The sequence below is a fragment of the Leiobunum rupestre genome, chromosome 5 (assembly GCF_980474605.1).
Source record: "Leiobunum rupestre chromosome 5, qqLeiRupe1.1.hap1, whole genome shotgun sequence".
Classification (NCBI taxonomy): Eukaryota; Metazoa; Arthropoda; class Arachnida; order Opiliones; family Sclerosomatidae; genus Leiobunum; species Leiobunum rupestre.
The window spans coordinates 52,466,379-52,538,467 of NC_143388.1; the positions used below are offsets into that span (position 1 = coordinate 52,466,379).

General features: G+C 36.0%; 2 protein-coding genes across 2 annotated transcripts in view; one reads left to right on the plus strand and one right to left on the minus strand.

Moving 5' to 3' along the window:
- LOC149945272 (uncharacterized) overlaps positions 1-266 on the plus strand; it is a 1,071-nt gene extending 805 nt beyond the window's left edge. The window contains exon 2 of the mRNA XM_090176476.1: positions 1-266. This exon is cut by the window's left edge and continues 92 nt beyond it. Coding sequence (XP_090032602.1) covers positions 1-266 — 266 coding nt within the window.
- Positions 267-5,734: 5,468 nt separating this feature from the next.
- On the minus strand, positions 5,735-32,936 carry LOC149945273 (glycine receptor subunit alpha-2-like). The gene is made up of 5 exons (XM_090176477.1): positions 32,648-32,936; positions 30,271-30,602; positions 5,941-5,962; positions 5,815-5,883; positions 5,735-5,757 (listed from the first exon to the last, which is right to left on the minus strand). Exons 1-5 carry the CDS (start codon positions 32,934-32,936, stop codon positions 5,735-5,737), a joined length of 735 nt encoding a protein of 244 aa, XP_090032603.1.
- Between the last annotated feature and the right edge of the window lie 39,153 nt (positions 32,937-72,089).

The following is a 72,089-nucleotide window of genomic DNA, read 5'->3' on the forward strand; positions in this document are numbered from 1 at the left end:
CCGAAGAATTGTTTCGAGTGATTGAGCGGATACCGAGGCAACCGGCGGTATATAAACTGGAGGCTTTGGATTCGGAACCCATTTTGGGAGTGTTTTACAAGGAAGAAGTACAAAAAGTCGGAAAAGATCTCGAGACTTGTGCTTTTAAAATTGAAAAAGTGCTCAGGCGGCGACGCAAATCTGATAATTCAGTCGAGTTACTCGTACGCTGGAAGGGGTACGGACCGCAATTTGACAGTTGGGTTCAAGAAGTAGACTTAGAATGAGTTTCTACATCACTCTACCATCCGATTCTTCGCTGAATTACTTTCCCGATAATACTCTGAGCGAATTCACAGCTTACCTTCCGGAAAATGTTCAGCTGAATGGACCTTACGAAGTAGGGTTAGCGGAAATAAGTTATCCTAGAACGTGGAACAATATCAAAGAAGAGCGGGTAGTCCGAGTTTGGACGGATGATATCATGGCGGAAGGTTTTACGGAAGAAAAACTAGCTATTATACCCAAAGCAAATTTCTCTACAATCGAAGATTTACTTGAAATGTTAAAATTTGAGGGTAAAAATGTTGAGTTTAAATACATAAAACATCTGAAACGAGTTTCGGTTCACATTGCTAAGAGTTTTTATTGTAAAATCCCTCCTGATATAGCGGTTATGTTGGGGTTTTCGATTCAGCAAGTACAAGAACTTGAAATTAGGGAATCGACGATAGCTCCATATACCGTAGATATGGACGTGGGATTACATTCGTTGTTGGTTTATTCCGATATCGTTGAAAGTACGATCGTCGGGGACAGGAACGTACCTCTCCTAAGAATTATTAGCGTTAAAGGGAAAGACGGTGAAACTATAGACTCGATATTCCCTAACAGGGCCGGCTCAAGAAATATTTTTCACCCGGGCAAGGGGGATTTTTGGCGCCCCTCTTATTTTGAGACTAAATAAATTATAAATTTACCGTTTTCCTAACAATAATTAATCCCTTTAATCCCTTTCTAAATACTTTGTGTAAACGTACTTAACCTTCTTTATGGTACAGGGTCATTTTACATGGAGCTTGAAACACTAGGTAAGGTGGCAAGACTAGTATACCTTAAGTACATTAATTATAATGTCCATACTGAATAGTATCACGGTTAATATGTGAAATAAAAGAATTAAGTTTACGAAGAACCCGTGAGTTAAAGATAAAAATAATCCCTGGATATTTTTATTTTTAACTCACGGGTTGTTCTTAGTAAACTTAATTCTTTTATTCATTACATTAATTGCTTTAACATCTTAATTAAGAAACTTTTTACGGGTTTTTTTAAGGCCTACACTTAGGAACTTTTAAAAGCTGTCGCTTGCTTTTCTGCTTTAACGGCTTCTCTTAATTTACTTTTTTTTTATAAAAAGAACCAGAATGCTTCTATTTCTCGGAAATCTTAATTCAATTCAACGTGACTCTAATTAATATCTATCTAACAAAAACTATTTAACTGATAGTAATAAATGGCTTTCTGCGCGTGCGCGTAAAATAGAAGAGACTAACGGTAACCACGGACACACGACAGATTAAATCGTACCGATAGACTGCTTAAGAACTAGCCATTGAAAACGATTTAAATGCATTTTAGAATATTAAATGCAGGTTCATAATAGTCTAAGAAACAAATAGAATTCTTGAAAATGGCCTGCTAGTTTATTTATCATAAAGCTGGATAAATGACAACGAAATAGCAAGCAAGTACATAGAAGTACTGAATTACTTTGGGCTTCCTTCTATTCTTGTGGCCCTAAATTGGTTAGAGTGTGCAATAACTGGTGGGTTTACCGGGGAGTCGGGGTATTCGCGCGTTTCGAATTTTGTCCGCTTTAGCGCGCCATAGTCCGGCTCTTGTAACCCATAAGGGTGGTGGCGCACTGGGATATGTTAGCTCTGATCAAATGGTCCTATCTCCACCTCCGACTTTGGCCAGGTTTGGCTGGAAACTGAGCTTCGACTCAGGCTAACGGAGAGGGTCCGTGTAAACTAGCCGCCTCGGCGGATTGGGTAGCCTGCTGTGGGGTGGCGGGCCTCCGTGTGAGGGCACGTTGGTCCTGTTTCCCGGCCTTATGGAGTCACACCGAGATCTCCGTGGCCAGCTGTGCCGGGTTATGTGGACCGCTGTGTCCCGTCGTTCCCCTTTAGGAGCTTTCTACAAAGGGTATGACTCTTTACCTACGTAGGTAGGGTGTCGGAAGGAGTTGCTATAGCATCCACTCTTACTCGCACGGCTGTGTGCGAAATGAGAATTGGTCCACCCATTGCTGCACCTTCTGCTGGGTTGAGTGGCTTGCGTCAAAGGTCCGACCACAAGTAGTAGGGTACTACTACCCTAGGGCCTATCGACTTCCCGTAATCGGTGTACACCCTAACTGTAATGATTACGTATTCTTCTGTAATCTTTTGTACTTATTTTTAATCCCGTTATCATTTGTAATCTTCGTACTCATCTGTAATCACCGTAATCGTTATGAAATAACGCGTACTCATCTGTAATCACGTGTAATCATCTGTAAAGTGCGTAATCATCTGTAATCACGCTTATTCATTGGAATTATCCTGTACTCAATTACTCATCTGTAACAATTTTAAAGTTTTGGGTTACCTGTGTACTCATCGTAATCATTATCTTCTTATCATAATCATTCTGTACTCATCGTAATCATTCTGTACTCATCGTAATCATCTGAACTCATTAATGATTACGTAATGGGTGTACAGGCAAATTCTTACTGGCTAGCCCCACGCTTCTACCCATGCTGGATTTGTCACCTGTCCGGGCTTGGGGACGCTGGCGTAGGGCACTATGATGATAGGCCTCCGGTGGTATGCCCCCTGTTGCTAGGTACACCGGGCTAAAAATTCTGACACACTTCTATTCTTGTACTATCGCCCAACCACTTTTTCTTCTTCATATTATATACCCTGGTTTATAATGAAAATCCCAGGAAAATGCTTTATCCGTCAGAACTATGCACCGTAATTTTATGGTTTATTTACTATTTTAAAATAAATAGTCGCAAAAAAAAACGATAATCGACGATGTTGGACATTTTGGTTGGGAAAACGGTTTGTATTTCTAATTATGTTATGCTTTCTTTAAAAATTTTATAATCAAATCCCATTCTTGGTAAACTAAAAAGGCGCACAACTCAATTTTGGCGCCCCTCTCAAAACGACGCCCCGGGCAGTTGCCCGGGTTGCCCGGCCCTTAAGCCGCCCCTGTTCACTAAACCACATTATTTACCAGTCGCGGGTTCAAATATTCAAATTATCGAAATTAACATTATGGACGACTTGGGGAACCCCGTGCGATTCGAACGTGGAAAGGTGCACGTTACTCTACATTTCAGACCACGGAGGGCCTGGCTCACCCTATAACAACACGTGCGAGAACGAGTCGCGTTCATTTTAGTAAAGCATAACGAACGACCAACATCATGAGACACTCGCAGTATAATCCCGCCGTAAGCGATTACGAGAACTACTATTTGAATCAGGCTGGCTATGGATCAATTCCTGTTTATCGAGGTGTGGGTGTTCAAAGAGGATATGGATTAGGCAATATACTAGCTTCAGCTTTTCGCAGTGCCATGCCCCTTTTCAAGCGTGGAGCCCAGTTCTTAGGAAGAAAATTCCTTGATACTGGAGCGAAAGTCGTCACGGACGTTGCTAGCGGTATTCCAATCAAAAAGGCACTCGCAACTAGATCCAAAAGCGCTGGCAAAGAAACCTTAATTTCAGCCGCGGAAGTGGTTAAGCAAATGACGGGATCTGGACTTAAAAAGAAACGCTCCCGACCGCGCAAAATCACTCGACGTAAAGCCAAGAGGAGGAAAACATCGTGCCCTTCTTACTCCGATATATTTTCATAAAGTGTTATTATGGCACTGTTACATCCACATTCAAGCGGGTGTGTGAATTCGGAATTGGACCTTTTTCAAGTTCCGTTATCGCAGACGGGGATTATCGGTGGCGAATGGATCGAATACAATCCCATTTCCAGTATTACCAACAATTCGGCGTTAACGTTTTGCATTAGTGGCAATTCAGAATCCTACGTAGACTTGTCGCAGACTCTCCTACACGTTCAGGTGGAAGTGAAAAAACAAAATGGATCTCTCCCCAAAGCCGCCGTGATCGGTGCGGGTGGAGTGGTAACTACACCAGCTGATAATGTGGCGCCGGTCAATTTATTTTTACACAGTCTCTTTCCCGAAGTGCATCTATTTTTAAACGAAAAATCCGTTACTCCTTCGGCTCAAAATTACCCGTATAAAAGTTGGTCTCACCATTTTCAAAGAGTGACCACTTCTCATTCTCCTTTAAAGATACATATTTCAACGATGACGGTAATCGACAAACTTGTTAAGAGCGGCTCTTCAAAAATAGTTTTTCTTTACAGCAATAAAGCAAGTAGAGGTGCAAACTTGCCAGTGCAGAGCTCTAAAAGTATCTACGATTCGTTCAACTGACGTGACTGTTGCAACCATGTCAAGGTTATTGGAATGGAATTCCTTGGGGCTACTTTGGGAATAATTGATATAAATGTTTCAATCTCCATTGACACTTCAATTTAATTACCCGAAAAGCTCTTTAGAGTAATGAGTGTCAATAGCTCAAAGTCATATTTTATGGATGGTGAGGCTCAATTAACTGGAGATTCTTATGGCTTGTTCAATTGGTAAAATAATATTAAGTATTGTTTGAATTTTCGCAACTAGTCGAAAATGTGATTACAAAGCATCAAGATATAATATATATTGTTTTTATTCAACAAAGATCTATAAAGTCAATTAGTATTTTAAAAATGTATGAAGTGTATTTTTTAACTCAAACTGATATGATTTTGCTTACTTTTATTTTTTTATTCAAATACGGGATAGATGGCATAGTTTCCTTGAACGTTTGTATGATCCAAGAGTTATGTTTTTTTCAAGCAATGTTCAGCTTTTAGTTTAACGTTATTCATCGTAAAATATCAGTAATAAACTGAAAAGATGTATTGCTACCGATTTAACAGCGGGAAAATTTATTATCGGGGTCAGATAAATTGGAAAATATTTAACACCAACTTAATCACCTTTTCATAAATATGCTTTTCTCTTCGGTGACATATGACACTACCTATTCATATGCGAAGGTTTTACAAGAGATACGCTACAACGGGCTGCGTTACCAAAGATACATAGTTATGCAATATTCTGAATTTTTTAAGCCTTAATGCCAAAACATTGGAGGTTTTTGAAAAATTTAGCAGATTGAAGAATTTTCTACCAACATATATGTAAATTAGTTACAAAATGAACAAATTTACTATAGAATATTTCAATTAATTTAATTGTCCGCAATATTACAGAAATAAATGTGAGCAGATATCGTAATTTAAACTATACTGATTTTTAAAATTTACAATACTATTATAACCAATATGTAAGTGATTTTTTCCGATATCAAGTATATTGGCGCCATCTGCCTTGTTTTTGATAAAATAATTTTGAAAATATCAGTATCAAAGACGTGAACCAGTTATTGTTATAATAACGATATCAGTAGCCTATCAACTCCTAACATAACCAATTTGTTTAATTTTCAAAAAAATATGCACCCAAGAAAATGCTGAATAAGTCGCCTCTCTTATCCATATTTGCTATTATTTACTGCGGAGGATTTGATATTGACACTCAAAAAGTCAATAGTGTCAATTATGGACTGGCAGTGTGTAACTCTGCAAGAAAAAGTCTGAAATTATGTCATAATTCATATAAGAATATGAGGTTTTTACCATCACTTTTTAAAAGTCTTCCTCTTCCATAGAGAATGAGATCAGGCCATTGTATGAAACCCAAACCATCTAAAAGTATTTAATTAGTCTAAGAAATAAACCTTACTACAAGTGTACTTCTCTTACTTTGCAGATAAAACCTCTTCGGCTTGCAAAAAAAGGATCTTAATTTGTTTAAAATAAGGCAAGGGTTACAGGCGTACACTAATGCACGACTTCCAGTAACCTGAAACCTTCAAATATACCTTCTTCTTAAAAATTTGTACTCCATACCTAATTTTTCAACGTCCAGATCGTGTAAATTACGGTTTACATATAATTTTTATCGACATTTTTACAAATTAATACACGACACTAGCACACACGTTCGGGGGACATTTTCTACAGCTTCACACGCCATTTTGAAATTTAAATTGACCTTCAGCACTCTTTCCGGTTGACCGTGACCTTTTTATAAACTCACTTCCGTTCGAATTTTCATGATGCTAGTTTTCGCGCTCAAAGACAGAAGGCGCCTCCAAGCTAAAAGTTCTTTCCCCCGGAATTGCGTCAGAGATAACGGCAAATTCCCGGGGGAAATCTTTCCTGCTTCTATTTTCAGGAGCCAATTACAATAGACATACGTCACGACCACTTCAGCCAATGAGAACTCTTAACCACGGGCCCGCTGAATCTGGCTGCTGAACTGAACTGAACTTTGTCCTTCGGAGCCGCATAGATGGCGATCATTGCCTCACACTCACGTGGTGTCATTCTCTGACGTAACGACAACCAATCGGAGCGAAGGGGTCGAATTTGTACGGTCCCTGTGGACGTAATGTGACATGTGATTTCGCGCCCAATGAAATCTCAAGAAGAAAGTTGAAAGAAAGAAGGCGTGTCACAACTTTCCTAGGAAAGTCTGCAGAATACCCCCGAATGTCTTTAAACTTAACCTATTGGAATCACTTCAAATTGTCAAAAAACAAAAAGATGAATGTAGCCTCAATAGAGATAACGGCCCGAGTGCAATAATAGCTGAACTTTGGTATCGCGATTATTTTTCGACCCACCCCCATGACATGTGACCCGAGCTAAATTCATACATTTCTAACTGCTGCTGAAATCAGACCTGATGATGCCTCTGAAAGAGAGCGAAACTAGTCGTTGTTAAAATTTTAAATTGTATTAAAGTTTTTTACTGTGTAATTAAAGTTGTTTTTACTATTCTTTATGACCATATACACAGGTGTTTTTCCTTTTTAATTAAAGATTAGTGTCTTAGCCGCCTAATAATTTTCAAGAGTTATACCAAGAATGTATATATTTATATTCAGGGAGAATGAATATGTCGAGACTATCGACGGACACGTTGAGGCCCTAACCATGGACTAACAAAACGTAAGGACGGTTCGCAGAGCAAATTTTGCGGCTTACGATCGTTAAATGTGCGCTCTGGCGGCGTTTCTTGGCATAACCGACAAACTGAGTCAAGGGGATGAAATCGTTGGAAGGGGAAGGAAAAAAAGTTGAGAAACGTCACAACGTGTTTAAACGTTTTGTTAGTCTGTCCATGATGGTCTATACCTTAATTAAGCTGCCGTTATTCAAATAATTTTTTTAAATAATGAATTTTTCGTCGAATACATTTGAAGCTTTATTATCGATATCACCGGAAAAAAAGAAGAGTAAAAACGATGAAGTAACTGACTCTGATAATTGTAAGTGAATGTTTAAACCAAGGCTTAGTTCGCTTTGTAAAGTTTGTATATTTTAAATTTATTTTACCCATAGCAGTGTTATAAAAGGCCATCTTAACGCTTAGGTAACATTGATTAAAAGTATAATAAACTGCGAAATTTAGTCTTTAACCATACATTAATAGTTTAATTTCCTTAAGATGGTGTGTTCCAAAATTTGAATTGGGAAGAACTTGCGGGGCATGTCTCAGATGATGGTTGTGAAAATAAAAATGGAAAGGCCAAATCAAAATCACCAATTAAAGTATTTGAAAATGTTTCTAATGGTAAAACAATTGATTGTATTAAAGTTGTTTATTTTGTAATATAATGTCTAAAATTCTGTTGTGTAGACTCAACTTTACATTCCAAAACATATGAACAAAGTTCTTTAAAATCTGAATTAATTAACGTACTACAAGATGATGTTTCTAAGAAGAAAGTAACACGGAAGAAAAAAGAACCAATAACAACTCAACTATTGTCTGCTAAGATTTATTAATAGCTAAGGGCTGATACTGGGTTACTTTTTTGAAATAGGTTACTAAAAGACCAAGTTAATATTTGTTTAATTTGATTACTAAAAGTTTTTCTTTTGAAATTTATTAGGTTATCTCTACGAAAAAAATATTTTACAATATTTAATTTTAGTACTTAGTTTTAGTTTACTTTTTGGTTACTATTTTGGAAGAGGTTAGTTACTATTTACACTAAAAATAGTGATGAATTTGAGTATCAGCCCTGATAGCTAGTAAATTTATACTATCTTTTGATATACGACTGTTCATTTGTAATTGTTCTAGTGATATCTTATGAACAAATTTTTGAACCGGCGTGGGATCAGGCCTTCCGATCATTAGAGGAATTAAAGCAACTAAGCGACGATGAAGAAAATATAAACATTTTGTCATGGGTGAATTTAATACAAAAAGATAATCAAATATATGTTGAGTTAAAACAACTATACCAAGATGTCTTTACTAAAACAAGAGAGGACAATATCTATGATAAACATAAATCGATTTTTTTATCTGATTTAAATGAAATTATTCAAAAAGACTCGTCTACCCGAGGTAAATAAACCAACAACACTCCAAAATAAACGTTAATTAATTGATTTAAGACGTACCAAGTATTTTTATAAACCTTTTTTTAGTTTAAATGTTTTAAACACAAAAGAAACTAAATAAGTAATTGAAATAAATTCTAAAGTTAGAATTGGGGGTACCGTGAAACGGCTAGTGGCCAAGGCGAGCCTACAGGCAACGAAAACCTCCCAAATACAAAAACCTGAAGAAATGTTCATGTGGTGTACACAAAATGTTAAAAACATCCATTTTAGCAAAAGTAGCATAAGACCCAAAAGTGTGTCAGCTGTACCTTCGCGCCTATTAACATTTTTAGGGAGACCTAGTCACACTATAGACAACATAACCTACTAGTTGGAATAGTACTAGCAACGATATATTTAGTCTGGCGTGATTTCTCTTTGCGATTTACTCGCCCGTAGACAAACATTCTAAAACGCCACACTCGGCGGCGCTGGAGTAACTCGATTTTGATGACGTATTTTCCACATCGAGATATTTATATCGAAGTGGGCCTATTGCTATGGACGGAATGTCGTTAAGTGTTGTTGTTGTTTGTTTGGTGTGGAAAGCAACGACACGGTAGATGGAGCTGCGAAAAATAATTTATTAATATAATTTTTATTAGTGGCCCCGCCGAGACTCGAACTCAGATAGCTGCAGGCCGCGAAATCTCCAAATACTGACGCCTCTAACAACCGCGCCACACCGCTATGCACAAATTTAATTCGGAAAATCTAGTTTTTCCTTGCAACGCGGGGGTTATTTGTCAAGTTAAGTTGTCGCAATTCTCGTTCCTTTTTCCGGGTTTTGTTACGTATATTTACGGCGTTTTAGGGTCAAGTTAACCTCAAAATTCGCCTCCCCCCTCCCTAATTTCGACCCCCTTATCGAAACCGTGTATGGTCAGAAGTAATAAATAAGTGTGGCACTTTCTTATCGAAACCGTGTATGGTCAGAAGTAATAAATAAGTGTGGCACTTTCTTATCGAAACCGTGTATGGTCAGAAGTAACAAATAAGTGTGGCACTTTCTTATCGAAGTCGTTTATATGTGGCACAAAATAATATTATCGCCTTCTCGGAGGACTTGTATAGTTTGTATAGTTTGTATAGTTGGTCCAGAGATTTGACGCGCACGCATTGCCGTTAATTTCCGCCCCCTCCGAACAACCCCCTTAAAGGTAAAGTGACCGAAAAAAACAAGCTGGTCTCATTCGATAGAGCTCTTTGACGCGCACGCAGTGCCGTTAATTTCTGCCCCCTCCGAACAACCCCCTTAAAGGTAAAGTGACCGAAAAAACCAAGCTGGTCTCATTCGATAGAGCTCTTTGACGCGCACGCAGTGCCGTTAATTTCTGCCCCCTCCGAACAACCCCCTTAAAGGGAAAGTGACCGAAAAAAACAAGTTGGCCTCATTCGATAGAGCTCTTTGACGCGCACGCAGTGCCGTTAATTTCTGCCCCCTCCGAACAACCCCCTTAAAGGGAAAGTGACCGAAAAAAACCAGTTGGTCTCATTCGATAGAGCTCTTTGACGCGCACGCAGTGCCGTTAATTTCTGCCCCCTCCGAACAACCCCCTTAAAGGGAAAGTGACCGAAAAAAACAAGTTGGTCTCATTCGATAGAGCTCTTTGACGCGCACGCAGTGCCGTTAATTTCTGCCACCTCCGAACAACCCCCTTAAAGGGAAAGTGACCGAAAAAAACCAGTTGGTCTCATTCGATAGAGCTCTTTGACGCGCACGCAGTGCCGTTAATTTCTGCCCCCTCCGAACAACCCCCTTAAAGGGAAAGTGACCGAAAAAAACAAGTTGGTCTCATTCAATAAAGCTCTTTGACGCGCACGCAGTGCCGTTAATTTCTGCCCCCTCCGAACAACCCCCTTAAAGGGAAAGTGACCGAAAAAAAACAAGTTGGTCTCATTCGATAGAGCTCTTTGACGCGCACGCAGTGCCGTTAATTTCTGCCCCCTCCGAACAACCCCCTTAAAGGGAAAGTGACCGAAAAAAACAAGTTGGTCTCATTCGATAAAGCTCTTTGACGCGCACGCAGTGCCGTTAATTTCTGCCCCCTCCGAACAACCCCCTTAAAGGGAAAGTGACCGAAAAAACAAGTTGGTCTCATTCGATAGAGCTCTTTGACGCGCACGCAGTGCCGTTAATTTCTGCCCCCTCCGAACAACCCCCTTAAAGGGAAAGTGACCGAAAAAAACAAGCTGGTCTCATTCGATAGAGCTCTTTGACGCGCACGCAGTGCCGTTCATTTCTGCCCCCTCCGAACAACCCCCTTAAAGGGAAAGTGACCGAAAAAAACAAGTTGGCCTCATTCGATAGAGCTCTTTGACGCGCACGCAGTGCCGTTAATTTCTGCCCCCTCCGAACAACCCCCTTAAAGGGAAAGTGACCGAAAAAAACAAGTTGGTCTCATTCGATAGAGCTCTTTGACGCGCACGCAGTGCCGTTAATTTCTGCCACCTCCGAACAACCCCCTTAAAGGGAAAGTGACCGAAAAAAACCAGTTGGTCTCATTCGATAGAGCTCTTTGACGCGCACGCAGTGCCGTTAATTTCTGCCCCCTCCGAACAACCCCCTTAAAGGGAAAGTGACCGAAAAAAACAAGTTGGTCTCATTCAATAAAGCTCTTTGACGCGCACGCAGTGCCGTTAATTTCTGCCCCCTCCGAACAACCCCCTTAAAGGGAAAGTGACCGAAAAAAACAAGTTGGTCTCATTCGATAGAGCTCTTTGACGCGCACGCAGTGCCGTTAATTTCTGCCCCCTCCGAACAACCCCCTTAAAGGGAAAGTGACCGAAAAAAACAAGTTGGTCTCATTCGATAAAGCTCTTTGACGCGCACGCAGTGCCGTTAATTTCTGCCCCCTCCGAACAACCCCCTTAAAGGGAAAGTGACCGAAAAAACAAGTTGGTCTCATTCGATAGAGCTCTTTGACGCGCACGCAGTGCCGTTAATTTCTGCCCCCTCCGAACAACCCCCTTAAAGGGAAAGTGACCGAAAAAAACAAGCTGGTCTCATTCGATAGAGCTCTTTGACGCGCACGCAGTGCCGTTCATTTCTGCCCACTCCGAACAACCCCCTTAAAGGGAAAGTGACCGAAAAAAACAAGTTGGTCTCATTCGATAAAGCTCTTTGACGCGCACGCAGTGCCGTTAATTTCTGCCCACTCCGAACAACCCCCTTAAAGGGAAAGTGACCGAAAAAAAAAGTTGGTATCATTCGATAGAGCTCTTTGACGCGCACGCAGTGCCATTAATTTCTGCCCCCTCCGAACAACCCCCTTAAAGGGAAAGTGACCGAAAAAAACAAGTTGGTCTCATTCGATAGAGCTCTTTGACGCGCACGCAGTGCCGTAAAGTTCTGCCCCCTTCGAACAACCCCCTTAAAGGGAAAGTGACCGAAAAAAACCAGTTGGTCTCATTCGATAGAGCTCTTTGACGCGCACGCAGTGCCGTTAGTTTCTGCCCCCTCCGAACAACCCCCTTAAAGGGAAAGTGACCGAAAAAAACCAGTTGGTCTCATTCGATAGAGCTCTTTGACGCGCACGCAGTGCCATTAATTTCTGCCTCCTCCGTTCAACCCCCTTAAAGGGAAAGTGACCGAAAAAAACAAGTTGGTCTCATTCGATAGAGCTCTTTGACGCGCACGCAGTGCCGTTAATTTCTGCCCCCTCCGAACAACCCCCTTAAAGGGAAAGTGACCGAAAAAAACCAGTTGGTCTCATTCGATAGAGCTCTTTGACGCGCACGCAGTGCCATTAATTTCTGCCCCCTCCGAACAACCCCCTTAAAGGGAAAGTGACCGAAAAAAACAAGTTGGTCTCATTCGATAGAGCTCTTTGACGCGCACGCAGTGCCGTTAATTTCTGCCCCCTCCGAACAACCCCCTTAAAGGGAAAGTGACCAAAAAAAACCAGTTGGTCTTATTCGATAGAGCTCTTTGACGCGCACGCAGTGCCGTTAATTTCTGCCCCCTCCGAACAACCCCCTTAAAGGGAAAGTGACCGAAAAAAACAAGTTGGTCTCATTCGATAGAGCTCTTTGACGCGCACGCAGTGCCGTTAATTTCTGCCCCCTCCGAACAACCCCCTTAAAGGGAAAGTGACCGAAAAAAACCAGTTGGTCTCATTCGATAGAGCTCTTTGACGCGCACGCAGTGCCGTTAATTTCTGCCCCCTCCGAACAACCCCCTTAAAGGGAAAGTGTACGAAAAAAACAAGTTGGTCTCATTCGATAGAGCTCTTTGACGCGCACGCAGTGCCGTTAATTTCTGCCCCCTCCGAACAACCCCCTTAAAGGGAAAGTGACCGAAAAAAACCAGTTGGTCTCATTCGATAGAGATCTTTGACGCGCACGCAGTGCCATTAATTTCTGCCCCCTCCGAACAACCCCCTTAAAGGGAAAGTGACCGAAAAAAACAAGTTGGTCTCATTCGATAGAGCTCTTTGACGCGCACGCAGTGCCGTTAATTTCTGCCCCCTCCGAACAACCCCCTTAAAGGGAAAGTGACCAAAAAAAAACCAGTTGGTCTTATTCGATAGAGCTCTTTGACGCGCACGCAGTGCCGTTAATTTCTGCCCCCTCCGAACAACCCCCTTAAAGGGAAAGTGACCGAAAAAAACAAGTTGGTCTCATTCGATAGAGCTCTTTGACGCGCACGCAGTGCCGTTAATTTCTGCCCCCTCCGAACAACCCCCTTAAAGGGAAAGTGACCGAAAAAAACCAGTTGGTCTCATTCGATAGAGCTCTTTGACGCGCACGCAGTGCCGTTAATTTCTGCCCCCTCCGAAAAACCCCCTTAAAGGGAAAGTGACCGAAAAACAAGTTGGTCTCATTCGATAGAGCTCTTTGACGCGCACGCAGTGCCGTTAATTTCTGCCCCCTCCGAACAACCCCCTTAAAGGGAAAGTGACCGAAAAAAACAAGCTGGTCTCATTCGATAGAGCTCTTTGACGCGCACGCAGTGCCGTTCATTTCTGCCCCCTCCGAACAACCCCCTTAAAGGGAAAGTGACCGAAAAAAACAAGTTGGTCTCATTCGATAAAGCTCTTTGACGCGCACGCAGTGCCGTTAATTTCTGCCCCCTCCGAACAACCCCCTTAAAGGGAAAGTGACCGAAAAAAACAAGTTGGTCTCATTCGATAGAGCTCTTTGACGCGCACGCAGTGCCGTTAATTTCTGCCCCCTCCGAACAACCCCCTTAAAGGGAAAGTGACCGAAAAAACAAGTTGGTCTCATTCGATAGAGCTCTTTGACGCGCACGCAGTGCCGTTAATTTCTGCCCCCTCCGAACAACCCCCTTAAAGGGAAAGTGACCGAAAAAACAAGCTGGTCTCATTCGATAGAGCTCTTTGACGCGCACGCAGTGCCGTTCATTTCTGCCCCCTCCGAACAACCCCCTTAAAGGGAAAGTGACCGAAAAAAACAAGTTGGCCTCATTCGATAGAGCTCTTTGACGCGCACGCAGTGCCGTTAATTTCTGCCCCCTCCGAACAACCCCCTTAAAGGGAAAGTGACCGAAAAAAACCAGTTGGTCTCATTCGATAGAGCTCTTTGACGCGCACGCAGTGCCGTTAATTTCTGCCCCCTCCGAACAACCCCCTTAAAGGGAAAGTGACCGAAAAAAACAAGTTGGTCTCATTCGATAGAGCTCTTTGACGCGCACGCAGTGCCGTTAATTTCTGCCACCTCCGAACAACCCCCTTAAAGGGAAAGTGACCGAAAAAAATTAGTTGGTCTCATTCGATAGAGCTCTTTGACGCGCACGCAGTGCCGTTAATTTCTGCCCCCTCCGAACAACCCCCTTAAAGGGAAAGTGACCGAAAAAAACAAGTTGGTCTCATTCAATAAAGCTCTTTGACGCGCACGCAGTGCCGTTAATTTCTGCCCCCTCCGAACAACCCCCTTAAAGGGAAAGTGACCGAAAAAAACAAGTTGGTCTCATTCGATAGAGCTCTTTGACGCGCACGCAGTGCCGTTAATTTCTGCCCCCTCCGAACAACCCCCTTAAAGGGAAAGTGACCGAAAAAAACAAGTTGGTCTCATTCGATAAAGCTCTTTGACGCGCACGCAGTGCCGTTAATTTCTGCCCCCTCCGAACAACCCCCTTAAAGGGAAAGTGACCGAAAAAACAAGTTGGTCTCATTCGATAGAGCTCTTTGACGCGCACGCAGTGCCGTTAATTTCTGCCCCCTCCGAACAACCCCCTTAAAGGGAAAGTGACCGAAAAAAACAAGCTGGTCTCATTCGATAGAGCTCTTTGACGCGCACGCAGTGCCGTTCATTTCTGCCCCCTCCGAACAACCCCCTTAAAGGGAAAGTGACCGAAAAAAACAAGTTGGTCTCATTCGATAAAGCTCTTTGACGCGCACGCAGTGCCGTTAATTTCTGCCCACTCCGAACAACCCCCTTAAAGGGAAAGTGACCGAAAAAAAAAGTTGGTATCATTCGATAGAGCTCTTTGACGCGCACGCAGTGCCATTAATTTCTGCCCCCTCCGAACAACCCCCTTAAAGGGAAAGTGACCGAAAAAAACAAGTTGGTCTCATTCGATAGAGCTCTTTGACGCGCACGCAGTGCCGTAAAGTTCTGCCCCCTTCGAACAACCCCCTTAAAGGGAAAGTGACCGAAAAAAACCAGTTGGTCTCATTCGATAGAGCTCTTTGACGCGCACGCAGTGCCGTTAGTTTCTGCCCCCTCCGAACAACCCCCTTAAAGGGAAAGTGACCGAAAAAAACCAGTTGGTCTCATTCGATAGAGCTCTTTGACGCGCACGCAGTGCCATTAATTTCTGCCTCCTCCGTTCAACCCCCTTAAAGGGAAAGTGACCGAAAAAAACAAGTTGGTCTCATTCGATAGAGCTCTTTGACGCGCACGCAGTGCCGTTAATTTCTGCCCCCTCCGAACAACCCCCTTAAAGGGAAAGTGACCGAAAAAAACCAGTTGGTCTCATTCGATAGAGCTCTTTGACGCGCACGCAGTGCCATTAATTTCTGCCCCCTCCGAACAACCCCCTTAAAGGGAAAGTGACTGAAAAAAACAAGTTGGTCTCATTCGATAGAGCTCTTTGACGCGCACGCAGTGCCGTTAATTTCTGCCCCCTCCGAACAACCCCCTTAAAGGGAAAGTGACCAAAAAAAAACCAGTTGGTCTTATTCGATAGAGCTCTTTGACGCGCACGCAGTGCCGTTAATTTCTGCCCCCTCCGAACAACCCCCTTAAAGGGAAAGTGACCGAAAAAAACAAGTTGGTCTCATTCGATAGAGCTCTTTGACGCGCACGCAGTGCCGTTAATTTCTGCCCCCTCCGAACAACCCCCTTAAAGGGAAAGTGACCGAAAAAAACCAGTTGGTCTCATTCGATAGAGCTCTTTGACGCGCACGCAGTGCCGTTAATTTCTGCCCCCTCCGAACAACCCCCTTAAAGGGGAAGTGTACGAAAAAAACAAGTTGGTCTCATTCGATAGAGCTCTTTGACGCGCACGCAGTGCCGTTAATTTCTGCCCCCTCCGAACAACCCCCTTAAAGGGAAAATGACCGAAAAAAACCAGTTGGTCTCATTCGATAGAGATCTTTGACGCGCACGCAGTGCCATTAATTTCTGCCCCCTCCGAACAACCCCCTTAAAGGGAAAGTGACCGAAAAAAACAAGTTGGTCTCATTCGATAGAGCTCTTTGACGCGCACGCAGTGCCGTTAATTTCTGCCCCCTCCGAACAACCCCCTTAAAGGGAAAGTGACCAAAAAAAAACCAGTTGGTCTTATTCGATAGAGCTCTTTGACGCGCACGCAGTGCCGTTAATTTCTGCCCCCTCCGAACAACCCCCTTAAAGGGAAAGTGACCGAAAAAAACAAGTTGGTCTCATTCGATAGAGCTCTTTGACGCGCACGCAGTGCCGTTAATTTCTGCCCCCTCCGAACAACCCCCTTAAAGGGAAAGTGACCGAAAAAAACCAGTTGGTCTCATTCGATAGAGCTCTTTGACGCGCACGCAGTGCCGTTAATTTCTGCCCCCTCCGAACAACCCCCTTAAAGGGAAAGTGACCAAAAAAAACAAGTTGGTCTCATTCGATAGAGCTCTTTGACGCGCACGCAGTGCCGTTAATTTCTGCCCCCTCCGAACAACCCCCTTAAAGGGAAAGTGACCGAAAAAAACAAGTTGGTCTCATTCGATAGAGCTCTTTGACGCGCACGCAGTGCCGTTAATTTCTGCCCCCTCCGAACAACCCCCTTAAAGGGAATGTGACCGAAAAAAACCAGTTGGTCTCATTCGATAGAGCTCTTTGACGCGCACGCAGTGCCGTTAATTTCTGCCCCCTCCGAACAACCCCCTTAAAGGGAAAGTGACCGAAAAAAACCAGTTGGTCTCATTCGATAGAGCTCTTTGACGCGCACGCAGTGCCGTTAATTTCTGCCCCCTCCGAACAACCCCCTTAAAGGGAAAGTGACCGAAAAAAACAAGTTGGTCTCATTCGATAGAGCTCTTTGACGCGCACGCAGTGCCGTTAATTTCTGCCCCCTCCGAACAACCCCCTTAAAGGGAAAGTGACCGAAAAAAACAAGTTGGTCTCATTCGATAGAGCTCTTTGACGCGCACGCAGTGCCGTTAATTTCTGCCCCCTCCGAACAACCCCCTTAAAGGGAAAGTGACCGAAAAAAACCAGTTGGTCTCATTCGATAGAGCTCTTTGACGCGCACGCAGTGCCGTTAATTTCTGCCCCCTCCGAACAACCCCCTTAAAGGGAAAGTGACCGAAAAAAACCAGTTGGTCTCATTCGATAGAGCTCTTTGACGCGCACGCAGTGCCGTTAATTTCTGCCCCCTCCGAACAACCCCCTTAAAGGGAAAGTGACCGAAAAAAACAAGTTGGTCTCATTCGATAGAGCTCTTTGACGCGCACGCAGTGCCGTTAATTTCTTCCCAATCCTAACAACCCCCTTAAAGGGAAAGTGACCGAAAAAAAAAGTTGGTCTCATTCGATAGAGCTCTTTGACGCGCACGCAGTGCCGTTAATTTCTTCCCCCTCCGAACAACCCCCTTAAAGGGAAAGTGACCGAAAAAAAAAGTTGGTCTCATTCGATAGAGCTCTTTGACGCGCACGCAGTGCCGTTAATTTCTGCCCCCTCCGAACAACCCCCTTAAAGGGAAAGTGACCGAAAAAAACCAGTTGGTCTCATTCGATAGAGCTCTTTGACGCGCACGCAGTGCCGTTAATTTCTTCCCCCTCCGAACAACCCCCTTAAAGGGAAAGTGACCGAAAAAAACCAGTTGGTCTCATTCGATAGAGCTCTTTGACGCGCACGCAGTGCCGTTAATTTCTGCCCCCTCCGAACAACCCCCTTAAAGGGAAAGTGACCGAAAAAAACAAGTTGGTCTCATTCGATAGAGCTCTTTGACGCGCACGCAGTGCCGTTAATTTCTGCCCCCTCCGAACAACCCCCTTAAAGGGAAAGTGACCGAAAAAAACCAGTTGGTCTCATTCGATAGAGCTCTTTGACGCGCACGCAGTGCCGTTAATTTCTTCCCCCTCCAAACAACCCCCTTAAAGGGAAAGTGACCGAAAAAAACCAGTTGGTCTCATTCGATAGAGCTCTTTGACGCGCACGCAGTGCCGTTAATTTCTGCCCCCTCCGAACAACCCCCTTAAAGGGAAAGTGACCGAAAAAAACCAGTTGGTCTCATTCGATAGAGCTCTTTGACGCGCACGCAGTGCCGTTAATTTCTGCCCCCTCCGAACAACCCCCTTAAAGGGAAAGTGACCGAAAAAAACAAGTTGGTCTCATTCGATAGAGCTCTTTGACGCGCACGCAGTGCCGTTAATTTCTGCCCCCTCCGAACAACCCCCTTAAAGGGAAAGTGACCGAAAAAAACCAGTTGGTCTCATTCGATAGAGCTCTTTGACGCGCACGCAGTGCCGTTAATTTCTGCCCCCTCCGAACAACCCCCTTAAAGGGAAAGTGACCGAAAAAAACAAGTTGGTCTCATTCGATAGAGCTCTTTGACGCGCACGCAGTGCCGTTAATTTCTGCCCCTCCGAACAACCCCCTTAAAGGGAAAGTGACCGAAAAAAACCAGTTGGTCTCATTCGATAGAGCTCTTTGACGCGCACGCAGTGCCATTAATTTCTGCCCCCTCCGAACAACCCCCTTAAAGGGAAAGTGACCGAAAAAAACCAGTTGGTCTCATTCGATAGAGCTCTTTGACGCGCACGCAGTGCCGTTAATTTCTGCCCCCTCCGAACAACCCCCTTAAAGGGAAAGTGACCGAAAAAAACAAGTTGGTCTCATTCGATAGAGCTCTTTGACGCGCACGCAGTGCCGTTAATTTCTGCCCCTCCGAACAACCCCCTTAAAGGGAAAGTGACCGAAAAAAACCAGTTGGTCTCATTCGATAGAGCTCTTTGACGCGCACGCAGTGCCATTAATTTCTGCCCCCTCCGAACAACCCCCTTAAAGGGAAAGTGACCGAAAAAAACAAGTTGGTCTCATTAGATAGAGCTCTTTGACGCGCACGCCATGCCGTTAATTTCTGCCCCCTCCGAACAACCCCCTTAAAGGGAAAGTGACCGAAAAAAACAAGTTGGTCTCATTCGATAGAGCTCTTTGACGCGCACGCAGTGCCGTTAATTTCTTCCCCCTCCTAACAACCCCCTTAAAGGGAAAGTGACCGAAAAAAAAAGTTGGTCTCATTCGATAGAGCTCTTTGACGCGCACGCAGTGCCGTTAATTTCTTCCCCCTCCGAACAACCCCCTTAAAGGGAAAGTGACCGAAAAAAAAGTTGGTCTCATTCGATAGAGCTCTTTGACGCGCACGCAGTGCCGTTAATTTCTGCCCCCTCCGAACAACCCCCTTAAAGGGAAAGTGACCGAAAAAAACCAGTTGGTCTCATTCGATAGAGCTCTTTGACGCGCACGCAGTGCCGTTAATTTCTTCCCCCTCCAAACAACCCCCTTAAAGGGAAAGTGACCGAAAAAAACCAGTTGGTCTCATTCGATAGAGCTCTTTGACGCGCACGCAGTGCCGTTAATTTCTGCCCCCTCCGACCAACCCCCTTAAAGGGAAAGTGACCGAAAAAAACCAGTTGGTCTCATTCGATAGAGCTCTTTGACGCGCACGCAGTGCCGTTAATTTCTGCCCCCTCCGAACAACCCCCTTAAAGGGAAAGTGACCGAAAAAAACAAGTTGGTCTCATTCGATAGAGCTCTTTGACGCGCACGCAGTGCCGTTAATTTCTGCCCCCTCCGAACAACCCCCTTAAAGGGAAAGTGACCGAAAAAAACCAGTTGGTCTCATTCGATAGAGCTCTTTGACGCGCACGCAGTGCCGTTAATTTCTGCCCCCTCCGAACAACCCCCTTAAAGGGAAAGTGACCGAAAAAAACAAGTTGGTCTCATTCGATAGAGCTCTTTGACGCGCACGCAGTGCCGTTAATTTCTGCCCCTCCGAACAACCCCCTTAAAGGGAAAGTGACCGAAAAAAACCAGTTGGTCTCATTCGATAGAGCTCTTTGACGCGCACGCAGTGCCATTAATTTCTGCCCCCTCCGAACAACCCCCTTAAAGGGAAAGTGACCGAAAAAAACAAGTTGGTCTCATTAGATAGAGCTCTTTGACGCGCACGCCATGCCGTTAATTTCTGCCCCCTCCGAACAACCCCCTTAAAGGGAAAGTGACCGAAAAAAACAAGTTGGTCTCATTCGATAGAGCTCTTTGACGCGCACGCAGTGCCGTTAATTTCTTCCCCCTCCTAACAACCCCCTTAAAGGGAAAGTGACCGAAAAAAAAAGTTGGTCTCATTCGATAGAGCTCTTTGACGCGCACGCAGTGCCGTTAATTTCTTCCCCCTCCGAACAACCCCCTTAAAGGGAAAGTGACCGAAAAAAAAGTTGGTCTCATTCGATAGAGCTCTTTGACGCGCACGCAGTGCCGTTAATTTCTGCCCCCTCCGAACAACCCCCTTAAAGGGAAAGTGACCGAAAAAAACCAGTTGGTCTCATTCGATAGAGCTCTTTGACGCGCACGCAGTGCCGTTAATTTCTTCCCCCTCCAAACAACCCCCTTAAAGGGAAAGTGACCGAAAAAAACCAGTTGGTCTCATTCGATAGAGCTCTTTGACGCGCACGCAGTGCCGTTAATTTCTGCCCCCTCCGAACAACCCCCTTAAAGGGAAAGTGACCGAAAAAAACCAGTTGGTCTCATTCGATAGAGCTCTTTGACGCGCACGCAGTGCCGTTAATTTCTGCCCCCTCCGAACAACCCCCTTAAAGGGAAAGTGACCGAAAAAAACAAGTTGGTCTCATTCGATAGAGCTCTTTGACGCGCACGCAGTGCCGTTAATTTCTGCCCCCTCCGAACAACCCCCTTAAAGGGAAAGTGACCGAAAAAAACCAGTTGGTCTCATTCGATAGAGCTCTTTGACGCGCACGCAGTGCCGTTAATTTCTGCCCCCTCCGAACAACCCCCTTAAAGGGAAAGTGACCGAAAAAAACCAGTTGGTCTCATTCGATAGAGCTCTTTGACGCGCACGCAGTGCCATTAATTTCTGCCCCCTCCGAACAACGCCCTTAAAGGGAAAGTGACCGAAAAAAACAAGTTGGTCTCATTCGATAGAGCTCTTTGACGCGCACGCAGTGCCATTAATTTCTGCCCCCTCCGAACAACCCCCTTAAAGGGAAAGTGACCGAAAAAAACCAGTTGGTCTCATTCGATAGAGCTCTTTGACGCGCACGCAGTGCCGTTAATTTCTGCCCCCTCCGAACAACCCCCTTAAAGGGAAAGTGACCGAAAAAAACAAGTTGGTCTCATTCGATAGAGCTCTTTGACGCGCACGCAGTGCCGTTAATTTCTGCCCCCTCCGAACAACCCCCTTAAAGGGAAAGTGACCGAAAAAAACCAGTTGGTCTCATTCGATAGAGCTCTTTGACGCGCACGCAGTGCCATTAATTTCTGCCCCCTCCGAACAACCCCCTTAAAGGGAAAGTGACCGAAAAAAACAAGTTGGTCTCATTAGATAGAGCTCTTTGACGCGCACGCCATGCCGTTAATTTCTGCCCCCTCCGAACAACCCCCTTAAAGGGAAAGTGACCGAAAAAAACTAGTTGGTCTCATTCGATAGAGCTCTTTGACGCGCACGCAGTGCCGTTAATTTCTTCCCCCTCCGAACAACCCCCTTAAAGGGAAAGTGACCGAAAAAAACCAGTTGGTCTCATTCGATAGAGCTCTTTGACGCGCACGCAGTGCCGTTAATTTCTGCCCCCTCCGAACAACCCCCTTAAAGGGAAAGTGACCGAAAAAAACAAGTTGGTCTCATTCGATAGAGCTCTTTGACGCGCACGCAGTGCCGTTAATTTCTGCCCCCTCCGAACAACCCCCTTAAAGGGAAAGTGACCGAAAAACACCAGTTGGTCTCATTCGATAGAGCTCTTTGACGCGCACGCAGTGCCAATAATTTCTGCCCCCTCCGAACAACCCCCTTAAAGGGAAAGTGACCGAAAAAAACAAGTTGGTCTCATTCGATAGAGCTCTTTGACGCGCACGCAGTGCCGTTAATTTCTGCCCCCTCCGAACAACCCCCTTAAAGGGAAAGTGACCGAAAAAAACCAGTTGGTCTCATTCGATAGAGCTCTTTGACGCGCACGCAGTGCCGTTAATTTCTGCCCCCTCCGAACAACCCCCTTAAAGGGAAAGTGACCGAAAAAAACAAGTTGGTCTCATTCGATAGAGCTCTTTGACGCGCACGCAGTGCCGTTAATTTCTGCCCCCTCCGAACAACCCCCTTAAAGGGAAAGTGACCGAAAAAAACCAGTTGGTCTCATTCGATAGAGCTCTTTGACGCGCACGCAGTGCCGTTAATTTCTGCCCCCTCCGAACAACCCCCTTAAAGGGAAAGTGACCGAAAAAAACCAGTTGGTCTCATTCGATAGAGCTCTTTGACGCGCACGCAGTGCCATTAATTTCTGCCCCCTCCGAACAACGCCCTTAAAGGGAAAGTGACCAAAAAAAACAAGTTGGTCTCATTCGATAGAGCTCTTTGACGCGCACGCAGTGCCATTAATTTCTGCCCCCTCCGAACAACCCCCTTAAAGGGAAAGTGACCGAAAAAAACAAGTTGGTCTCATTAGATAGAGCTCTTTGACGCGCACGCCATGCCGTTAATTTCTGCCCCCTCCGAACAACCCCCTTAAAGGGAAAGTGACCGAAAAAAACAAGTTGGTCTCATTCGATAGAGCTCTTTGACGCGCACGCAGTGCCGTTAATTTCTTCCCCCTCCTAACAACCCCCTTAAAGGGAAAGTGACCGAAAAAAAAAGTTGGTCTCATTCGATAGAGCTCTTTGACGCGCACGCAGTGCCGTTAATTTCTTCCCCCTCCGAACAACCCCCTTAAAGGGAAAGTGACCGAAAAAAAAGTTGGTCTCATTCGATAGAGCTCTTTGACGCGCACGCAGTGCCGTTAATTTCTGCCCCCTCCGAACAACCCCCTTAAAGGGAAAGTGACCGAAAAAAACCAGTTGGTCTCATTCGATAGAGCTCTTTGACGCGCACGCAGTGCCGTTAATTTCTTCCCCCTCCAAACAACCCCCTTAAAGGGAAAGTGACCGAAAAAAACCAGTTGGTCTCATTCGATAGAGCTCTTTGACGCGCACGCAGTGCCGTTAATTTCTGCCCCCTCCGAACAACCCCCTTAAAGGGAAAGTGACCGAAAAAAACCAGTTGGTCTCATTCGATAGAGCTCTTTGACGCGCACGCAGTGCCGTTAATTTCTGCCCCCTCCGAACAACCCCCTTAAAGGGAAAGTGACCGAAAAAAACAAGTTGGTCTCATTCGATAGAGCTCTTTGACGCGCACGCAGTGCCGTTAATTTCTGCCCCCTCCGAACAACCCCCTTAAAGGGAAAGTGACCGAAAAAAACCAGTTGGTCTCATTCGATAGAGCTCTTTGACGCGCACGCAGTGCCGTTAATTTCTGCCCCCTCCGAACAACCCCCTTAAAGGGAAAGTGACCGAAAAAAACCAGTTGGTCTCATTCGATAGAGCTCTTTGACGCGCACGCAGTGCCATTAATTTCTGCCCCCTCCGAACAACGCCCTTAAAGGGAAAGTGACCGAAAAAAACAAGTTGGTCTCATTCGATAGAGCTCTTTGACGCGCACGCAGTGCCATTAATTTCTGCCCCCTCCGAACAACCCCCTTAAAGGGAAAGTGACCGAAAAAAACCAGTTGGTCTCATTCGATAGAGCTCTTTGACGCGCACGCAGTGCCGTTAATTTCTGCCCCCTCCGAACAACCCCCTTAAAGGGAAAGTGACCGAAAAAAACAAGTTGGTCTCATTCGATAGAGCTCTTTGACGCGCACGCAGTGCCGTTAATTTCTGCCCCCTCCGAACAACCCCCTTAAAGGGAAAGTGACCGAAAAAAACCAGTTGGTCTCATTCGATAGAGCTCTTTGACGCGCACGCAGTGCCATTAATTTCTGCCCCCTCCGAACAACCCCCTTAAAGGGAAAGTGACCGAAAAAAACAAGTTGGTCTCATTAGATAGAGCTCTTTGACGCGCACGCCATGCCGTTAATTTCTGCCCCCTCCGAACAACCCCCTTAAAGGGAAAGTGACCGAAAAAAACAAGTTGGTCTCATTCGATAGAGCTCTTTGACGCGCACGCAGTGCCGTTAATTTCTTCCCCCTCCTAACAACCCCCTTAAAGGGAAAGTGACCGAAAAAAAAAGTTGGTCTCATTCGATAGAGCTCTTTGACGCGCACGCAGTGCCGTTAATTTCTTCCCCCTCCGAACAACCCCCTTAAAGGGAAAGTGACCGAAAAAAAAAGTTGGTCTCATTCGATAGAGCTCTTTGACGCGCACGCAGTGCCGTTAATTTCTGCCCCCTCCGAACAACCCCCTTAAAGGGAAAGTGACCGAAAAAAACCAGTTGGTCTCATTCGATAGAGCTCTTTGACGCGCACGCAGTGCCGTTAATTTCTTCCCCCTCCGAACAACCCCCTTAAAGGGAAAGTGACCGAAAAAAACCAGTTGGTCTCATTCGATAGAGCTCTTTGACGCGCACGCAGTGCCGTTAATTTCTGCCCCCTCCGAACAACCCCCTTAAAGGGAAAGTGACCGAAAAAAACAAGTTGGTCTCATTCGATAGAGCTCTTTGACGCGCACGCAGTGCCGTTAATTTCTGCCCCCTCCGAACAACCCCCTTAAAGGGAAAGTGACCGAAAAACACCAGTTGGTCTCATTCGATAGAGCTCTTTGACGCGCACGCAGTGCCAATAATTTCTGCCCCCTCCGAACAACCCCCTTAAAGGGAAAGTGACCGAAAAAAACAAGTTGGTCTCATTCGATAGAGCTCTTTGACGCGCACGCAGTGCCGTTAATTTCTGCCCCCTCCGAACAACCCCCTTAAAGGGAAAGTGACCGAAAAAAACCAGTTGGTCTCATTCGATAGAGCTCTTTGACGCGCACGCAGTGCCGTTAATTTCTGCCCCCTCCGAACAACCCCCTTAAAGGGAAAGTGACCGAAAAAAACAAGTTGGTCTCATTCGATAGAGCTCTTTGACGCGCACGCAGTGCCGTTAATTTCTGCCCCCTCCGAACAACCCCCTTAAAGGGAAAGTGACCGAAAAAAACCAGTTGGTCTCATTCGATAGAGCTCTTTGACGCGCACGCAGTGCCGTTAATTTCTGCCCCCTCCGAACAACCCCCTTAAAGGGAAAGTGACCGAAAAAAACCAGTTGGTCTCATTCGATAGAGCTCTTTGACGCGCACGCAGTGCCATTAATTTCTGCCCCCTCCGAACAACCCCCTTAAAGGGAAAGTGACCGAAAAAAACAAGTTGGTCTCATTCGATAGAGCTCTTTGACGCGCACGCAGTGCCATTAATTTCTGCCCCCTCCGAACAACCCCCTTAAAGGGAAAGTGACCGAAAAAAACCAGTTGGTCTCATTCGATAGAGCTCTTTGACGCGCACGCAGTGCCGTTAATTTCTGCCCCCTCCGAACAACCCCCTTAAAGGGAAAGTGACCGAAAAAAACAAGTTGGTCTCATTCGATAGAGCTCTTTGACGCGCACGCAGTGCCGTTAATTTCTGCCCCCTCCGAACAACCCCCTTAAAGGGAAAGTGACCGAAAAAAACCAGTTGGTCTCATTCGATAGAGCTCTTTGACGCGCACGCAGTGCCATTAATTTCTGCCCCCTCCGAACAACCCCCTTAAAGGGAAAGTGACCGAAAAAAACAAGTTGGTCTCATTAGATAGAGCTCTTTGACGCGCACGCCATGCCGTTAATTTCTGCCCCCTCGGAACAACATCAAAATAAAGAGTATCAGAAGACCAATTTTGGACAAAAGTCGTATTACTTCACAAGAACATTACAGAAGACTTAATTTGGGAGGAGTGAGGCTGGTGCATATATTGTGTGTACTTACGACGAAGAATGGTACGTTGGAAACGTTGTCTAACGTTCTGACGAAGAAAAAGATGTTTTGGTTAGCTTCTTTCGTAGAAAAGATTTAAAGCTATTTTGGCCAAGAAAGGAAGATATATTCTGGGTACTTTTACAAAATATAATATCCATTCTAAAACCTAATTCATTTTTGGATGGTAAAACCTTTGTTCTAAGCCAACTAGAACACACACACCTTATGTCAAAACTAAATAAATAAAACCAATTTAGTTTCCAGTCAAATAACATAAAATTGAATCTTGATTTTGGTAATTTAGGTCTCCCATAAACAACTTTTTTACTTACGTATTTTGTAGCTTAAAATCTCAGCTTTTTAGCGGTGGCCATCTTTTTTTGATTTTCAATTCCCTACGTACCGTAATTTTGCCGCAATCACTACCATGTTTAGTAGTTTTTCAAAAAAATAGGTCGGTTCACGTAGCTATACCTCAAAAAATAAATTCCTGATATTTCTTTCAGCGCTATTTTCGTGTTCATTGGGTCCATTTAACATAATATCAACTCTCATAATTATCTCCGATTTAATATCTTGGCGACATCATCATCTTTAGTTTACCTCAACAAACGAAATTTCAGTTAAAATCGCCATTTTCCAATATTTTTTATTAAAAACCTAATTTATATATACTATATTTATAGTATAAAACGTTTCGTGGGTCTATCTTGAATACGTTTTGAGTTACTCGCACATACCGAGATTTTCGGCATTTCGAAAATGTACACCCTAGACATCATTTTTTCAAAAAATCATATTTTAAAAACTACGTTGAATTTTGGGCTAAAAATTTGGATTTCCCACTAAAATTATTTATTTTACTAACGTGTAAAGTAACGTCAAAATCGCGCATGGTGCCGTGGGAATTTTTTTCGGAAAACGGGTGATTTGGCATGGAATTACCCAAAATTGAGTCATATATTAACCATATTTTGGGTAACTTATAAATTTAACTCAAAATGTCGTTATTAAAATAACCCATTTTGGGTGAAAACGAAAACCACCCAATATTTTGTTTGGTTAAATACTGACCCAACAATGGGTAAAAAACAACCCAATTAATTGTTAAATTATAACCCAAAATTTAGTCATATATTAACCATATTTTGAGCTAATGTTCAATCCATATTTGGGTAACTTATAAATTTAACCCAAAATAGCGTTATGAAAATAACCCTTTTTGGGTGAAAACTAAAACAACCCAATATTTTGTTTGGTTAAATACTGACCCAACAATTGGTAAAAAAACAACCCAATTTGGGTCAAAAACAACCCAATATTTTTAAGAGTATATAGGATTTAGAAAAAACCACTACACTTTAATCAGCCAAACGATAAATAAATTAAACGTTAATTTAAAAATATATCAAGTGATTTCACCAAATATTTTAGTGGTAACATTCAAAATCTATACAGCAGTGAAAGGTAAATCAATACAAGTTTTCCTTCATTCGAAAAGAAATGTAAGAAATGTTAAAAAAGGGATAAATTATTAGAACCTTTTTTAGCTACTTTTACCCCCGAAAATATACTACTTTATACACTTACTTCATTTATCCAAACAAACACTTTACTAGCCCCCTATCTAAAATGGTTTAACTGCCTACAAAATACTACATTTATCCAGAAAAATTGTTTATTACACCCGTATTTTAACTAGACAAATACATATATTCAAATTCACTGAAACAATTAGGCTTTTACGCCTTTGGTGGTCGTACACGTTTGCGTTTTTCACCAAGACGGACCATTTTTGGAATGCCCACCAAATGTACGTCTTTAAAATACTGGACATGTGCATGTAACCTTCTCCCGAGGGTCAGAAAGCATGTTCACCAACCATAGCGATTTTGATATTGCACAAATGTATCAAAATATTTCCAATTTTGAAACTCCATCTATCGTATATATTTGTCGACAACTGAATCTTTCAAGGGCGGCTGATCGCGCTCTGAAATGTAAAACTTTGTGTTGTTATGGCGCACTATTATGTCAGGCTGAGCTATTTTCCAGTTGTATGCATCCATGGCTATCTTCACAGTTACTGTGGGTTTTTTGGACAAACTTCTTGCAATTTATTGTTCCCGGTTTTCTTTCCATTTCCTTAAGTATTTCAATGAACATGTGCATTGGATATTGACCTCGAAATGTGTAGTGGAATTTAACCGTATTTCGTCAGCTGATGCAACGTACTTCCTTCTTATTTGCATTGTAACCCGGCCACCTGAATTAACGACTTTAAAAGTCACATAATGACTTAGGCCTAAGGTGATGCCTTGATTATTATTATTATCATATTGGATTTAACGTACGTCAAAGCCTCCTCCATATTGTGAAACGATTTAAGTTTGTCCCAAGTTCTTCCTTATATTCGTTTTCTTTTAGCCGAACTCTCACAATCACTTTCATCATTTTCAGAATTCGAATTAAATATTTGCTGCTTTTGATAACCCGTTACCCTTAACCGAACGACCAACTTGACTCTCTGCAATTTATTCTTAACTTATTTTATTTATCGCTTGTATCTATTTATCTAATTAAAAATATTGTTAGAGGTAGGTCTAATTTAAATTTCGGTCACTAATAATATTTTTGGGTAAATTAAGTAACTGTATCAAAAATTATTTTTAAGGGTTAAAAGCAGATAAATTCAGTGTAGAAAATTGAATAAATAGGGGTATGATATTTGCAAGCCAATTACCTCGAAACAACTTAGTTTACAAGAAATGTTTTGATGTAAATACATGCTCAAAAGAGATCAGTTTTAATTTTTTCAGCTCGGAATGTTGTTAGATACCATGAAATAAAAGAACCAGTAAATGGTGGTGAACGACAACATTAAAATAGGGAACATAAATTTAGCCACGTAGTCAATTGGATTTGAAATAGAGTGGTTTTGTTTTACAGATTCCTTTATTTTCATTTCCCTTAAAGAATCCGTGCTATATACCTTCTGTAAATGATTCTCATTTTTTTTAGATATTCTCGACCTTGGTCTTTCTTCGTTTACATCTGCGTTTGTCCTTGGAACCCAGGCAGATTTCACTGAAATCGTTTCTGCATTCGGTGCAACTTTGGAATCCTTATCCTTTTTTAAAAAAGAAAACCTTTAATGTGTATTTTACTTTATCTAAACAGATCTCAAGACCCGACCCGAAAAACGTAAAAAGAAATTTTGCCCGACCCGTAAAAAATTAAAATAATTTTTGCCCGACCCAATCAATTAAAAAATTTTGCCCATCCCGACCGGACCCGGAAACCCGAAAAGACCCGAAGAACCGCCGCAACCTACAGCATGAAGCTTTTTTCATTTTATTATATAGCTTAGATGTAGATTTGCAATATAAAATATAACAAGAGGCATTTATTTATTTAAACAATTTTTGTGAAGAAAAGTTAGTTGCGAAAGAGTTGAACCTTTTAAATTTGTTCTTCGAGGAGCAAGTGCCAGTCCCGTGCTGGAAAATACACGTTCTTCGCTCGTTTGTGACGCGGGAAAACCTAGAATTCTTTTAGCTATATTTTTTAAAGTACACCGAGACACGTGACTTGCAAATTTGGAATTTAACACCGGGAAATCGAAAGTAAAACCAAAACTAAACGTAAGAGAAGTTTAGGCGAATCGGACGACCTTGAAATTATAGTCAATAAACGCTAGTCGCGCTGCTCGCAGTACTCATTACGTCACTACGTCTATCTCTCACCCACACCCCCCCCCCTCTTCGTACAACACCCGAAGGGCCTATACATTTCACACACCTTACGCAATACGGATTCGCGAGTAAGGGTCGGGTCGGGCCGGGTCTTTTATTAAAAGCACGGCCCTTTTGAAAATTGGCCCCCACCCGACCTGGTCCATTTAATTTTAAAATAGAACAAACCCGGCCTGACCCGAACCCGATTGAAAATTAGCCGGACCCGACCCGACCCGTAAAAATTAAAATTAATTTTTGCCTGACCCAGCCCGAAGCGGGCTCGGGCCGGGTCTCTAGGCGTTACCGAGCTAAAGACTACTTCTGCTCGTGGTTTTATAATCACGAGCCCTCAAGGAATGAATACAAGTTTCCAATTCTAGCAATTGAATGAAAAGGTACCATCTTCTAAGAGGACCTCTAGCTCGGGGACACCAAAAGTGTCTTCTTAAATCAGCATTGGTTTAAAGTGTTCTTATTTGAAATTGAATTACTTTCGTGATTGAAATGCGTCGGTAATAGGAATTGGCCATAACAAACTCTGCCAAAGAAAGAAACACCAAAATCTGGCAACCGAGAAGCCAAACGTCGAGGCCAGTCATGTAGTTGACCCGCGGCAGGTTGCTTCTGGACGGGTCCATTTGCGTGGCCAGGGTCAGAAGGGCGGTCACTCCTAAGGTGACGCGTCCAGGCACGGCGGTCACCTCCAGCCAAAACGACACGAAGGAAAGACTGACCACCAGGAAACTTGGAATGTACGTGTTAATGACTGATGAGGTCAGGAAACGAGTGAATCGGAATTTCAATATCAATGCGGTTGTGTTACCTATGTGTAGAATAGATTGTTATTTGTTACGTGACTAGGATGTGTTCAGTGATTCCGAGGGTGTAACTCAAATACGGGGTGCCCTAATAATTAAAATAATTATGAAAATAATTCCTTTAATTTTAATCTTTATACAAGCAAAGTGATGGATTTTGTTACAATTACGTTAATTATGAGTAATTCTTACGAGGGCGTCCAAATAATACAAGTGAATGATCTGTCTCTTCAGTAATTCGAAAATGTATTTAAATCTAAAAGTTTTTAAATAAATCAGTGATGCCCTATGTTTATCATATTTTTCTCAAATTCAACTATCTATCCTCGTATACAATGCTGCCGCTCTCCTTCGCATTAACGAGAATTTACTTGGCGTTTTTATCCACGAAGCCACGTTTAATATTGATAATTCGGCTAGCTTGTGTTGCTTCTGTAATAAATCGCTTGAAAATGAAGCTACTGTGACGGTTCAGCGTATATTGAATACTCTGATAGAAGCTTGAGGAACGATGCAATATCAAATTATTGCGCAAAGGAAATTCAATTAAAGTCCATATAGAAGGCAATAAGGATTACATCCACAAACCAGTATTAATGCTTTCAAAAAAACAACTCGATATTTCTGAAAAGTAATGAAAAAATGGCCAACACTTACTAGTGCTTCTTAAGAAATTTTCGCGTCGGCCGGGTTTTCAGTCAAGGAAGGTAGCAAATCGTAATTTTATGCGTTTCGAGTAGAACGTTCAAACTGCGATTGCTCAAATACCATGGTTCTGACCAAAGATTATATATACGCTGCGCTTACTAGACAGGCGTCTCCATACAAAAAACCTGTTAACACTTTCGAAACACGGGAGAAGCCTTTGACCAGCCGTTAGAGGCGCCACTAGTAGCACTGCTGAAGTGCGGGGAAAATTTTGACCAGCATCTGCTATCGTATGCAAGTTGAGCCATTGAACACGCCAGTCTATTTAGCGAAGCGTATATATAGTCTTTGGTTCTTACCGAAATATTCCATACACCCGTTTTGGTAGAATATAACGGGGCCCTATTTTTCGCTATTTTGGTTTATAGCCGTAAATCGAATACAAACTGAGATATTAGACAAATACCGTTTTTACTAGCGAATTTATCGCCGTAACAAATTGCGCTATCCAATTGATGGGGTTTTTAACATTTTATATAGTACGACTAAATTAAGGTGCCTGCATAAATTCAGCCCGTTAGCAATTCAACGAAGCTTGGACAAAATTTTTACTTAAAATACTGGTCAACAGGCATAAATTTTAGAACATCGTAGAGTAGTAGCAATAACGGCATTCATTCTAAGCCGTGGTTACGTTTAGAAATTTCAATTCGACAATCTTAAAAATAGCGAAGTTACATTTGCGTCATCTTCAAAGCCTAAATGGTTGTTTGCTTATTTGGATTTTTTTCCAAAATATAGGTTTTTGGGTCTGGGCCACCAAACTACGGTAGTAGTTAATTTCAATGTGCGTCTCTTCGGTACATTTTAAAATTGGTAATAATAGATGTACTAGTAAGTAATATGTGCGTCTTTGGTACCTTTAAACCAATATTATATTTATTAATAATTTTAATAAACCAAATATTTAATTATTATAATTTAATTTGAATAAAAAATTACTAATTAATTATTATTAATTTAAAAAAAAACTTATTTATTTTATTAAATAAACTTATTTAATAAAATAAATAAACTTATTTATTTTAATAAATAAACTGATTAATTTTCAGAAATAAACCTATTGATTTTCATAAATTAACTGATTAATTTTAATAAATAAACTATTTATAAATGATTTTTATTATTAATAATTTTATACATAATTGATATTTGGTTTATAGTTCTTAAGGTCATTTGCTGTACCTTGTCGTTAAAAACCGGCACTAATAATTTATATTGCATCTCTTTGGTAACTTATTATATAGCTTGTTATTAATTTCCTGGTTAGATATTTTTGGGTCATTTCGTTAAAGTTTATGTTTATGTGCAAAAGGAAAAAGTAGAACATAATAAAAAATACCGGTATTGTACTTCTTGGACTTGTAGGACGTGTGTGGTGTCTCCACGAAGAAGCGAGTCGTACTCAGAGGCTCCATCGGGAAGACATTGTTGTTTGCGACGCTCGGAACTGATTCCGAATAATCGACGAACCATTTCAGTTTTGCTTCCTTGTACTGTTCAGGATTACAAAAAAGTTCTTGATTTACGCAAAGTCTTTTGGAATAAAACTTACGGAATGAAATCTCCAGCGGACAAATTTGAGTGTCCATCGGAAAATGGTGAAATCTCATTTTGCAGCTAACAGTCATGATGAAACTAAAAATGAAACATTATAGATTTAGATAAATATATATATTTTTTTAAATAGAGCCAATACCCAAGGCACCACATTCGACCACATAAGCAATGTTGCTTGTGCGTGATCATGTAACAGGTGGCCGGGTTACAATGCGTAGGAGGGTGGTGGCAAGTAGAAGGAAAGTGAGGGCGAGGCTCCGATCCCAGGTTCAGGTTTAGGTTCGGGATCGAAATCCGGGATTTAAGGGATGAAATGGGGGTAAAATCGTCGAAAAGTCAATGTATTTAGGGTATTTCTCGCGACGATTTGTTTTCCCGTATATCAACATATTGTGTCCAGGCCTACTTGTTCATTTATCTACGCTTATCTCGAAAGATACTTGAACGTATATCTTATCAAGTTTTATCGTACGGAATAAGTTGAAATGATGTAAAAATTGATAACCTAGGCGACGCGTGCGCAGATTACCCCGGGGGACGCGGTTAATTTGAATTGAAGTGTTTTGACGTCATGGAATATTCGTTGTTAAAGTAGAATGGAAATATTTTTAAACTTCATTTTAATATCATTGTAGTATGCTTGACACTTGAACCAATCTCACGAGTATTTCTTAAAACGAATATCTCGATCGCGTTTTATCGTACGAAATAAGTAGAAATTATGTAAGTTGTATGATTAATAACCTAGGCAGGAAGATAGCGCGCGCGTGCGTGGATTACCTGGGAGGCGTGGATTACCTGGGAGGCGCGGATTGCCCGGGCGCGCGGTTAATTTGAATTTAAAACATGGATTCCCTCTCCGAAATAATTCATGTACCCAAAATTGGACCGCAAGTTTTTTTTCTTTTAGGGGAATCTCTATGGGAGTTTAACATTACAATAAAGCTAATAGGTCCAGTTTGGGGTACTTTTGGTCCGAAATGGGGTACATAGGGCCGAAAATGGTGACTTTGGTCGTTTTAAGGGTACTTTTGTTCTATTTTGGTCCATTTTTGGGTACATCAGAAAAGCAGTTGGAAAAACGAAGAGCTTTATTTTCCACCCATCTCCAAACTCCAAAATTTATTGCTTTAATTTATTTATCGCTATCGTAGGTATAAAATAAGATAAAAACCACTTACCTATATTTTAATTACGGTAAATTAAAAATACTTAATTAGTGTACTAAGTTACGTTTAAAAGAACCTTTTGTAACAATTCCAATATGTAAATATAGGTAAAAGGATTGAAAAAATACTTAAAGTGGTTTTACTGATAAACTCTAAAGGAATTTAACTTTAAAGGGTATCTTAGATTATTGTTTTTAATTTTATTCAAGTTGAAAACGTATTAAGAGTCCTTCAATAAAAGGATTTTATTTACGAACTTAATTCATATTTTCTTCAAACTTTCAATTCGCTTTTATTACTATTTAAATACGGTAAAATATAATTCTTATACACAAATATAGTCAGAAAGATACTATAAAACACTAAAATTAAAATTAAATTAAATTTGTGTGGATAAGATTTGTAAATATCATTTTGAAACTAATAACTTTCACGCTTTATTTAAGTCAAGCCAATAAAAACAATTACCTATATTTTAAATACGGTAAAATATAAATACATTTCCGATATGTAAATAGGTAGAATAACACTATGAAAAGTTCCTTTTTCTTCTTTTAATACGACAACACACAACTCTGATACGCAAATATATAAAGAAAATATAAAAAAAAATTTACTCTACGTTCGATACGTTAAAATACATTTCCGATACACAAATATAGATAAAGAAATACTATAAAATGTAAAAAGGTAGAAAAATACTACACATTAACCATTATGAATTTAAGCTTACAACATCCTTCACGTATAGAGCATAACATATATGTTCAGAGTTAACTTGTTTCCTCGTTATCTTTATCGCATGTGTTTTAAATAGCGTATGGAATAAGTTAAGAATGTACTGAAATGGTGTATGTTTAAACCTCGTAGAATAAAGAGTAAAACATATGTTCAGAGTCGGCTTGATTACTAAAGCGAATAACACAGAGACGTTTCCGGTGTAGTCACGTAGGAAGAAAAATACTACAACACTCTCTATACTCTACATTCAACACGTTAAAATATACTTCCGAAATGCCAATATAGGTAGTAAAATACTACAAAATCTCTATACTTTACCTTCAATACGTTAAATTACATTCCAATATGTAAATATAGGAGGAAAAATACTACAAAAGCCTCTTTTCTTGGCGTTCAATATGTTAAAATAGATTTCTGAAATGCAAATGTAGGTAGTAAATACTACAAAATCTCTATACTCTACCTTCAATACGTTAAATTACATTCCAATATGTAAATATAGGTAGTAAATACTACAAAAGCCTCTTTTCTTGGCGTTCAATATGTTAAAATAGATTTCTGAAATGCAAATATAGGTAGTAAATACTACAAAAGCCTCTTTTCTTGGCGTTCAATATGTTAAAATAGATTTCTGAAATGCAAATATAGGTAGTAATTACTACAATTTAAAAAACGTTGGTAAAAAGAATATCATTTTAACTTATGTAATTGTGTTTTTTACCCAACCAAGCATTTATTTGAATAAAAGTGGTATTTATTTAAATAACCAATAGTTAAATAAAAATTGTTAAATGTTTAAATAATCGAAAGTGAACAAGCCTATTTTTTAAATAAAACAAACAGACTTTAGAGTTGATAAGATTTGTAAATATCATTTGAAACTAATAATTTTCACGCTTTATTTAAGTCAAGCAATTACATTTTTAAAAATGAAAGAAGTTAAACAATATAAAAATTTGTAAATATTGTAAATATTTTTAGGTAATAAAGAAATTAAGAAATGTTTTAATTAAAATATCTTTCATTTTCTACTACATTTTTAAAAATGAAAGAAGTTTAACAATATAATTATTCTAATATAATTTCAAAATCAGGTATTATTTAAAGTACAAATGCATAATTTAGTGAAGCAATTCTTATTTAAATACTTTTATTTAATTAATTTGTGTATCTGAAATGTATTTATTGAAAAATAAGTGGGTTTTACTATTTATCACGGTTTTATATATATATATATATATATATATATATATATATATATATTGGAATTGTTACAAAAGGTTCTTTTAAACGTAACTTAGTACATTAATTTATTTTGGAAGTTCAAAACGTATTAAGAGCCCTTCAGAGTACTATAAAAGGATTTCATTTACAAACTAAATTAATATTTTCTTCAAACTTTCAATTCGTTATAATTCGAATTTAAATGAAAACATCATGGATTATAGGTGCGTAATCTACTATTAGACCGAACGGATTAAAAAATACTTAAAGTAAGTGGTTTTACTGATAAACTAAAGGAATTTAACTTTAAAGGGTATCTTAGATTATTGTTTTTAATATTATTCAAATTCAAAAAGTATAAAGAGTCCTTCAAAGTAATTTAAAAGAATTTTATTTACGAACTAAATCCATATTTTAGAAGTTAGTTTGTATGAAATACTTACTAATACCTGAAAAATGGACTTTAGAGTTGATAAGATTTGTAAATATCATTTGAAACTAATAATTTTCACGCTTTATTTAAGTCAAGCAATTACATTTTTAAAAATGAAAGAAGTTAAGCAATATAAAAATTTGTAAATATTGTAAATATTTTTAGGTAATAAAGAAATTAAGAAATGTTTTAATTAAAATATCTTTCATTTTCTACTACATTTTTAAAAATGAAAGAAGTTTAACAATATAATTATTCTAATATAATTTCAAAATCAGGTATTATTTAAAGTACAAATGCATAATTTAGTGAAGCAATTCTTATTTAAATACTTTTATTTAATTAATTTGTGTATCTGAAATGTATTAATTGAAAAATAAGTGGGTTTTACTATTTATCACGGTTTTTTATATATATACATATATATTGGAATTGTTACAAAAGGTTCTTTTAAACGTAACTTAGTACATTAATTTATTTTGGAAGTTCAAAACGTATTAAGAGCCCTTCAGAGTACTATAAAAGGATTTCATTTACAAACTAAATTAATATTTTCTTCAAACTTTCAATTCGTTATAATTTGAATTTAAATGAAAACATCATGGATTATAGGTGCGTAATCTACTATTAGACCGAACTAATTAAAAAAATACTTAAAGTAAGTGGTTTTACTGATAAACTCTAAAGGAATTTTAGAATTTTCTAGAAGTAAAACTAAAACGTAAACCAAGTTTAAAACGAAACTAATAACTGGGAGAAAGGTTGAAGTAAGTAATTTTTTTGATTTTTCGTTTTTTAATTTTTGAGTTCCCTATATTATTATAAACTAAATTAAATATAATTTATGAAAATTTGTGATAAAAGATCTGCTCCTTCGTGTTTTACATATATTTAAAAACTCGAGATTTTAATTAATTGTTTTCAAAGCATGAAAAATATAGCAGATCCTTTGATTTTAATTGTAGTTAGTAGTTACTTAAAAAAAAAGTCGCTAGCTGACTTGGAGCTGGTGTAGTTAAATTTTAAAAATGTGTATTTTAACTTTTGTTTGTAAAAGTTTTTTTTGAAAAAGTTTAGTATTATAGTTTAAATTTATTAAATAAAATAAAATATAAATTATACATTTGGTTTAGTATTTTACTATTGCAAGTAAAATTAATAGTAATTTCAATTACTTTTTTAGTTTTTTTTTGACAAATATGCAAACTATTTAGTTATTTCAAAAACAAATACGTCGAATTATTTGGTATTCGAAATACTATTGGTTAGTTTTTATATCTTTAATTTTATTTTTCAGAACAATTTCTCTTTGTCTAGCTTCTTCTAACTTTAATTTAGATGGCCTTAAAGCCAAGTATTTAACAAATTTTGTAACCAAGTAGATGGAGCTTTTAACAATTTTTCTGTCATGTAGTCAAGAAAATGTTCAAATATACGTGTATTTGGTCATTTTGATGGTCAAATAGCCCAGTATGGAACTGCGAGATGATAGTCAGACATTGAGACGCGGGTGGCGCCCGTGCCCCAGCGTCCGCGCCAGCCCCGTCGGTACCCCATTTCACATTTCAAACGTCGACGGAGGCTCGGGGCACCATCAGGGCGAGGGCGTGGACGCTGGGGCACGGGCGCCACCCGCGTCTCAATGTCTGACTATCATCTCGCAGTTTTAGTTTTACTTCTAGAAAATTCTAAAATTCCTTTAGAGTTTATCAGTAAAACCACTTACTTTAAGTATTTTTTTAATTAGTTCGGTCTAATAGTAGATTACGCACCTATTATCCATGATGTTTTCATTTAAATTCAAATTATAACGAATTGAAAGTTTGAAGAAAATATTAATTTAGTTTGTAAATGAAATCCTTTTATAGTACTCTGAAGGGCTCTTAATGCGTTTTGAACTTCCAAAATAAATTAATGTACTAAGTTACGTTTAAAAGAACCTTTTGTAACAATTCCAATATATATGTATATATATAAAAAACCGTGATAAATAGTAAAACCCACTTATTTTTCAATTAATACATTTCAGATACACAAATTAATTAAATAAAAGTATTTAAATAAGAATTGCTTCACTAAATTATGCATTTGTACTTTAAATAATACCTGATTTTGAAATTATATTAGAATAATTATATTGTTAAACTTCTTTCATTTTTAAAAATGTAGTAGAAAATGAAAGATATTTTAATTAAAACATTTCTTAATTTCTTTATTACCTAAAAATATTTACAATATTTACAAATTTTTATATTGTTTAACTTCTTTCATTTTTAAAAATGTAATTGCTTGACTTAAATAAAGCGTGAAAATTATTAGTTTCAAATGATATTTACAAATCTTATCAACTCTAAAGTCCATTTTTCAGGTATTAGTAAGTATTTCATACAAACTAACTTCTAAAATATGGATTTAGTTCGTAAATAAAATTCTTTTAAATTACTTTGAAGGACTCTTTATACTTTTTGAATTTGAATAATATTAAAAACAATAATCTAAGATACCCTTTAAAGTTAAATTCCTTTAGTTTATCAGTAAAACCACTTACTTTAAGTATTTTTTAATCCGTTCGGTCTAATAGTAGATTACGCACCTATAATCCATGATGTTTTCATTTAAATTCGAATTATAACGAATTGAAAGTTTGAAGAAAATATTAATTTAGTTTGTAAATGAAATCCTTTTATAGTACTCTGAAGGGCTCTTAATACGTTTTGAACTTCCAAAATAAATTAATGTACTAAGTTACGTTTAAAAGAACCTTTTGTAACAATTCCAATATATATATATATATATATATATATATATATATATATATATATATATATATATATAAAACCGTGATAAATAGTAAAACCCACTTATTTTTCAATAAATACATTTCAGATACACAAATTAATTAAATAAAAGTATTTAAATAAGAATTGCTTCACTAAATTATGCATTTGTACTTTAAATAATACCTGATTTTGAAATTATATTAGAATAATTATATTGTTAAACTTCTTTCATTTTTAAAAATGTAGTAGAAAATGAAAGATATTTTAATTAAAACATTTCTTAATTTCTTTATTACCTAAAAATATTTACAATATTTACAAATTTTTATATTGTTTAACTTCTTTCATTTTTAAAAATGTAATTGCTTGACTTAAATAAAGCGTGAAAATTATTAGTTTCAAATGATATTTACAAATCTTATCAACTCTAAAGTCTGTTTGTTTTATTTAAAAAATAGGCTTGTTCACTTTCGATTATTTAAACATTTAACAATTTTTATTTAACTATTGGTTATTTAAATAAATACCACTTTTATTCAAATAAATGCTTGGTTGGGTAAAAAACACAATTACATAAGTTAAAATGATATTCTTTTTACCAACGTTTTTTAAATTGTAGTAATTACTACCTATATTTGCATTTCAGAAATCTATTTTAACATATTGAACGCCAAGAAAAGAGGCTTTTGTAGTATTTACTACCTATATTTGCATTTCAGAAATCTATTTTAACATATTGAACGCCAAGAAAAGAGGCTTTTGTAGTATTTACTACCTATATTTACATATTGGAATGTAATTTAACGTATTGAAGGTAGAGTATAGAGATTTTGTAGTATTTACTACCTACATTTGCATTTCAGAAATCTATTTTAACATATTGAACGCCAAGAAAAGAGGCTTTTGTAGTATTTTTCCTCCTATATTTACATATTGGAATGTAATTTAACGTATTGAAGGTAAAGTATAGAGATTTTGTAGTATTTTACTACCTATATTGGCATTTCGGAAGTATATTTTAACGTGTTGAATGTAGAGTATAGAGAGTGTTGTAGTATTTTTCTTCCTACGTGACTACACCGGAAACGTCTCTGTTATTCGCTTTAGTAATCAAGCCGACTCTGAACATATGTTTTACTCTTTATTCTACGAGGTTTAAACATACACCATTTCAGTACATTCTTAACTTATTCCATACGCTATTTAAAACACATGCGATAAAGATAACGAGGAAACAAGTTAACTCTGAACATATATGTTATGCTCTATACGTGAAGGATGTTGTAAGCTTAAATTCATAATGGTTAATGTGTAGTATTTTTCTACCTTTTTACATTTTATAGTATTTCTTTATCTATATTTGTGTATCGGAAATGTATTTTAACGTATCGAACGTAGAGTAAATTTTTTTTTTATTTTCTTTATATATTTGCGTATCAGAGTTGTGTGTTGTCGTATTAAAAGAAGAAAAAGGAACTTTTCATAGTGTTATTCTACCTATTTACATATCGGAAATGTATTTATATTTTACCGTATTTAAAATATAGGTAATTGTTTTTATTGGCTTGACTTAAATAAAGCGTGAAAGTTATTAGTTTCAAAATGATATTTACAAATCTTATCCACACAAATTTAATTTAATTTTAATTTTAGTGTTTTATAGTATCTTTCTGACTATATTTGTGTATAAGAATTATATTTTACCGTATTTAAATAGTAATAAAAGCGAATTGAAAGTTTGAAGAAAATATGAATTAAGTTCGTAAATAAAATCCTTTTATAGTACTTTGAAGGACTCTTAATACGTTTTCAACTTGAATAAAATTAAAAACAATAATCTAAGATACCCTTTAAAGTTAAATTCCTTTAGAGTTTATCAGTAAAACCACTTTAAGTATTTTTTCAATCCTTATACCTATATTTACATATTGGAATTGTTACAAAAGGTTCTTTTAAACGTAACTTAGTACACTAATTAAGTATTTTTAATTTACCGTAATTAAAATATAGGTAAGTGGTTTTTATCTTATTTTATACCTACGGAAGCGATAAATAAATTAAAGCAATAAATTTTTGGAGTTTGGAGATGGGTGGGAAAAAAAAAATAAGGCTCTTCGTTTTTCCAACTGCTTTTCTGATGTACCCAAAAATGGACCAAAATAGAACAAAAGTACCCTTAAAACGACCAAAGTCACCATTTTCGGCCCTATGTACCCCATTTCGGACCAAAAGTACCCCAAACTGGACCTATTAGCTTTATTGTAATGTTAAACTCCCATAGAGATTCCCCTAAAAGAAAAAAAACTTGCGGTCCAATTTTGGGTACATGAATTATTTCGGAGAGGGAATCCATGTTTTAAATTCAAATTAACCGCGCGCCCGGGCAATCCGCGCCTCCCAGGTAATCCACGCCTCCCAGGTAATCCACGCACGCGCGCGCTATCTTCCTGCCTAGGTTATTAATCATACAACTTACATAATTTCTACTTATTTCGTACGATAAAACGCGATCGAGATATTCGTTTTAAGAAATACTCGTGAGATTGGTTCAAGTGTCAAGCATACTACAATGATATTAAAATGAAGTTTAAAAATATTTCCATTCTACTTTAACAACGAATATTCCATGACGTCAAAACACTTCAATTCAAATTAACCGCGTCCCCCGGGGTAATCTGCGCACGCGTCGCCTAGGTTATCAATTTTTACATCATTTCAACTTATTCCGTACGATAAAACTTGATAAGATATACGTTCAAGTATCTTTCGAGATAAGCGTAGATAAATGAACAAGTTGGCCTGGACACAATATGTTGATATACGGGAAAACAAATCGTCGCGAGAAATACCCTAAATACATTGACTTTTCGACGATTTTACCCCCATTTCATCCCTTAAATCCCGGATTTCGATCCCGAACCTAAACCTGAACCTGGGATCGGAGCCTCGCCCTCACTTTCCTTCTACTGTGGCAAGCGCTTCATGCCACGCGAGCCAACTGTCAGCTCCTACACTTACTATTACCGTTAACCTCAACAAGTTTTTATGGGAAGGGGAAACCGAAGATCTCGGGGAAAAACCCCTTTAAACAGTGGGTAGAGAAATTGAAAACTCAACGCAGAAGGAGTAGTTCCGAAATTTCACCCAGTTCCACAAGTTGGGATCAAACCCGGCTCCTCTTGCTGCGAGGCGTAAGCGCTAACCACTCAAATTCTACTCACTAATTGTAGTGGTAAATTATGCCACCAGGTAGCAGCTTGTAGTTGTAATTAGCGCTCTGCTCGTCTATAACTTCAATTTCTTTAAAAATTCGAAAAACTATATCGGGCTTCCAGAGGCAGTCAGTCACTTTAGCCGGAATAAATTGCCTATTTCCAATCTCGACACTCCTCAAATCCAAGAACGGATCTTTCCAAAACTTCAATACGTATATCTGGCACTTGAACTCCTATCAAAGAGAAACGTCGCGTAAGAATTTTAAGGCGAAATAATTTTTATTTCTATATTTACTAATATAGATAAAGGTGAGTTCTAAATTAATCGCCAAAAAGTTAGAGTAGACCAACATTTAGCCGAAGTAAGCTTTAATAGCGCGGTACTTCAGCCTATGGGAATTCTGGGTGAATACATTTAACTTAACACTTACGACAATAATAAGCGCTGTATTAACTTAAACACTTATGACAAAAACAATTTCAAAAAATGAAATTTTAAATAACAGCGCGAGACGTGAGGCTTAAAAACGAGACGACAAAGAGGCCATACAATACTAGAAAAACGATCAAATGCATGCAAACAAACCCGACGACCAAAAATCCACCTATGTCTAACGATTCTATACAAGTTACACTCCGAAAAGTTTCTCATTCACATTGTAAAGGAGTGACGTAACCTTATGTATTTAAAAACCAATAACGGTTTCAAAAATATACAATATATTCAAAAATGTACGAGTTAAAACCCATAATTTAAAAAATAACTCAAATTGCATATTCCCGCTGCTATTTAGTTGATTATTACTTATTTATTTAATTTTACACTCGTCGTGGACAGTTCCTGAGGGATTCTATACCGCTGAACCGAATCCCATTCGTCCGAATGAACCATTGACCCCAATTCCAATCGACCGAAAACCGCGATTTGCGCCATTTTCATTCAATATAATGTTAGTGATACATTTTTATATAATAATATGAAAGATACAATACATATAACTACTATATATTTGGTGAAATGGGATTTCGGTCGTATGGAATTTCGATACGACCGAATTCATATTCGGCCGAATCATACGATTTGGACCGATTTTAACCTAACCTTACCTAACCTTACCTAAGCTCAACTAGAACTATAGCCTATACTATACCCTATTCTAAGTCTTTAGTGTCGGTGTGACATTTTTATAAATAAATTTATTCGGTCGAATGGGAATTTGGTTGTATACAACCGAATTCCCATTCGACCTAATCAATATTATAACCTTCCTGAGGTGAATCTTTCGTAATTTTTTTTTATCTTTTCTTACCATTTTTGTTTCATCCAAATCATACAAGTCAAGAATCAGTATTCTAACGCCAACTTCAATTGGCTTTTCTGAAATAAAAGTTTTTGAGATATGGTTGAAACTGACTTAACATATATCAAAATTTAACCCAATTGGAATTGGTTGGACATAAAAGCATGCACCTAGTAACTAGTTCAATTCAACTCAATTCAGATTATTGTTTCTTTAAAAAAGTTTGATGTCTTACGAAGGTTCTATTAATTAAATATCTTTATACCGAATTCTAAGTTCAATGAAATATAACAAATATGTATAGTTTGGTTCTTTTATATACAAGAGACGAAGGATTATAAATTAGGTTTACCGAGGAACTAGGTAAATTGGTTTCTTTAGTCATACATATTTTTAAAAAAGGAGACAAGCTGATTTCAATAGGACTTGAACCCATATTCTAGATGCTAACCAACGCTCGAAAGAAATAATTTCAACCAGCAGTTCTAAACACATACACAATCAGCAAATTAATTATGACGTTTCAAAACTTTTTATTTGACTTGTTTACGGAGGAATCCGATCCCACCCTTTCAGGACGACTATAGCTCGTGACAGCCGCAAACGAAGCAACATTTCGGTTGAAATATTAATTAGAAAAGCTCTCTGGGTTTTTAAAAATCAAACGTCGTCAGGAATTTACAATAAGTAGAAATTCTGTTAGATTTCTACCAACCTAGCGTGGGATCTGACTAGGAGGGTTAGGAAAAGGCGGAATATATTTGCTTTGATAAGTCGCTAGATGACTTGGGCCTAAACTCTAGCCTTGGGTATTAGCCTAGCTGATTATTATTTTTATTATTATTATTCAGTTGTAACGAGATAACTTGGAACATAATAGGTGAAGTAGGCGCGCGCCTATGGGTGCCACATTTTAGGGGACGCTGAGGATTTCATTCCCCCCCCCCCCCCAAGCGAAAGAGTCCGTAAGGCCTTGAAAGTGAAAACGCCACAAAATATTAGGCAAAAAATTAATTTCCGGTTAGGATAATGAACTAAATGTGCCTCTGTGTGTCACTCTCACATATCTTAGCACAATTATCACAGATAATTCCGAAAAAACTCGAACTTATAATAATTTTACCTATATAATCTAGAGTGAAATTCTCGTCACCCCAGCAATTTCCTGCTTGTCTGTGTTTGTTCCAGTCAATGGATTCTCCTAAAGCTTCTCTAAATCCAAAAAAAATACTTGGATAAATTATAATCAATAATTATTAAGTTAATAATTTTTGTAACATTTAAAATAAATAATGAAATTTTATTTATGAATGTCAAGAAAATGTATTTATGAATGATCAGAAATATTGAAATAATTATTATTATTGATTATAAAAATTAAAAATTAATTGATATAGATAATTAATATAAATAAGTAAATAACTTGTTAATGTTAATTAATGTTAATTAGCTAATAATAAGGAGATAGTTTGATCATTGTATTTTACGGTACCTCATCGCTAAAAACAGCACAACGAGATATCCGAAGTGAATTTTCGACATTCTTTTTTCGTCGGCTTCTGTAATACAATACATTAAAAATACATCATTGAAAACTTTAGCAATAAGTAAAAACATTTTGGTTTGAGTATTAAAACATCATTTTTTCGAAAATCAACTAAAAAAATACATATTTTTTTTTGGAAACTTTTTCATCCTTTATGGGCGAGTGGAAGTGCCTATATTGACAAATGATATAACAATACAATTTTGTATGACTAGAATATTACCAATTAATAAACAGGTAGAGGGGAGAAATTAAATTTCATTATGGCACTTCAATACGATTAACTAAAGATCATACATCAAACATACTTTATTGTCCGAAATGGCAATGTTAAAATTGTTCAAGAAAAGGTAGAAAGTACACATCACAAATGGGACATGAAATGGCGTAGCTTCTACCGTTTCACGATTGATCTATCTTTCAAGAACATATTACACTTATTTTCCGAATTTCCGTGACCATTATTAGGCGCGCTTAAAGGCAAAAATCGATGAAAAACTAAGCAACCATTTCTTGGTTTATAGATCTGTCGAATTTCTATGATATTTAAAGTATTAAAAGCAAATATTTGTGGTTGAAATCAAGTGGTTAGACCCTTGATTAAATCCAATACAAAACTTGGTTTTCGAAATTACAGTACGCAAATAAGGTCATTCTTTAGACCTAAGGTCGAAAAAGTATTATCAAAAATTAACACTAATAAGTTACCAATTTGAAAACTTTAAAAATGCTTGATTTTTTTAAAGTTAAAAAATAGGTTTAAAAAATATTTAATGAACTGTTTCGATTATAAAACAGATTGTTAGGTTTAAATTTCATACAGAAGCCATATTTTCAATAGCTTTGAAATAATTATGTGTTTTTTCACTCACTATTTTCCTTTGAAACGTATTTTTTTAAGAACCACAATAATATTTATTTTTAAGCAAATCGATTAAAAACAAAAAAAATTTTCTTTAAATTACTTATCGTTTCCAGATATCAGGTATTCGTAACAATTAAAAGTAATTTATCGTTAATTACAACATAGATTATGTAATACAGATGATATACTTACATTTGAAAAGTAAAATCATTTATTCATGTTTAATAGGTATAATTAGCAATCTACAAAAGGAGGTCACAATCCTGCTTATCTTCAGAGAAATCGAGCGGTTTTAAGGAAAGTAACAGGTGCTACTACCAAACATAACACGCGAATGAGGGCGGCGCCTCAGACGCCAAAGACACGCGACCGGGATACAATTTCTACATTTACAATGACCAATATGCTTCCAAGTTTGAATTAATATCTTTTTTATTTTTTTCTATAAAGGGTCGTTAGATGTTTATCTACATGACATTTTTCGGTAAACACTATCAGAAAAAACTTTGAATCGAAAGTTTTATCCTTACTCAGGAAGGCAGTGCCAACAGAGCGTCAGCTATTTCCAAACCAATTTATTACATTATTTCTTAAAGTTCATCCACCTACACATCTTTGAAAATTCTTAATGCTATATTCTACCTTAGAAGGGTAGGTTTGACGAAACGTCTTATGATTCTTATCGAATATTGCTAAATATTTATCAGAATTAATTCACGAATATACTTTAAAAAATTATCTTCGTGTCTTATGCTTATCACTAAAAAATGTAACTCAAATCAACCGCTTTAATTGAGAAATAACCTCTAAAAATTAATCAACGCAGTCAAGCTTCTAATATAACTAAAGCATTCCACTAAATGGTAGTTTTAGCGCTATAAAAACCTATAACTTCAAGTCCTATACATAAAAGTTCTAGAAAACGGTAATGTTAATTCAATCGAAAATCCGTACGGTAATGAAAATAATAGTATTAAATTCAATTTGTTTTCGATATTTAGTAATTTGGTTCTATTACATATATACTTTTAAAGAAACTCTATGGAAATTCAGTATTATCTTATGATAAAAGTCACGCAACTAGGAATTTATTTCGGTAAAGGTGGACTATTAGTAAGAATTTCCATATAAGCAAAAGTAAATATTGAGATAAAGTCTAATACTATCGCCTCGACCTGCTGCGACATCTTATTTGAGGGGTAAAAAATTATTGGCTTTGGTGATGCCTTCCCATCGCCACTTTTCAGGATCATTAAATGTATCGATGTACTCCAACGCGGTAAAAATAGTTCGCTTTAAAATACGAGGATATTAAACTTTCGCTTGCGATAATTTGACAATTAATTTTCCAAAATAAAGTAGATATATGATTGAACCTAAACTGCGATATTTTAAAAACAATTATAAGACTTTTTAAAATAGATACACATGTAACTTAAATCAGTGCTTTTAGTAAGCCTAATATAACGTGATATTGCGCTAGCCACAAATTTATGTCATGTGGAGTATATTACAAGAAAATGAATATTTAAACGGATTTAAAACTTAAAAAGGTAAAAATTTTATATGACATTAAAAATATACCTTTTTTCGGGGTTTTTAATTTGTTAACATTCAATTCTTTTGCCAGAAAAGGAACATATTCATTGGTTTCATAAAAAAAATGACTAGCCAAGGGTTAAGTATTGAAGCATTGTTGAAGAATTATGTAGATAATTTTTTGATCTGGATGTAACCTACAGTGTAAAGCTATTTGCGAGTCGTTGTTGATGGATGGAAGTCTTCACTTAATTAAAATATTAAAACGAGGTCTTAAGCGCGAAGTAAAATACTAGGCTAGCGTTTCTGAAACAGAAGCGGACGATTCGAGACGTCGAAAGCAAGGACCAAAACATTTTGTCCCAAAATTCCCCGGAATGCACTACTTTTCGCGGAAAAATATGTCGATTAAAGTGTTTTTCTTTTGGTGGAAAAAACCACGTGATCGATAGCTCTTTAAAATGATGTCAAGCATGGTGGAAGGTCAAATCTGAATGCACCATTAGACTTTAGCTCAATATTTAGTTTTGATATAAGTATGTCGAGTAGCAATGCTATTAGATATTTGAGATAAATGCGTGTCCAAATAAAAAAGGAACTTTATTATAGGAAAGTCATTACTGATAATATTTGGATAATATTTTCCAGCATGTGAGTAATGAATTAAGCCACAAAAAAGGACATTTTCTGGACTAAATAAACCAACATCGTTTATTGGTATGCAAACAATACACTTTACAAAGGTATTCTTCTACAGAATACAATGAATTTTGTAACACTGACTACACCCCAAATGGTTTTATAAGTAAGCTAACAATAATGACCATTGCTTAACTCTTTATCAAGTGCACTCTGTCTGAAAAGTTTGTTCGTCCTATAATTTATAAATTAAAAGGGGATAATTTATTTTCTAGAAATGCTAGTAACAAAGTTCCTAGCTTGTTGGAAAGAACAGAAAAAGCCCTACAATACACATATTTTGTGATTTTCATATTCCTCTGGGTCGATTTAAATAGGAAAAGTGTTTGAATTTTTAAATTTCAACCAATAGTTCGCGAGCTACGGCCTTTTAAATATTAGGAGAGAATACGCATTAAACTAATTGGCGCAGCACGCAATACTAACATATCAAGAAGTCGATGAATAAAAGTGCGACGCCGAAACAACTTTCTTAAAATGAACCACCTATGGCCTGCATTGTAAAGGATTATATAATTCACGAATAAGTAGATTAGTCCATTATGAAAAGGGATAAAAAATCTAAACATTAAACAAACCGTTGGAATTTCTGGCTATTTAATTTAATTTAATTTAGTTTTTCACTCGAAGATCTATTTGCTCCGATTTTCGCGTCTTTTTGTTCGTTCGAAGACCTATCGGTACGAGCTATTAATTAGTAAGTTTTTTAATTTCTTCAAATTTGTTTGGGGTTTAGCTTTTTTATCCCTTTTCATAATGGATAATCTACTTATTCGCGAATTATATAATCCTTTGTTTGGATCCTAATAAGTAATAAATTTCCAACGACAATGAGTCCTTAAAAGCTTCGTACTGATGAACGATAATCTTTCTTGAACCAAATTGTGAGTATTTTTTAGTCATTGTTTCTTATCAGTGAAGTGAGAAAAGTAATAACAAAGGACATAAGTTAAAAAAATAGTATTTTAGAAGTATGACAATGAATACGACCTATATCAAAATATTGATATTAACAATATATATTATCTAATATTATATTATAATTTAATATAATATATAATATTCAGAAAAATAAAGTTTTAATGAAGTTGAAGTCAGATATTCGTAACAAAAGTTATCTCTGAAACGAAGCACTTAAGAACCATGTGTTATAGACATTATTTACTCATTTGGGGGAAAAACAACAAGCCGTACATGTTACAACGTTGTTATCAAAAAAACCCTGTATTGTGTGTTAACTCAGTTACAGTAATAATATGTTATCATAGAAATAGTTAACGTTTCTTGAACGCAAACAAAAATGGTTTCCATGTAAAAATGTCCAAATTATGTATTTATTGTATGAAATGTATTTTTTAAATCATAGCGTACTAAGCGTAGTACTTGGGAAAACCCTTTCTGGAGGTCGTCAGAAAGTTTTAATTTTCGTAACTTGTTCCGCGGCGTTCTGCAAAGCGAGACATTCTCAAGCCTTCTGACGGTAAAAGGGAAACTAGATCCCAAAAAAGTTCAGATTGTAAAGAAATGCTCGTCTTTCTAGGTCAAATAAAGCAAAAATAATTGAGGGAACTTTACACAAGCAGAAACAAAGTCAGGGAACTTTACACAAGTAGAAACTTATTCATGAAACTCTGCCAAAGTGAACCATAGTCAGGAAACTTTGGCCGAGCAGAAAATTAGTCAGGGAACTAAAGAATATAAAGTTTTAGTACAAATTAACAGTTTGTTTCGTATCTAAAACTATTCGATGTTTATTGTATAGTCTTAATCCGAGAACACGTTGCCAAACTATCTAGATGCCAAGCAAAAATTTGCTCCCCGCCGAAAAGAATCGACATCGCACAAAAAAGAAAATCTTTAACAAATTGCAGAGTTCAATAAATAAATATTACGAGTTGTAATTTATATATCTTACTTATTTGATGATTGTGCTTGTATTGTGTTAAAATAATTTTAATAGTGTTAATAAAAATAATTATAAACTGATTTTTAATTTAGTTTTAAGTTTATTTTAACTATAAACAATGAAATTTTTTTTAAACCAACGAATTTTTAATTTACTAAACATTATTCCAAAATGTTTATACAATCATGATTTTATTTCTAAAACATTTACAAGGTAACCACATTTCCTTTATTTTCTATACCTTCCTATAAATTCCTGAGGTTTTCTCATGTATTATATTACCCGAGAACATTCCGTCCTCGTGTACCTTCAACCTATATTTCACTTTATTTTATCTACTGTTTTTCGATAAGAATCTTTATTTTTGCTTACGGTTTTTCCTACATTTTCCTTTAATCAAATTGTGCATGGTTTAAACTATGAACAATTTTTAATACTCATTTTAATTTTTAGTTGATTGGTAATATGAATGAACGGTTAAACAAAAGCCAAAAAAGATAAAAAGTAAAATAAAGCAGCGTTTAAAAAAAAACCTGTTTAAAACTAAAAAAAACTGGTTTAAACAAACCAAGAAAAAGCGGATTTTTGGGTGTTTTTAAAAGCATTTTGTCCCCAACCCTGACGCGTGATCATTTTTATCATATTACCCGCCAAAAACCGCCTTTTTACAAAAGTGGGTAGGGGCAGCACGCAATGCGCAGGGATCTAAAATTAAAAATGAAACGGTTTTAAGTAGGTGCACACGGGCTTTGTCAGAACGAAATTTCTGGTTATTACGCAAACCCCTAGTTCCACATTAAAAAATGTCTTATTTTCATGCTTATAGTAACTGAACCAGAAGTATGGTTAACTTTTCATTAATTTTACCCATAATGTTAAACAAGTTTAGAATGTAATAATAATAACTTAAAAGAAAAGTTTTGCATAGTGAAAGATAAAAATACTTTACATACAATTTTAGACACTAATAGCTTCGACAACCATTCGGTTCCATCATCAGGTGTAATAAAGAACTTCAATAAAGCAAATTTAATTTAAAGAAAACATATAGATACAGGAAGAGTGAAGGCTATACATAATCATCCGGGCTTTCTAGTGCTCATTAAACTTTCGCCGCCATTTCAAAAGATGGCCACATTTTCCTCAGCCTCAAAAGCTCGAAAACATAAAGCTATAATTTTAAGATTTAATAAGTGTAAAGGTCCTTTCAATAATTAATTCTACTGGCTGAGGGTGAGGTTACAATTACTCGAATCAACTGAGCTGGAAGATAATGGAGACGAGAGCTTTTATCCGAAAAACTTTATAGAAATATGTGTGACTCAACTTTTTTGATACAGCAATAAACACAACGCAAAATGGTGTTTGAACTTCAAGGTTAAGTTTAATAGCCTTAAAGATCGAGTTCAATGTTTAAAATTTCGAATATGTAGTCATTGTGAAGTTCTTATTTTAGAAACTAAATAAGTGAAATTATTAAATGAATATTTTTATACAGTAATCGAAAGGTAATAATTTCAGGGGTTCGAAATTCTTCGTTTTCACTCAGAAATATATGAAATTAGGTTAGTTGGTTCCAGGCCAACTTGTTTTTCTTTAAGGATGATAAAATTAGCGAATAAGCAGATTAGTCCATTATGAAAAGGGATAATAAAGCTTAACCCTAAACAAATTAGAAGAAATTTAAAAACTTACTTATAGCTCGTACCGATAGGTCTTTGAGCAAACAAAAAGACGCGAAACTCGGACCAAATAGATCTTCGAGTGAAAAATTAAATTAAATAAAATAGCCAGAAACTCCAACGGTAGACCGGTTTCGTCCTATTTGTGACTCGTCAGTACCGTGCGGGAAATCTGGCTTACGACTTTAACTTGTTGAGAAGTCACCATTTTTACTAGTTTCATTTATATAAAAACTGGGGTTGGAAAAATAACCGGAAACGTCCGTCCGGATACGGGTGGTGTGAACTGTAAATGGTTGTCTATACAAACTTTCTTCACATAACAAACAATACCATATTGCATTAAATATTGAAGACAGATAGAGCTTTCTATACGCGTTATGAACAAACGGAAACGAGAGATATCTGGAATTGGTGCTTTCGCGTGGCCGCCGTTTTGTAATGTTCGCCATTTGGAAATTGTATTTTGCCGCATTTACTTTTTATGAAGCTGCCCTGTTTCAAAGGTTGTCTTTCTGACGGCTTTAGTAAAAGATTAAATCCTTTCAAGCCGATTTGAGAGAGCTTAATGTTAATTTAGTTATCTCATTAGATTATCTCATGATGAGATTAAAACCCCTTTTTATGCCTGGCTCATGGACTATTATTATCTTGGTTCACTATAGAAAATTGTCAATGTACACGAGAAGTCAAAACGAGGTACAAAATTTCCTTATTCTAAGATTATTTCTTTTATTACTTTAATTAAACATTATATAGATGTATGGCGTTGAATTCAAAATTAATTTTATTCGACTTTTAAGTATAAACACATAGTAGTCTGAAAAAGTAGACCAGTATTTCCATTGAATTTCAGCCTGAAGGGTAAAGTCTTATAAGACTAGAGAAAAATTTTAATCGGTATTTTTCACATTTATAACTGTATTTATTAAATTTGAACATAAATCTTGTTAATTACGGCCCATAATATAAAAAGCTACTTAGTTTTTTTTAGAATTTTCCTCTACGGCTTAAATTTTAGAGTTAGTAAGCTCTGTCGGAAGAGTAAACCATGCATTCAATTCATTATCATAATTAGGTCTTAAAATAAAATCAAATAGAAGCGACTGCGGCACCACCTGTAACCGTTTCACCAGCGAATTCATTTTGAAACGTAAATGCAAATTTAGAATGTAAGGTAATCAAGTTATTACTATTAACGCATAGTGAGCCATGTTTACCCTATTTCTTTTTTTTTGCTATAGAATATCAGAAACGTAATATTATTCAGAAACGGAAAATTTAAATCTGTGAATGAAACGCTGAAAAATACTTTTAAGCAGTTTTTAAACATGATAAACATTGCAGACTGTGAAAAACTAATTTATTCAGTCAATAGGAGAATCTGTGGACCATCAACAGGATTTTTCTCCAGAAGGTGTTCATTTCGTACTCTTAAAACCAATTTTATGGTTGTTTTTGAGTTCTAATGTTTTATGTAGCTACAACCGTTATTTCTACAGTAGATATTCCTGGGTACCTGCAGGCTACAGAGCTATTTATAGTGGTTAACAATTTGTATTGAACGAAACGCCTATTACAATGTTAAAATAAACTTTTGGTGTTTGGCAGTCATGTCTCCTGCTTTTAGGTATTTTATAATTGAGTAAGAATACATTGAAAATTTACACATACATCTCCATATACAAAATCGATAATTTTATTTCTTATTCGTTTCATTGTTCGACACTCAAAATTCGTATTGTGTTTTGCGAATAAAATAGTTAAGAATGTACTTCTATGTATAGGTCTATACAGGGTGTCCACTAAAATGAACCAGGGCGAATATCTCAAAATCTGTTTTAGGTACGAATTTAAAATTTTCAGGTCGCATAGAACGTGTAGAGGGAACACCTACTATGAAAATGTCGATGACCTTGAACCATATCTTCGCGGTCATCTAAAAATTATCTCGAGAACCGTAAGTGTTAGAAAGTTGGTTCCAATTAGAAAAGAATTCCCCGTCACGTTTTATGTCTACATAACTTTGACCCAATTGGATCGCGATATAACTTTTTCACGGCCTTGAACCACGTTTTCAAGGTCAGCCAATTTTACAAACTTTAAACAATTGCACCATGGTGAGTTTGTCTAGCAAATATCAATAATTTAACACGACTTATTTTCGAGTTATAAGCGCTTTCTTGCAATTTTCCCTTTTACGACCTTTGTGATTTTAGTAAAGATTTTCTCGACTACCTTTTGGTCAAATAAAATCGGGTCAAAACTATTTAGACCTAAAACGTGATAGGGAATACTTTTCTAATTGGAACCAACTTTGTAACGTGCAATTCTGGATATTCATAAGTCCAAAGATGTCCGCGGTCGTATCGGACTTCTGTTTCTGGGTGCCGGTCGCTTAGAAGCCGTAGCTCTAAGAAATTGGTGCTCGTCTGTCCAAGAAGTGCTGATTCTCCGCTCGGCCGTGGCATATTTCCACCTAGTTTTGGCTTTCACTAATTCCCTTTTATCTCCCATTAGCCCACCTTCGTATTTAAATTTTACTATAAATAAAAGATTGCCAATGTTTTAAGTTTTATTTGTAATTCATCTATTGTTCGACCTTTTGCAATTTTAAAGCTCTCTTTAATCCCTTAGCAACAAAATGGTTAGTAATATTTGTGTGGAAAACATTTAAAAAGATGTTCGAGGATTAAAAATAGACTCGCGAGTAGATTTGATGTTTCTCGATCGAAGCGCGTGCTTTTGAAAAACGGGCTGGTGCTTTAAAAAAGGATTAGGCCCGGTTGTGATTTTGATTGAGTAAGAAAAGTTAACTATTTTCGGTAAACTACGAATGAAACGGAACTTGGAAGAGAGATATATTTGAGGAGTTTAAAGAGGCAGTAGACCAGAGCCCAATTGAAGCGTTGTCTCCGCCGTCATGCCGCCATCATTTCATCAACGGCCATCATGGTGCTGCACAACCCGCCAGCACGATACTTAAGGAGACTACCCGAGGTGCAACTGACCGATTTTGTTCAAACTCGGGGGTTAAGTAGGCCTTAATGAATCATGAAAATTCCCAAAGGGAAAGGTTTCTACGGGCATTAGTTTTGCCATGGCAACCAAAAATGTTTTTGACAACACAATTTCGAAAATTCCTTACCGAAAATAACATGGGATTTTGTAAAAAATCTTGAAAAAATTAAAAATTTTGAAAATGCCAAAAAAGAGTAAATATTGATCAAAATTGACGAAAAAAATTAAAATTGGTCAAGTTTTGATCAATTTTGATCAAAATGGGTAAAATTGGAAAGATGTCATGTAAAACTAATGGAAATCACTTGTATGGATAAAAAACTCAAATTTGATGGCAAATCAATTGGTCTATTTATCAAATTACTAGAACAAGATAAATTTGACCAAATTTGATTATAATGTGAAATATTGCAAAATTTTGATCAAATTTAATAAAAATTAATAAAATATGAAATATTTATCAAAATAATTTATAAATTTAATGAAATACATATTTTAACAATGTCTGATCAAACAAGAAAAATTTCACCAAATTTGACCAACATCATAAATATTAATTAATTTTCATAAAATTTAATAAAACTTTAAATTTTTTTGAAATATTTAACAAAATTAAGGTATTAGTTTGATGAAATCGATATATTTGAATATTTTTTAACAATATTGGTCAATTTGATCAACATAGGTAAAAAAAACAAAGATGTCATGGAAATCTAATGAAAATCGCTTTTACGGATAAAAACTCAAATTTTATAGCAATCATTTGGTTTAATTATAAAAGTAATAGATCAACATAAATTTGACCAAATTTGATCAACATTTGAAATATTGCTTAATTTTGATCAAATTCAATTAAAATTAATTGGCATTTTCAAAATTTTTAATTTTTTCAAGATTTTTTACAATTTTTCAAAATCCCATATGGTATTTTCATTGGAAATTTCGTTTTGTGGCTTAGGAAATAAGATATAGCATGCAAACATGAAATGGTGAGATAAAAATAAATTTTTTAAGTATTATTTTAAGCAATTTCGCGTTTTTCTAGTACCCGAAATTTATAATTTAATGAAGGTTTTGCCTTTTTGATAAGCATTTAAATTAACTAGTGCAAAGTTTAAGATTGGACAGCCTACCTTGTGATCAATCAGATGTCGATTGCATTCAATTTTAAACGAGGTAGGATTTAGTTTAAGGTCTTTGCTTGAAAGGAAACTTTAAAAACAACTTTTCATATTCAAATTTCCCGGAAAGCAGACGGCTGACTGCGTACGGCTGTTAGTTTGGAGCTCAACGAAACACGTAGCTAGTTCCCTTTATGAGGCTGCCTCGCTTACATTGTTAGTGAAGGAGAGTCGAGGGGTCCGACACTCTTTCAAATTTCGTACACGCCAGTAATTTGAAAATTTCCAAATTTAAAATTACTTATTAAATTTTAGAAAATCTTTTAAAATTTCTCAAATGTTTTGGCAAATTTTAAATTTTGTATCGATTCCGACAAATTTCTCAAATTTAATAAATCTTATGAAATTTGATGGTTTTCCGCAAATTTTTATGAAATCTTGCAAAAATTTGTAAATTTGAATTGAAATTTTAGCAAATCTTGAGAAAATTAATAAATTTCTACGGGAAATTTAAGAAATCTTAAAAATTTACAAATTTACAAAAAACCGCGAAGGAGAAATTTCCAAAGATACTGTAAACTATTTCTGTGATAACTGCACACCAGAAGTATAATATGTAATATATTAATATCTTTATATATTAATATTGTAATATTACAATATCTACCCTATTAAAATATTTGTTTCCATGTTATTTATTTGCCTTAAATTACTTTTTAAAACAAATTTACCGTATAATTAGGCTTCATCTTAAAAAAATCTTTTTTCAAAATTTTCCACTAACAAGGAGACGACCCGAGGTGTAACACACCGATTTTGTTTAAACTCGGGGGATTGGTAGACCTTCATGTAACTTGAAAAATCCTAAAGGGATTTTATTCAATGGGCAACGGTTTTGCCATGGCAACGAAAAATGTTTTTGACAACATGAAATGGAAATTTTCCCATTTAAAAAAAAATTTAAAAAAAATTAAAATACCAAAATTATAAAAAAATGATAAAAATTTACGAAAAAAAATCAAAATTGATCCGATTTTGATCAATTTGAACCAAATGGGTGAAAATGAATCGATATGGCTAAAATTTTAAAAAAATGTGAGAAAAAAATACAAAAATACAAACATCGAAAAAATATTTCAAAATTGATTGAAATAATTTTTTTAAAATAGAAAAAATATTGATCACAAACAGTAGTTTCAATCAAAATTGATAGGAATTGACGGAAATTTATAAGTTGTGTAAAATTGGATTAATGTATAGATAAATTGCGATTTTGTGAAAAACAAAGTATTTATTTTGGTCAATTTGATCAAACTTGAACAAAATGGGAAAATAATAGATCTAAATTAGCACAATTTTAAAGTTTTGTAAAAATTATATAAAAATAAGCTAAATTCGACCAACTTTCTTAAAATTGTTTGAAATATTTTGTTTTCAAAATTGAAAAATGTTAATAACACTAAAAAAACTTATCAAAATCAATAGTTACGATCCAAAACGATTAAAATTTATAGGAATTGATGGAAATTTTTTTATATAGTTAAATAGCTTTTTTTAAATTATTTTCCAAATTTGGAAAATAATAGATCAAAATTAGCAAAATTTTTAAATTGAATTTTTTTTTCATAAATATTTTTTTCAGTATTTTAATAAAACCATTAAAAAATGCCGATAATGTTTAATTTTAACTATTAATATAATCTATAATTTGAATTATTTCCTATACACTCTTTTACGTGCTCTCCAAATCAGCCGTTATTGTCTTACAGACCCCCAAAACCGGTTATAGGGAAAACAAACATTTTAACGGTGAAGCTCAAGTCCTGTATGAAAATGGCAGCGCCCAGTGAAGACACGATCAAAGAGTGAATTAAATAATTTTAACTGTTTTCTTTTAATTAATTTTATTTTTTACTATTTTAGATTATACTATTTTTTAATGAAAATATTTACTTTCGTTAAATTAAATTTATTAATAATTTCAATTAATTTTATTTTATTTTATTAATAATTATATTTCATGATTAATTTTAAATTATTAACTTAATTTATTTTATTGTAATATGAAATAACTATTTTACTAATAATTTTAATTTAAAATAGATTTATATTTTACTAATAATTTTAATTTAAAATAAATTTCTATTTTACTAATCATTTTAATTTAATTTAAAATAGATTACTATTTTACGAATCATTTCAATTTTAATTTAATTATTTATATTATTTTCCATAATTTAAAATCAGTTTATCATAAAATTTCAAAATTAATAATTATTTTTAATGAAATAAATTATTATACTAAGTAATTATTACACTAAAATTATTATACTACCTAATTTATTTAATATTACAAATCAATTAGTTTACTACGTAATTTACTAATTATTACATTAAAAAGATGTAAATCGAAATTACAAAGTAATTTCTACCAAAAACAATATTAAATATTTGTAGTATTGTCTATAGTTTTATTTTATTTTACGTGTTTCTACTACGGCTGTTAAATATTAAATCATACCATGGACTAATTAATTAGTCCATGATCATACCAACTAGTTATTCCTCTAGAAATGTGTATTCCTTTAAAATGTTACACAGGTTCTTGAATAACTCCTTCGCAAAACGTTTTTCACAATCATTAAAAGTTGCACTTTTACTGTATATTGGAAATTCTAATTCCACAAATTGCTTTAAACATTGCACAACATTTAACGGATTAATATCCATCGTGGATCCGATTACTGGTAGCCAAGATTTTAGCATACGCGCCAACTTTCCTGCTGTTAGGTATTACCGTATACATGAAGAAACCAATATTGACAACAAAATATACTAAATGAACAAAATTTATTTCGCTATAGTTCACATTTATTTTAAAAACCAAACATTATTATACCTTATGATTAAGAAAATACCGTTTTGTTCAATAAATAATTTTTAATGAATTGCATTTATTTTTTTATATATTATTTCAGTAAATAATATTTTAGATCTTTTAGAACCAAAACAACTACGGATATAGATTGGAAATTAATGCGGTTTTTGCTTGAAATTACAATTTTTTTTAATTTTTTATACTTTTTTTTTACAAAATTTTATCTATTATTTTCCAAATTTGGAAAATAATTTTAAAAAAAAGCAATTCATCTTTATAAATAAATTTCATCAATTCCTATAAATTTTGATCGTTTTGGATTGAAACTATTAATTTTGATAATTTTTTTAGTGTTATTAACATTTTTCAATTTTGAAAAAAAATAATTCAAACAATTTTGAGATAGTTGGTCGAATTTAGTTTATTTTTATTTAATTTTTACAAGACTTTAAAATTGGGCTAATTAAGATATATTTTTTTCCAATTTTGGTCAAGTTTGATCAAATTGACCAAAATAAATACTTTGTTTTTCAAAAAATCGCAATTTATCTATACATTAATCCAATTTTAAACAACTTATATATTTTCCGACAATTCCTATGAATTTTGATCGAAACTACTGTTTTTGTCTTTTTGATCAATATTTTTCAATTTTATTTTGTTTTTTCAATTTTGAAAAAAAAACTTTCAATCAATTTTGAAATATTTTTTTCAATGTTTGTAATTTTTTCTCTCACTTTTTTCAAATTTTAGCCATATCGTCAATTTTTATCATTTTTTTATGATTTTGGTATTTTCAATTTTTTTCAATTTTTCAAATCCTTTCCTAGGAGGGACCCTTGGAATAGGTCAAAATCCCATGTTATTTTCAATGGGAAAATTTCCATTTTATGTTGTCAAAAACATTTTTCGTTGCCATATCAAACCCGTTGCCCATTGAATAAAATCCCTTTAGGATTTTTCAAGTTACATGAAGGTCTAGCAATCTCCCGAGTTTGAACAAAATCGGTGTGTAACACCTCGGGTCGTCTCCTTGTAAGTTATATGTTTTTTTTAAAATGTCCAATGATAGACGAAATTGTCCAAAAATATACCTTCTTGTCCATAGTTTTCCTAATAGTGTCCAAAGTTAGCGAATTGGTGTCTAATTTTAAACCTTATTGTCTTTAGTTAGCACCCCCCAGTCCAATTCAAAACTATTTTGTCCAATGTTTGACTTACTCACTTCATATCTTAAAATAATTATTGTTTTAAAAATTCACAAATTTAAATGCCAAAAACCAGAGTTAATTAAAAATGAACATTCATTATTTGTATTTCAAATCGTTTTAAAATGGTCTACTCTAAATTTGTGTTTTTAAATGGAATTTTACAAAAAGTGTCCATTCTAACCCTCACTCACCCTAGATGAATAAAAACAAACAAAAGGAAACTATATTTCCAACGGAACTCTAGTCGGCACATCTCGCCTAACGAGAGTGCGTTGTAGTTCCATTATAAATATTTAGTTCAACCCGCTTAACGGGTTTGTTACATGTATATGTTTTAGTTTTTAGTTGTAAGGCACATGTAGTTAATAATCAAGGTGCACCGTAGTTTTAGCTTAGTTTAGAAGTTCATTTTACAACTGTCATACAATTAAAAACTTTCAATGGCAACCTTTTAACCCTTCTCATAATTAGTCGTACCCCTAGACAAAGCTAATTAAGATTTTAAGTTTAATGTTGGCCCCAATAATGAAAGCCATACGTGCACCCGGATTTATCTTAGGTTGTAGCGTGGGATCATTCCTTCGTGTCCGGATAGGACATTCCAAAATAAAATTGGTTTTGGATTTCTCTATTAGCTTGTACCGTAAGTTACAATTTTTATTAATTATATTTCGTATAAACGCAGCATCGCTACAAAAATGGGTTGGTGAAATGATGGTGGCATGACGGCGGAGACGACGGTTTCAATTGGGCTCTGGTAGATTGCCTCTTTAAATTCCTCAAATTCCCTCTCTCTTTCGAGTTTCGTTTCATTCGTTGTTTAACGAAAATAGTTAACTTTTCTTACTCTATCAAAGTAAGAAAGTTATTAATTTCCATTTACCTCTTGGTCTATTTTTAATAACGAAATTTTGGATCAAACTGTTCAATATGAACGATTTCCTTTATAAACTTTGCTGTTATGGGGGATATCATTAACCAGCTAGGCTAATACCCGAGCCCCAAGTCAGCCATCGACTTTTTATCGCGTTTTATAGACGAAATACTTCCAAGAAATGGGCACCAACCATCTCTCCTACAAGCTCACGAATCTGTAGGCATACCGTTCCAACATTTTAAAATTTTGAAGTAATAAGTAAGTATCAAAAGTGCCTTAAGTAAGAACACGGGTGAATTAGCCCTTTCGGCGCCTCTAGGCACCAAAACAATTGCCGCATCTTGGCATTGTCAGCTAAGTAGGAGCCAGCCAAGTATAGGACGGTGGGGGTTTATCAGAGACTCAGAATTTTTACTCCCCTAGAAAAATGTCGCCCTTGGCACGTGCCTACTCTGCCTAATGGTTAGATTTGGGTAGATTTGTTCGAATTTCATTCGTCCAAACGGTGGTACAAATGTCCGAATGCTCATTTGTCTGAATGCCGGTAAACAGGATCGTATGTCCGAATACGTATTTGATTTGCCCGAAAAATTTATCACAACTTTTGTTGGTGATTTAGTCGTTCAATTTATAATAACTTTACTGGCGAATTTCATTTGTTCGAATAATCGTTTGTCCATTTTTTTCGAACATTAGCAATTGGTTGTTTTTTTTTAAATATTGTGAATATAAGAAAATAGTAACATTAACGTGAACCTAACCTAACCTAACCTAAAATAAAATATCCCCAACATTGATCGATATTAATACGAATATGAAGTAAAATATACAATATACAGGGTGTCCATTTTTAATCGAAAAAGTGATTTTTCTCAATAACCGTTACAGTTAGAATTTTGCAATTTTTTGTGTGAATTCTCAGTACCGGGGGCCATTGTTGTACATAATGTTGATCGATTTTAAAATAATATTTTAAAATTTTGAAAAAATAAATTTTGATGTATTGGAGCTCGTAAAATTTTGTCAATGAGAAAAATGTAGAGCGGCGTCGAAAACATAAGAATAACGTTTGGTCGTTGAAAACACATTCATTTTTCACGAAATTACACGCGTTTGAAAGTTGAAAAATCAAAAACTAGAATCTTTTGGATGCAGTGGAAGTCGTAAGACAATATTATTTTTAGGATGAACTATTTATAATTTTTTTATATAATGTAAGATTCTAAATTTCTAACTCTCATTTAAATGCTATATTACCATAGAACATTTTCGTTCAGTAAATACTCGGGGAACCTTCAAGATATCACGTATCTAATTTCGGGGATATTGTTTTTGAATTTTCGGTTATTATTCATTAAATTTAATTTAAATAAATAAAAATAATATTTAGTTCATCCTAAAAATAATATTGTCTTACGACTTCCACTGCATCCAAAAGATTCTAATTTTTGATTTTTCTAATTATTTTGTTTACCCGTTAAGTCAATTTTCAAACGCGTGTAATTTCGTGAAAAATGATTGTGGTTTCAACGACCAAACGTTATTCTTAAGTTTTCGACGTCGCTCTACATTTTTCTCATTGGCAAAATTTGACGAGCTCCAATACATCAAAATTTATTTTTTCAAAATTTTAAAATATTATTTTAAAATCGATAAACATTATGTACAACAATGGCCCCCGGTACTGACAATTCACACAAAAAATTTCAAAATTCTAACTACAACGGTTATTGAGAAAAATAACTTTTTCGATTAAAAATGGACACCCTGTATAGATAAAGCAGCAATTATGAGGAAAAAAACAACTTGAACAAACAACGATATTTACAATTAAGTTTTTATTTTTAATTCTTGCACTAAAAAAAATCCAGACAAAAAAAACAGCAATAAGAAATACTAATTTAGCGACAGAATAGGCCGATAAAAATATTTCGCCTAAGTGGTTCTCTTTCCCTCACTACTAGAGGATTTCGGAAAGGGGGTAGGAAGGAAACGTTAGTCTGTGACGTTTGTTCAACTGCAGCGCCATCTATGTACCGATATCAAATTTAAACTATAAAAAACGTTAAAAACAAATTTCGTCTGCTGCAGGGTTTTTGTGGGAAACATAAGCCTTAGCAAGAATCGTGGCCTTACGCGAACGTTTCTTATGATTAACACGTAAATTATAAGTTAAAAATAAAAAAAGAATCATCTAATTGGAATTGGAGGATCTGTTTGCTGTTTTATTTAAATGCTATTTAATTTACATTTATCAAAAACATTAAAAAAACTTTTCTTTGGAGAATCCATCATTTCAAACTTGCCGATTCGCGAATTGTGAATTCGTTAGATTGCAAAAACCATCGTCGAAGTTGGCCGTAAATTCCGACCAATCAGAGAAATCCTCTTTTTCGCAGGTTGACGCGGGAAAGTACTGATGGGAAGTCTCCTCGTAGGATAATATTTTTATGCCATCGATTCGGACGAATGAAACAAACAATTTGTCCAATTCGAACAATTGAAACATTTGTTATTTCGGCGGTTCGGACGAGTGAAATTCAAACAATTTTTCCACCCTTCGGACGATTGAAATTCGAAAAAATGTACCTGCCCCAATGGTTGTTACGCCCCTGCGTAAGAATCATAAGTTAAATAATTAATAGATGGTTTAGTACGCTAAACCAACCGTTGCCTAAAGTTTTCACGTACGCCGAATGCGGGATCTCGTATTTTGGCAGCATACCTTTCACAAACTAAAGGCCTAGTATTTCTTCTGCCTGTCCCCCTTGAAATTTTCTTACCCTCGATGGTTTGCCTAGCTTGCATTTACGCTTCCCGCAAAACAGGTTTTTGGAGAAGGTTGAGCGTTTTGCCTGCTTTGTGAACGGTAAACTTTCTGCCTGTCCGTGGACACCCCGCTGCTTTAAGACGAGCTCTGCTCACTCGCCTATTCTTTAGTCCTTTCCCTCTTCGCTGAGCTGTCGACTTCGCGTTACTGTCAGGTGTTAATGACTAACACCAGGTGTGACGTTTACAAACTCGCCTCATTAGTCATAGCGGACAAATCGTTTTTTACCTTCGCCTACACTACGAGGTAACACTCTTCAGTATCAATACAAACATTTCGACCATACGACATACGGGAAACGTTCAGTTGTCCAGAAGACGACAAAAATATCAGAAAATATTCGGGATATAAACCGAGGAGTGATTCAATAGTTTTGAGATTTTAGAATACGATGTTAATTTTGATTTCATGTTTTACGGTATTTATTACCGCTACAATTTCGGGATATTAGACTCGATTTTAATTTCCACGATTTTCTTCTGCCTGTCAGCCAGAAACTATTTCCTGACCCTCGGAGAAGATCGAGCGGCCTGCCTGCTCCGGGACCGGCTCAATTTCTGCCTCCCTGTTGGCACCCCGCTGTTTTTCAACGGAGGACAGTCCCTCGCCTATTATTTCGGTTTGAGTCTATTTGATCGATTCCCAAATGATCGAACGGGTCCCATTTGATCATATTTCCTTTTGATCGAAGTGCATTTGATCGAATGGCATTTGATCGAACGAAATTTGATCCAAAGCTACAGTATGGTAAAACTACTAGTTTTTGGGAGTAAATCGAAAAGTCAACATCTAGTCAGAATGAGATACAGTAGACTCTATGAATAATAATTATATTTTTAAACTGTACTAAAGAAAAATAATATACAGAAAAAACGTGAGCGCAGTGACGTAGAAAACGAAATATTATCTCGGACATTATTAATAGAAAGACCTATTAAAAAACGAACTCTGTACCTAATTGTTAGCAATAGAAGGGCCGTGAACGTGGTCAGATCCCTCGTATACAACGGTGCATACGGGCCTACGGCGCGCGTACATCAACCTAACCTAACCTAACCTAACCTAACCTGACCCTATTTATATATATCAAAAACAACGGGCCGTGATCGTCGATGTCATAAAAAATTCCATCATATAGTGTATAAAGTAAAAATCTCTTCATCTTTGTGGCTTAATACAGTTAAAGCAATGAATAATTCCATCATTATTCCTTCTGCACTTAAGTAATGAATAATTCCATCATTATTCCTTCTGCACTTAAGCAATGAATTATTCCATCATTGTTCCTTCTGCATTTCATATTGACATTCGGTAAAATAAAAACATACCAACTGGTACTATAAATACTTTTGAATTCGATCATTTGAAGGTTCGATCTTATGAAACAAATGACAAATGGGATTCGATCAAATGGAATTTCGATCAATTGCAACGTATAATGATCGACTGTCGAACACATATTTTTCGATCAAATGGACCAACACCATTATTTCAACCTGTTGCTTGTCGCCTGACAATTGACCATTTTAATACGAACGCCTTAGCGTTAGAGTCACGTCTAAATAACTACAGTATAGATTTTACATTTACTAACTGGTGTCACTAGTCACGGCTGACAAAACCTTTCCTACCTTCGCTTTCGCTACGAGGTTACAATAGTCAATATTATTCCAACCAGAGAGAAGGATTACCCCTGGGGGATTGAGATAATGAATCTGATATCTTATCACAATCCCCCAAAGGTAATCGCAAGATTTTCTCTCTCTCTCTCTCTCTCTCTCTCTCTCTGCTTTCCCCCTTTCATCCCCCCCCAATCCCCCAATGGTAATCGCAAGATTTTCTCTCTGCTTCCCTCCGAGTTATCACAATCCCCCAGCGGTAACAGCAAGATTTTATCTCTCTGCTTCCCTGCCCATTCTCCAGAATATAATCTCGTCCTCCAAAAAAGCAATCCCTAGAATCTCTCTGCTTTCCCCCTTTCCATCATCCCCCAACGGTAACAGCAAGATTTTCTCTCTCTGCTTCCCTCCCCATTCTCCAGAATATAATCTCGTCCTCCAAAAAAGCAATCCCTAGAATCTCTCTGCTTTCCCCCTTTCCATCATCCCCCAAAATCCCCCAACGGTAACAGCAAGATTTTCTCTCTCTGCTTCCTCTCCCCATTCGCCGAAATATAATCGCCAAGATTTTTCCTCGTGCAGATTTCTGGAGGATGGAATTTACCCCTCTCTACTCTTAACCCCACCGCGTTAACCATAATTTCCACTATCGCTTCCGAACCCCTTAATTTTAATCTCTAGGCAATAAGCAATTAAACACAAGAAATATACATTTCCAATTTTATTTTACTTTTAATTACATGATAGCGTAAAACAGGTTCTAATATTAGACCGACAATATAAATAACGCGTTTAAATCGTATTTTATCAATATACCCATTCGCTATAAATCGCAGCAGTTTGCCAGAATTAGTTTTACCTCACCGAAATACTTCATGTACCCAAAATTGGACCGCAAATTGTTTCTTTTTAGGGGAATCTCTATGGGAGTTTAACATTACATTAAAGCTAAAAGGTCCAGTTTGGGGTACTTTTGGTCCGAAATGGGGTACATAGGTCCGAAAATGGTGACTTTGGTCGTTTATAGGGTACATTTGGTCCATTGTGGTCCATTTTTGGGTACATCAGAAATGCAGTTGGAAAAGCGAAGAGCCGTAATTTTTTCCACCCATCCCCAAATTTCAAGTTCTAACTTACGTATTTGTAGTGTCTAACAGCAGTATCGTCTGACATACGAGGGACAGTCACAAATGTCGTCTTCTTCTTCAGGTACAGGTGAGAAGCTTTTATCGATGACAGTAGTTGCTTTTGGCGTAGGTGGAATGTCCCATTCTTGCGAGAGATACTTTTTTTCAGATGGTGAATTATCCCTAGCCGGACAGTTGGGAAAGAATCTGGCATGTTCCGATTCTGGTACGTCTCCTGATTTCCATCCTTTTAATACGCCATGGCATTTGTAGCATCTGACTGCGTCGTCTTGTTGAATATAGTAGAATCCAGCCTTCGCTAGTTTAAAGGCTTTATTATTTTCGATCGCGTTGGTTCTTTTTCTTCTGATCTCCTAGTTTCTGCCTCTGTCTTTAGTATTTATAAATATTTTCCTATCCATAAATCATTTCCTAACTGGTGGATTTTGTTAAGAATAAACTTTTACTTATAATAATACGCCGAAATACATTTTCCAATACGTAAAAAATTAAAGCTAGACCTAAAAACCCGTAAAGTGTAAATAGCTAAGACTAAATTTCTAAGCCTAACCCATGAAAGTACATTTTCCATAAATTATATCCAAGAAAAAACCTGAGGACGGCTATAATATGAACATATACCTAAAAAATCGGGAATTAAACAAAAACAACCTTAAGTTTACTATTTTTATATTCACACGTCCTCAATTATGCAAATTTTATATTAACATTTCTACTATACATATTTCATAAATTATATTTACATAAATAATTATTTTTTATATAAAATCGTACAATTCTATCAGAACTTAAACCGGAAGATTCAGGCATATAATTTCCAAATACACAAACTACATTTGGAGTACTAATATTTATACTCACACAATTATATTTCGTACTAACAATTTCCCCATCTTTTAAACTTTCAAATACTGCCAAGTGTTCGTCGCATATTTTTGTACTTCTCAAGGTGTTAAAGAAAAAGTGGTTCGCACCAGAGCAAACTTTTTTCAATTGAAAAAGCATTTCACACCCGAAACTGTCACTTGCTGACAATGTGTAAAATTGGGCTTACGGGATTTCAAGTAATTTAACATCCACGATTTTCCTTCCTTTCCATCTTTTCCTATTTCAAATATTATTTTTCGGTCTGAGAGAATTAAATGTTCCAATAAACTTTTCTAACATGGTCTAAGTTCTGTATATTTGTTTATTCGTTAAGTGGTTTTCATTTGTTCCACCCAAGCACTTGTCAAATTTACAAAGAGATGCGATGCGATGGTAGTCCAGATCGAGCAACGGCTTCTGCGCGGACTCGTTGTTTATCAATTTCCACTTTTACTTTGCCTAAGTTTACTTTGTGAGGGTCTAATATGTCGACTCAGTTGTGATTTAAACGATTTATTGCACGTTGTACATGATGTACGTTTACATTTATGGGTTCTTATTCTATAGCTACGTATTCGTTTCTCGCAACTTGGACACTGAATATATTTGTTTCGACCCATTTGGAATATATTCTAAGGAGACAAACACGTACTTTTTACTCGAACCAAGTCTATTCATAAACTGTTCTCGATTTTTGGGGGATCTCCGTATATAAAGTTTAAAATGTGTGTTCTGAGGGTAGAAATAATATCAGCCCTATTTTGATTTTCTTCCAAGTTAAGTGTTTCAGATAACGTTTACTTATTCCGCACCTTCCATCCATTTTTTCACATTAATTTGATATAACCTTGTATCTTCCTACAATTCAGTTTTATGCTATGTACAATTCCCTTATTCATTACATCATTCCAAATTTAGTCTAATTCATTCACGGGCGTTGATCTTCTGAAATGGATATTCCAATAAAACCTTTTTCTTATATCATCGCTTCTGATTAATCTGAATGTTGTCAATATAAAAAACATCATATGCTATATTTAAATATAAAGGATAAACACTGCTTAGGTTAAGGATAGATTGAAATGGAATATTTAAGTAAATAAGCATAAATTTCTGAGGGCCTTTTCCTCCAAAATATCTAAAAGGGCAAGTACATTCTCGATAATTATACAAGTTCTTTGGAATAAGAGAAGTTTTTATCAAAGATAAGCCAAGTTTATACCTTATTGTCATTAGTTCCATAGCAAGAACCACGTTGTAACGTGATAATGGCTACCCCTATCGAGAATTTTCGGCACTAAGAAATTCTACGTTTCTATGTATTATACGGGTTTTGACAGATTGATATTTTAAATATCCGTGAAACGTAAAGTTATCAGAATAAGAAATGGCATACAATGAGATTAGATAACTAGATAACGATCATTGATAATAAAATTCTAATCGTTTAAATTTAACATATATTTTTTACTAATAATAAAAATATTTAAGAAACATGCTATTATTTTTAACATACATAAGACAATTTTTTTATTCACTATATAATCCATTTTTTTATTCACTATATAATCCATTTTTTTTTTCAAACTTAGAAGTTAGTTTGTATGAAATACTTACTAATACCTGAAAAATAGACTTTAGAGTGGATAATTAAGTATTTTTCAATCCTTTTACCTATACCAAAAGGTTCTATTAAACGTAACTTAGTACATTAATTTATTTTGGAAGTTCAAAACGTATTAAGAGCCCTTCAGAGTACTATAAAAGGATTTCATTTACAAACTAAATTAATATTTTCTTCAAACTTTCAATTCGTTATAATTTGAATATAAATGAAATCATCATGAATTATAGGTGCGTAATCTACTATTAGACCGAACGGATTAAAAATACTTAAAGTAAGTGGTTTTACTGATAAACTCTAAAGGAATTTTGGAATTTTCTAGAATAGCAAAGTAAAACTAAAACGTAAACCAAGTTTAAAACGAAACTAATAACTGGGAGAAAGGTTGAAGTAAGTTATTTTTTGATTTTTCGTTTTTTAATTTTTGAGTTCCCTATATTATTATAAACTAAATTAAATATAATTTTTGAAAATTTGTGATAAAAGATCTGCTCCTTCGTGTTTTACATTTATTTAAAAACTCGAGATTTTAATGAATTGTTTTCAAAGCATGAAAAATATAGCAGATCCTTTGATTTTAATTGTAGTTAGTAGTTACTTAAAAAAAAGAAAAGTAGCTAGCTGACTTGGATCTGGTGTAGTTAAATTTTAAAAATGTGTATTTTAAATTTTGTTTGTAAAAGTTTTTTTTTGAAAAAATTTAGTATTATAGTTTAAATTTATTAAATAAAACAAAATATAAATTATACATTTGGTTTAGTAATTTACTATTGCAAGTAAAATTAACAGTAATTTCATATACTTTTTTAGTTTTTTTTGACAAATATGCAAACTATTTAGTTATTTCAAAAACAAATACGTCGAATTATTTGGTATTCGAAATACTATTGTTTAGTTTTTATATCTTTAATTTAATTTTTCAGAACAATTTCTCTTTGTCTAGCTTCTTCTAACTTTAATTTAGATGGCCTTAAAGCCAAGTATTTAACACATTTTGTAACCAAGTAGATGGACCTTTAAACAATTTTTCAGTCATGTAGTCAAGGAAATGTTCAAATATACGTGTATTTGGTCATTTTGATGGTCAAATAGCCCAGTATGGAACTGCCAGATGATAGTCAGACGTTGAGACGCGGCTGGCGCCCGTGCCCCAGCGTCCGCGCCAGCCCCGTCGGTGCCCCATTTCACATTTCAGACGTCGACGGGGGCTCGGGGCACCATCAGGGCGAGGGCGCGGACGCTGGGGTACGGGCGCCACCCGCGTCTCAACGTCTCACTATAATCTGGCAGTTCCATACTGGGCTATTTGACCATCAAAATGACCAAATACACGTATATTTGAACATTTCCTTGACTACATGATTGAAAAATTGTTTAAAGGTCCATCTACTTGGTTACAAAATTTGTTAAATACTTGGCTTTAAGGCCATCTAAATTAAAGTTAGAAGAAGCTAGACAAAGAGAAATTTTTCTGAAAAATAAAATTAAAGATATAAAAACTAAACAATAGTATTTCGAATACCAAATAATTCGACGTATTTGTTTTTGAAATAACTAAATAATTGCATATTTGTCAAAAAAAAACTAAAAAAGTAATTGAAATTACTGTTAATTTTACTTGCAATAGTAAATTACTAAACCAAATGTATAATTTATATTTTGTTTTATTTAAAAAATTTAAACTATAATACTAAACTTTTTCAAAAAAAAACTTTTACAAACAAAATTTAAAATACACATTTTTAAAATTTAACTACACCAGATCCAAGTCAGCTAGCGTATTTCTTTTTTTAATTAACTACTAACTACAATTAAAATCAAAGGATCTGCTATATTTTTCATGCTTTGAAAACAATTCATTAAAATCTTGAGTTTTTAAATATATGTAAAACACGAAGGAGCAGATCTTTTATCACAAATTTTCAAAAATTATATTTAATTTAGTTTATAATAATATAGGGAACTCAAAAATTAAAAAACGAAAAATCAAAAAATTACTTACTTCAACCTTTCTCCCAGTTATTAGTTTCGTTTTAAACTTGGTTTACGTTTTAGTTTTACTTTGCTATTCTAGAAAATTCCAAAATTCCTTCAGAGTTTATCAGTAAAACCACTTACTTTAAGTATTTTTTATCCGTTCGGTCTAATAGTAGATTACGCACCTATAATCCATGATGTTTTCATTTAAATTCAAATTATAACGAATTGAAAGTTTGAAAAAAATATTAATTTAGTTTGTAAATGAAATCCTTTTATAGTACTCTGAAGGGCTCTTAATACGTTTTGAACTTCCAAAATAAATTAATGTACTAAGTTACGTTTAATAGAACCTTTTGTAACAATTCCAATATGTAAATATAGGTAAAAGGATTGAAAAATACTTAATTATCCACTCTAAAGTCTATTTTTCAGGTATTAGTAAGTATTTCATACAAACTAACTTCTAAGTTTGAAAAAAAATTGATTATATAGTGAATAAAAAAATTGTCTTATATATGTTAAAAATAATAACATGTTTCTTAAATATTTTTATTATTAGTAAAAAATATATGTTAAAGTTACACGATTAGAATTTTATTATCAATGATCGTTATCTAGTTATCTAATCTCATTGTATGCCATTTCTTATTCTGATAACTTTACGTTTCACGGATATTTAAAATATCAATCTGTCAAAACCCGTATAATACATAGAAACGTAGAATTTCTTAGTGCCGAAAATTCTCGATAGGGGTAGCCATTACCACGTTACAACGTGGTTCTTGTTATGGAACTAATGACAATAAGGTATAAACTTGGCTTATCTTTGATAAAAACTTCTCTTATTCCAAAGAACTTGTATAATTATCGAGAATGTACTTGCCCTTTTAGATATTTTGGAGGAAAAGGCCCTCAGAAATTTATGCTTATTTACTAAAATATTCCATT

Coding starts and splice junctions, on each gene's coding strand:
- LOC149945273 (XM_090176477.1), bottom strand. CDS start 32,936: ATGACTGTTAGCTGCAAAATGAGATTTCACCATTTTCCGATGGACACT. Junction 30,603..32,647: donor GTCCAAGAAGTACAATACCG/GTATTTTTTATT, acceptor TTCTACACATAG/GTAACACAACCGCATTGATA. Junction 5,758..5,814: donor AAGACTTTTAAAAAGTGATG/GTAAAAACCTCA, acceptor TTTTTCTTGCAG/AGTTACACACTGCCAGTCCA.